Source organism: Syngnathus scovelli, chromosome 12, assembly GCF_024217435.2.
Source record: "Syngnathus scovelli strain Florida chromosome 12, RoL_Ssco_1.2, whole genome shotgun sequence".
NCBI classification, from domain to species: domain Eukaryota; kingdom Metazoa; phylum Chordata; class Actinopteri; order Syngnathiformes; family Syngnathidae; genus Syngnathus; species Syngnathus scovelli.
The window spans coordinates 14399506-14471594 of record NC_090858.1 but is presented as its reverse complement, the minus strand read 5'-3'; the positions used below and the strand labels follow the sequence as shown (position 1 = coordinate 14471594).

Below are 72089 nucleotides of genomic sequence, written 5' to 3'. Positions count from 1 at the left end.
AATTGCAATTTATCTACGTTATTTAATATTCATTACACTTGCTTTATAAAAATACGCTCATTCCATTAGGCTTATTTTAAAAACTGTCTCGTGCATTTTTCATGTTCTAAACATAAAAATAAAGGTATAAATAAATAGTAATTTATTCTTTACCATCAGTTTACATATTAGTTAAATCAGCATCTCGTGCATTTTTCATGTTCTAAACATAAAAATAAAGGTATAAATAAATAGTAATTTATTCTTTACCATCAGTTTACATATTAGTTAAATCAGCAGGTATTGCATGTGTTAGCTTCATGCGGCTAAAACCACCAGCTTAACGTCACTTCGCCACGTGTGACGCCGCCAGACTGAGACTGCTCCGCGACGAAGACACGCTGCTCATAACGAAACACAACATACACGGTGAGTAAATCAACTGCATGTAAATACTAAGTACAAGAAACTGATGTAGAAATGCTTTTTGTCCAGACCCCGAGGGGTTTATATGCAATGATTATGGCTTCGGATTCGGTATATTGTCACTCGGATGGCGTAACGTTTTCCCCTCAGACAGTCCGGCTTTTTAACTTGTTATTCATCTTAGCTTGCAGTGGTTTTAAAAACAATGGCGTAAAACAGAACGACAGAATGTATAATTGCTCCGTGTTATATTCAGGATGATTTCGATGTGCTAATGTTTCATAATTGCTAAGCCCAGAACCGGACTCTGGCCGTAATTGCCGAAACCACTTCAAAACTCGTCAAACACGTGTGTGCTCAGTGTTATGATATATCTGCATGTCTTCTGTATTTCTCGGTGGTTTTCTATCATGTAAGAATGCTTTCTTTAAATAACACAAGCATTCTGACGCAAATAAAACTATCCGGAAACTAGCTTATTGGCTAATTAGCTACCGCTAATCAGGATGCTACGTTCACTTTTCAAACACAAACATAATAAAAACGAGTTGGTAGCTCCTGAAAAGTATAACGAGTTATACTGGTAAAACTATTGAAATAACTTTTCTTTGGATGCAGCACCTGGTTGGAACTGTGACTAGTTAAAAGTAACAAAGCTCAGCTTCAAACCGACAAACATTTTCATTAATATATCAGTATTTTCTGAAAAATATTCTTTCTTTAATCACTCTTGTTCTGTTAGTTCTCAGGCCAGGCTTATTCCTTCAGTCTTTATACAGTGGATGATTACAAATCTTTTAAAATTAATATAGAGTGCTTGTTAAAGTTCTCTCTGCCATGTTTTGAATTATTTTTTAGAGCCAGAAATGTCCAAAAGGAAAGCAAGAAAAAAGCCTGCTGATGAAGCAGCCTTTTACATTTAATCCTCAAAGGACAAACCTGGACTAGTGGAAAGATTTATTGATGATCAAAAAGGTAATAAACTCATTTTTAGACCATTTATCCATTAAGTATATATTTATTTATTTTATAAAACAACACAAAAAACAATCAAATTCAGATTGGTTGTTGTATTTCTGTTTCTAAGCGAGAACTTAGTATTAAAATTGTAAGATAACACCACAATTATTTGGTTAAAGGTGTATCTTTATTTTCTCATAACCAATGGTTTTATATAAAATGTCCTTGCAGGAAGAGGCGTGTTTGCTACCCAGCACTTTGAACAAGGAGAGTTCATCTTAGAATACAACTTCTGTCAGCAGAAAAATGCCAAACAAGCAGTACTCTGAAAAGGAGAGTACATTTCTCTTTGACTTTGAATGGCAGAATCATTACTGGTGGTATGTATATCCAAATATTTTCTATACAATAATTATGAACTCTAGAAAGAGACTGGAATAAAATACCCTAAATTAGTGAGTCACTCAGAAGCAATATTTCAATAACACATCAGGATTGTGGCATTAACATTTTTTTTTTATTTAGTGCTATGACGTTCAAAAAGACATTGTTTCCCTCTCAACTTTTCTTTTGAAATGTTGCAAGTTTTTATTTCTGTAAGCCAACTTTTATTTTACTAAAAAACTAGTTATATGATACAAAATGTTTGATTTCTGTTTTTTCTTTCCTAGTATTGATGCATCAACAGAGGATGGCTCTCTTGGAAGATTAGTGAATGACAACCACAAGTCTCCAAACTGCACCATGAAAAAAATAGTAAATGACGAGCCCCATTTGTGCCTTTTTGCCATCAAAAACATAGAAATGGGAACTGAAATCGATTACAACTATGGTGATTCTAAATGGCCATGGCGTGAAAAAGTAAGTCAGTAAGATCAAGTATGCAAGTTGGAATATTAATTTGTTATTAAAAAAAGGAAGATTTTTGTCTCTTTTATTTGAATTACTCTCAGTATGATGTTGGTAAGTTATTTGTGGTTTTGATTCCAGGTGACAGGCTCTCAGGCTCCTGTTGACGGTGCGCTGCCTGAACCAGACAGAACTTGGCAGGACTCTGGCCCTGATGATAACATCAAACAAGATGCCAGCCAACAGGTAACATTCAGTTAGACTTTGTTGTAAGAAATAAACTTTGTAGACCTTTTCTTGTTCTCTTAGTTTACAGCTTTTAGTTGGAAAGCTGTTCTTTAGTCAGAAGGTACCTTAAACAGCATTCAGCCAACCATTGGATCACATGGTTTTAGTGGTTCTCCTCATAGAGCCCAAACGAACCAGTGGCACACACACCTATAGAAGGATTGTTGAAACATGCGCCCATGGGTGTCCAACCAAGCCAATCATTCACACACACATAAGAGATTTCTGATGGCTACTAGTGGGGCCCTCCGTATGGATCTAAAGTTGTCTTGGTTATTCCAACCAAGCCAATCATTCACACACACACAATAACAGATTTCTGATGGCTACTTGTGGGGCCCTCCGTATGGATCGAAAGTTGTCTCATGTTTTTAGATCATATTTTGGTTATGGACATTATGGAGGCTGATTATATTACAGCTATAGTTCCACACATCCTCAACCGCAAAACGACTAAAGTGTCATGCTGAAGGATGCTCCACTACATCCATAAAGATGCTGTTATAGGACCTGATTAGACATCAGGTCTGACTGGAACACTTTAGTTAGAAAAGCTTGTTTGGTTTTGGGGACTAACTTCACATGATTTAACTATACAGGTCTTGAGTCTGTCATTTGTGGTGTCTGTATGATGTTGGTAAGTTATTTGTGGTTTTAATTCCAGGTGACAGGCTCTCAGGCTCCTGTTGACGGTGCTCTGCCTGAACCAGCCAGAACTTGGCAGGACTCTGACCCTGATGATAACATCAAACAAGATGCCAGCCAACAGGTAACATTCAGTTAGACTTTGTTGTAAGAAATCAACTTTGTAGACCTTTTCTTGTTCTCTTAGTTTACAGCTTTTAGTTGGAAAGCTGTTCTTTAGTCAGAAGGTACCTTAAACAGCATTCAGCCAACCATTGGATCACATGGTTTTAGTGGTTCTCCTCATAGAGCCCAAACGAACCAGTGGCACACACACCTATAGAAGGATTGTTGAAACATGCGCCCATGGGTGTCCAACCAAGCCAATCATTCACACACACATAACAGATTTCTGATGGCTACTTGTGGGGCCCTCCGTATGGATCTAAAGTTGTCTTGGTTATTCCAACCAAGCCAATCATTCACACACACACTAACAGATTTCTGATGGCTACTTGTGGGGCCCTCCGTATGGATCAAAAGTTGTCTCATGTTTTTAGATCATATTTTGGTTATGGACATTATGGAGGCTGATTATATTACAGCTATAGTTCCACACATCCTCAACAGCAAAACGGCTAAAGTGTCATGCTGAAGGATGCTCCACTACATCCATAAATATGCTGTTATAGGACCTGATTAGACATCAGGTCTGACTGGAACACTTTAGTTAGAAAAGCTTGTTTGGTTTTGGGGACTAACTTCACATGATTTAACTATACAGGTCTTGAGTCTGTCATTTGTGGTGTCTGTATGATGTTGGTAAGTTATTTGTGGTTTTAATTCCAGGTGACAGGCTCTCAGGCTCCTGTTGACGGTGCTCTGCCTGAACCAGCCAGAACTTGGCAGGATTCTGACCCTGATGATAACATCAAACAAGATGCCAGCCAACAGGTAACATTCAGTTAGACTTTGTTGTAAGAAATAAACTTTGTAGACCTTTTCTTGTTCTCTTAGTTTACAGCTTTTAGTTGGAAAGCTGTTCTTTAGTCAGAAGGTACCTTAAACAGCATTCAGCCAACCATTGGATCACATGGTTTTAGTGGTTCTCCTCATAGAGCCCAAACGAACCAGTGGCACACACACCTATAGAAGGATTGTTGAAACATGCGCCCATGGGTGTCCAACCAAGCCAATCATTCGCACACACATAACAGATTTCTGATGGCTACTTGTGGGGCCCTCCGTATGGATCTAAAGTTGTCTTGGTTATTCCAACCAAGCCAATCATTCACACACACACAATAACAGATTTCTGATGCCTACTTGTGGGGCCCTCCGTATGGATCGAAAGTTGTCTCATGTTTTTAGATCATATTTTGGTTATGGACATTATGGAGGCTGATTATATTACAGCTATAGTTCCACACATCCTCAACAGCAAAATGGCTAAAGTGTCATGCTGAAGGATGCTCCACTACATCCATAAAGATGCTGTTATAGGACCTGATTAGACATCAGGGCTAACTGGAACACTTTAGTTAGAAAAGCTTGTTTGGTTTTGGGGACTAACTTCACATGATTTAACTATACAGGTCTTGAGTCTGTCATTTGTGGTGTCTGTATGATGTTGGTAAGTTATTTGTGGTTTTAATTCCAGGTGACAGGCTCTCAGGCTCCTGTTGACGGTGCGCTGCCTGAACTAGCCAGAACTTGGCAGGACTCTGACCCTGATGATAACATCAAACAAGATGCCAGCCAACAGGTAACATTCAGTTAGACTTTGTTGTAAGAAATAAGCTTTGTAGACCTTTTCTTGTTCTCTTAGTTTACAGCTTTTAGTTGGAAAGCTGTTCTTTAGTCAGAAGGTACCTTAAACAGCATTCAGCCAACCATTGGATCACACGGTTTTAGTGGTTCTCCTCATAGAGCCCAAACGAACCAGCGGCACACACACCTATAGATGGATTGTTGAAACATGCGCCCATGGGTGTCCAACCAAGCCAATCATTCACACACACATAATAACAGATTTCTGATGGCTACTTGTGGGGCCCTCCGTATGGATCTAAAGTTGTCTTGGTTATTCCAACCAAGCCAATCATTCACACACACACAATAACGGATTTCTGATGGCTACTTGTGGGGCCCTCCGTATGGATCGAAAGTTGTCTCATGTTTTTAGATCATATTTTGGTTATGGACATTATGGAGGCTGATTATATTACAGCTATAGTTCCACACATCCTCAACCGCAAAACGACTAAAGTGTCATGCTGAAGGATGCTCCACTACATCCATAAAGATGCTGTTATAGGACCTGATTAGACATCAGGTCTGACTGGAACACTTTAGTTAGAAAAGCTTGTTTGGTTTTGGGGACTAACTTCACATGATTTAACTATACAGGTCTTGAGTCTGTCATTTGTGGTGTCTGTATGATGTTGGTAAGTTATTTGTGGTTTTAATTCCAGGTGACAGGCTCTCAGGCTCCTGTTGACGGTGCTCTGCCTGAACCAGCCAGAACTTGGCAGGACTCTGACCCTGATGATAACATCAAACAAGATGCCAGCCAACAGGTAACATTCAGTTAGACTTTGTTGTAAGAAATCAACTTTGTAGACCTTTTCTTGTTCTCTTAGTTTACAGCTTTTAGTTGGAAAGCTGTTCTTTAGTCAGAAGGTACCTTAAACAGCATTCAGCCAACCATTGGATCACACGGTTTTAGTGGTTCTCCTCATAGAGCCCAAACGAACCAGTGGCACACACACCTATAGAAGGATTGTTAAAACATGCGCCCATGGGTGTCCAACCAAGCCAATCATTCACACACACAACAGATTTCTGATGGCTACTTGTGGGGCCCTCCGTATGGATCTAAAGTTGTCTTGGTTATTCCAACCAAGCCAATCATTCACACACACACAATAACAGATTTCTGATGGATACTTGTGGGGCCCTCCGTATGGATCGAAAGTTGTCTCATGTTTTTAGATCATATTTTGGTTATGGACATTATGGAGGCTGATTATATTACAGCTATAGTTCCACACATCCTCAACAGCAAAACGGCTAAAGTGTCATGCTGAAGGATGCTCCACTACATCCATAAAGATGCTGTTATAGGACCTGATTAGACATCAGGTCTGACTGGAACACTTTAGTTAGAAAAGCTTGTTTGGTTTTGGGGACTAACTTCACATGATTTAACTATACAGGTCTTGAGTCTGTCATTTGTGGTGTCTGTATGATGTTGGTAAGTTATTTGTGGTTTTAATTCCAGGTGACAGGCTCTCAGGCTCCTGTTGACGGTGCGCTGCCTGAACCAGCCAGAACTTGGCAGGACTCTGACCCTGATGATAACATCAAACAAGATGCCAGCCAACAGGTAACATTCAGTTAGACTTTGTTGTAAGAAATAAACTTTGTAGACCTTTTCTTGTTCTCTTAGTTTACAGCTTTTAGTTGGAAAGCTGTTCTTTAGTCAGAAGGTACCTTAAACAGCATTCAGCCAACCATTGGATCACACGGTTTTAGTGGTTCTCCTCATAGAGCCCAAACGAACCAGTGGCACACACACCTATAGAAGGATTGTTAAAACATGCGCCCATGGGTGTCCAACCAAGCCAATCATTCACACACACAACAGATTTCTGATGGCTACTTGTGGGGCCCTCCGTATGGATCTAAAGTTGTCTTGGTTATTCCAACCAAGCCAATCATTCACACACACACAATAACAGATTTCTGATGGATACTTGTGGGGCCCTCCGTATGGATCGAAAGTTGTCTCATGTTTTTAGATCATATTTTGGTTATGGACATTATGGAGGCTGATTATATTACAGCTATAGTTCCACACATCCTCAACAGCAAAACGGCTAAAGTGTCATGCTGAAGGATGCTCCACTACATCCATAAAGATGCTGTTATAGGACCTGATTAGACATCAGGTCTGACTGGAACACTTTAGTTAGAAAAGCTTGTTTGGTTTTGGGGACTAACTTCACATGATTTAACTATACAGGTCTTGAGTCTGTCATTTGTGGTGTCTGTATGATGTTGGTAAGTTATTTGTGGTTTTAATTCCAGGTGACAGGCTCTCAGGCTCCTGTTGACGGTGCGCTGCCTGAACCAGCCAGAACTTGGCAGGACTCTGACCCTGATGATAACATCAAACAAGATGCCAGCCAACAGGTAACATTCAGTTAGACTTTGTTGTAAGAAATAAACTTTGTAGACCTTTTCTTGTTCTCTTAGTTTACAGCTTTTAGTTGGAAAGCTGTTCTTTAGTCAGAAGGTACCTTAAACAGCATTCAGCCAACCATTGGATCACACGGTTTTAGTGGTTCTCCTCATAGAGCCCAAACGAACCAGTGGCACACACACCTATAGAAGGATTGTTGAAACATGCGCCCATGGGTGTCCAACCAAGCCAATCATTCACACACACATAACAGATTTCTGATGGCTACTTGTGGGGCCCTCCGTATGGATCTAAAGTTGTCTTGGTTATTCCAACCAAGCCAATCATTCACACACACACAATAACAGATTTCTGTTGGCTACTTGTGGGGCCCTCCGTATGGATCAAAGGTTGCCTCATGTTTTTAGATCATATTTTGGTTATGGACATTATGGAGGCTGATTATATTACAGCTATAGTTCCACACATCCTCAACAGCTAAACGGCTAAAGTGTCATGCTGAAGGATGCTCCACTACATCCATAAAGATGCTGTTATAGGACCTGATTAGACATCCAGAACTGACTGGAACACTTTAGTTAGAAAAGCTTGTTTGGTTTTGGGGACTAACTTCACATGATTTAACTATACAGGTCTTGAGTCTGTCATTTGTGGTGTCTGTATGATGTTGGTAAGTTATTTGTGGTTTTAATTCCAGGTGACAGGCTCTCAGGCTCCTGTTGATGGTGCGCTGCCTGAACCAGCCAGAACTTGGCAGGACTCTGACCCTGATGATAACATCAAACAAGATGCCAGCCAACAGGTAACTTGTTGTAAGAAATAAACTTTGTAGACCTTTTCTTGTTCTCTTAGTTTACAGCTTTTAGTTGGAAAGCTGTTCTTTAGTCAGAAGGTACCTTAAACAGCATTCAGCCAACCATTGGATCACACGGGTTTAGTGGTTCTCCTCATAGAGCCCAAACGAACCAGTGGCACACACACCTATAGATGGATATTTGAAACATGCGCCCATGGGTGTCCAACCAAGCCAATCATTCACACACACATAAAAGATTTCTGATGGCTACTTGTGGGGCCCTCCGTATGGATCGAAAGTTGTCTTGGTTATTCCAACCAAGCCAATCATTCACACACACATAATAACAGATTTCTGATGGCTACTTGTGGGGCCCTCCGTATGGATCTAAAGTTGTCTTGGTTATTCCAACCAAGCCAATCATTCACACACACATAATAACAGATTTCTGATAGCTACTTGTGGGGCCCTCCGTATGGATCGAAGGTTGTCTCATGTTTTTAGATCATATTTTGGTTATGGACATTATGGAGGCTGATTATATTACAGCTATAGTTCCACACATCCTCAACAGTTAAACGGCTAAAGTGTCATGCTCAAGGATGCTCCACTACATCCATAAAGATGCTGTTATAAAGTCCCAATGATCATCGTCACACACACATCTGGGTGTGGTGAAATTTGTCCTCTGCATTTAACCCATCCCCATGTGATTTTGATCCATCCCCTGGGGGAGAGGGGAGCAGTGAGCAGCAGCGGTGCCGCGCTCGGGAATCATTTGGTGATCTAACCCCCCAATTCCAACCCTTAATGCTGAGTGCCAAGCAGGGAGGCAATGGGTCCCATTTTTATAGTCTTTGGTATGACCCGGCCGGGGTTTGAACCCACAACCTTCCAGTCTCAGGGCGGACACTCTACTACTGGGCCACTGAGCTGGCTGAGCTTATAGGACCTGATTAGACATCCAGAACTGACTGGAACACTTTAGTTAGAAAAGCTTGTTTGGTTTTGGGGACTAACTTCACATGATTTAACTATACAGGTCTTGAGTCTGTCATTTGTGGTGTCTGTATGATGTTGGTAAGTTATTTGTGGTTTTAATTCCAGGTGACAGGCTCTCAGGCTCCTGTTGACGGTGCGCTGCCTGAACCAGCCAGAACTTGGCAGGACTCTGACCCTGATGATAACATCAAACAAGATGCCAGCCAACAGGTAACATTCAGTTAGACTTTGTTGTAAGAAATAAACTTTGTAGACCTTTTCTTGTTCTCTTAATTTACAGCTTTTAGTTGGAAAGCTGTTCTTTAGTCAGAAGGTACCTTAAACAGCATTCAGCCAACCATTGGATCACACGGTTTTAGTGGTTCTCCTCATAGAGCCCAAACGAACCAGTGGCACACACACCTATAGATGGATTGTTGAAACATGCGCCCATGGGTGTCCAACCAAGCCAATCATTCACACACACATAACAGATTTCTGATGGCTACTTGTGGGGCCCTCCGTATGGATCTAAAGTTGTCTTGGTTATTCCAACCAAGCCAATCATTCACACTCACATAATAACAGATTTCTGATGGCTACTTGTGGGGCCCTCCGTATGGATCGAAGGTTGTCTCATGTTTTTAGATCATATTTTGGTTATGGACATTATGGAGGCTGATTATATTACAGCTATAGTTCCACACATCCTCAACAGCTAAACGGCTAAAGTGTCATGCTGAAGGATGCTCCACTACATCCATAAAGATGCTGTTATAGGACCTGATTAGACATCCAGAACTGACTGGAACACTTTAGTTAGAAAAGCTTGTTTGGTTTCGGGGACTAACTTCACATGATTTAACTATACAGGTCTTGAGTCTGTCATTTGTGGTGTCTGTATGATGTTGGTAAGTTATTTGTGGTTTTAATTCCAGGTGACAGGCTCTCAGGCTCCTGTTGATGGTGCGCTGCCTGAACCAGCCAGAACTTGGCAGGACTCTGACCCTGATGATAACATCAAACAAGATGCCAGCCAACAGGTAACATTCAGTGCGACTTTGTTGTAAGAAATAAACTTTGTAGACCTTTTCTTGTTCTCTTAGTTTACAGCTTTTAGTTGGAAAGCTGTTCTTTAGTCAGAAGGTACCTTAAACAGCATTCAGCCAACCATTGGATCACACGGTTTTAGTGGTTCTCCTCATAGAGCCCAAACGAACCAGTGGCACACACACCTATAGATGGATTGTTGAAACATCCGCCCATGGGTGTCCAACCAAGCCAATCATTCACACACACATAACAGATTTCTGATGGCTACTTGTGGGGCCCTCCGTATGGATCTAAGGTTGTCATGGTTATTCCAACCAAGCCAATCATTCACACACACATAACAGATTTCTGAAATATGGTTTCTTGTGGCTTCTTTGTTGTAAATTTTGGAGCCTTTTCCATGTTTTATATGTAAAATTTCCTGTGATATAAGGTTTTGGCATATTTCAGAGGATGTGTACAGCACCGGTCGTCTACCAGTTAAGATATTGGACAGAAATTTTAATTATTTTGAGCAAAGAAATTCTAGTCTTTATATTAATACAGCATATAAGAGTAGCTTGCAGAAACTAACAACACATTTCTTTTAATTCCCTCCATAGAGCTATCAATTATCAAAGGAGTTTCTCAAAGTGGACTACTCAGACAGTGATGATACTGACAATGATTCCCAAAAGGACCGCTCAAAACAAGAGTATATTAAATTTGACCAAGCATTCTTATACAGGTGCAGTTAATTTTTGTTTTAGAATATTGCTATACTGTGTTTTTTTTCTGTACTTAAAAATCATCATTTCAGATGGGCTGATCCCAGAAGTGATAGAAGTGACCTCTTGTACCTCCGCATCTCGTGGCCCAAGTAATGAAAAGTCTGCCAAAAAGGGAGGTGAGTTTAGAGTAATCCTTTTCAATATATAACTTTATCACAGTTACTTTTAAATTGCCCAATTGTTACTACTGTATCAGTATCTAATTATCCTCACATATGCTGCTTACTAAGATTTAGATGACCCAAGCAAGATATATTAAACACCACTTGACTTTTTTTCTTAGACATGTAAGGTCTAAACTTTTGAATTTTGTCATAAAATGAAAATTGACCCATCCTTTCTCATGTGAGTTACAGGTCATTGCTAACCTTGATTATATGTGAGATGTTTGTTTACATCTATTTTTAAATAGCGGTAATGTATACATGACACATTTACCTCAAAAGAGAGAAAGAAAAATTGCTCTAGATTAACCTATTAGTGAATATGCAAATTCACACATTGTCACACCAAGGCAGATACCATTCTTATACAGCTTGCATTTAATTTTTTACACACTATATATTTCCAAATTTACTTTTATCATCTTTGTTTGTCCATGTGTAGCACGTTATCAAAGCAAATTCCCCATACATGTAAAACACTGTCTGAAAAAAAATTTTCTCTGATTTTTATTTTTTATTTTCCCTGATTTTGCAACAACTTGTATCTGTTCTTAATGGTTTTGTCAGAGAAATGGTGCATCCCAATGTGCTGCCATGGTGGAGTTTGACTGCCTGTGCAACCTCTGTAGGGTCCAGGAATTGGTTCATCTACCAGCAGTGACATTCTGGTCAAATGCAAAACTGCTTAAAAGTAGTCAAGAAAATGAGAGACCTCTTTCCCCCACCACCAAAACTGGGGGCATTCTAATGTTACCCTTTTGTGCATCTATTTTTAATTTTGTTAATATCAAAACAGCTGACACTGAAGACCACCTAGCAACTTAAATGACCGGATTAATATCTCAGATATTAACTGATTTACTTATGTCTATTGTAGGCTCATCACTGTTGACAAAGATAGTTGACGTTATAAAATATCTCATTTGAATTATATTGTCGGATAATTGTACATAAAGTGAATGTATTTATGCAATTTTGTTCTAATTAAGTTGTAAACTAAAAAGTGCTCTTCCTATGCCCTTAGGTAACGGAAAAGTTGTGAAAAGAAGCTGGACCCCAGAGGAATGTGCTGCAGTAAATAAACATTCAAGGAAGTATATATTGACAAATCAGGTTCCTGGTAAGCTTGACTGCGAGAGATGCATTGCTGCAGAACCACAAGCACCGAGCTGTTAAGTACTTTGTCAAAAAGAGAATAACCACCATGAGGAGAAAATATGAGTGAAACAGCTTCCCTTAACAGAGATAGAAACACATGGCTGGTCCTGTTTCACCATTTGTTCACTATTTGTTTGTGATTTTTTTTATGCTCCACTTCTCCTGTTCGTAAATGTTAGATTAAATAAGTTCCTTTATTCATTGGCTACATTTGTAATGTGTCCATTTAAAATTTTGACTCAAGACAATTATTACTTGTAAATCCTGTGTACTTTATAGTTAACTAAAATGCAGAATTTAAATATTTTAAAATGTACCAATATGACTGAACAAATTGAAGAATATTAAGACTGTGACCAAGGAAAATGGACCAGAATCTGAATAAAGACTTCAGAATGTATTTTAGAATGCACATTTCAATGTATATCTAGTATATTTAGCCAGATGAAAGTATTAATAACACTAACAAAATTTTTAGGTTTTCTCAAATGATTAAGTCCACACAAATGCATGTTTGGGTTAGATTAGGGTTGGGGTTGAACTTGATAGATCCTCTTTATAAAGGCAGACCTAACAAGTCTTAAATCTTAACAGCAAGCTCCATAACTGGCTAAAAAAATAATGTGTGTATAGGTAGACCTCTTAAGGTTGAAATATTAAAAGCGATCCCCATAACTGACTAAAAATCTCATGTGTGTAAAGGTGGAACCCGCAAAGCCGGAATGTTAGAAACAGGCCCCAGATATGACTGAAAAACTGACATGAAAAAAAAAGTTTCAAATTGTGTTTATTGAAAGTGATTTTTAGTAACAAGATTTTTTTTGGGACTTGCCTGATTTTTTTCATAGTTCTTGGACCACTAGAAAGGGTGGACCCCAGAACTCGGTAAAGTAAGTCGGGTCCTGCAGAGGGAGGTTAACAAGGATGTGTGTGTGTGTGTGTGTGTGTGTGTGTGTGTGTGTGTGTGTGTGTGTGTGTGTGTGTGTGTGTGTGTGTGTGTGTGTGTGTGTGTTTGTGTGTTGACACGCGGTACAGGTCTGCCAACGCTTTTAGAACATTACAGTGCTGCAGTGCTCCAAACTGGCCCAGTCAGGGAAAACTCACACATGCACGCACGCCATGACAGAGAACATTGCTTTGGGACTGATATTGGAAAGCCGCTGTTTTTTTCCTTCTTCATCCGTATGGGCATCAGTCACGACAGTCAATGTTCCCAGTCGCCGCCATCCACCGGTGAGCAGTTGCGAATGCAGTCTTATCTCCTCCAAACCGAGACAAACCATTTGATTCTGCACAATTAATGCCATTGCTGAGTTTAAGGCATTTTTCAAAAGCTGCAGAATATTGCGTTGAATTACTTCAAGACAATTTTCATTACGTCAACACAAGTCCTGTTTCCAAGGCCGAGTAGAAAAGCACCCCGTCACCTCCACGTTTTGCGGCAAGACGAGCGACTCCCGACAGATCGCCGCGCTTGCCATTCGTGCTCCGTGAGGAGTCACCGCTAGGTCTGAAGCTCGTGCGCAGATCTGCATGCAAACAAGGCCGCCGTCGCAATGCCGCCTTGAAATGTCACCAGGCCGAGGCCCACTGCCGACCATCGCGTCCGCTAACCATCACGTCCGCCGATCATCATGTCCGCAGACCCCGTTGCACTTCTCGCAGCCGCTCAGGAACAAGAACCATCGACAATCACCCAGTGTGTCCGCAAAAGAGGGCTCAAAGTACACACATGGTCTGCGCTTGAGTGGAAGTAAATACTACGACAGGATTTGAGCTATGAGCACAAATTCGACCCATGTCTCGAGGCATGGCTGTATCAGAAATCCGCTTCCCCAATTGGAAGGAAGTGAAACGACAGAAACTGGTGCAAAGGCATTTTTCAAAAAGATATTTATGAGATAGCAATCCAAATTAGGTCAAGAACCAAAGCACAAGCTAGACTCCAGTGGTGGATTTGCATTCCGCGCGGGCAGTGATGAAGACTGACATATACAATACACGCGACTCCTGCTGGCCACACAAAAGAGAAAGTTTATCTCTTTGCAAAAAAATTAGGGACAGGTGACGTCGCAAATGCTGCCTTTACAAAGATGAAAACGCACAATTTGCTATTTTATACACACGCACACACACGCACGCACACATTGGGGATTGATCACCACCTTGAGCTTCAGCTGACTGGTGATCAGAAGCTGTTTAAAACCGTTCAAAGTTCAAAGAGATGCAAAAAGGTTCTGGTCAACATTTGTGTAAAAAGTCGAATGAAGGAAATGATGGTTGAAAGGCGAGCGAAGGAATGTTGCAACGTCCGCTTGGGACGAGGTGAATGATGGCGAGCTTCCTTCCTCATCCGCCAAGCAAAGGTGAAGAGCCTTAACACTAACGTCTCGGCCGGAGGTCGGCGGCTCCCCTTCGCCGTCCCGCCATCACTCAGAGGGTTCATCGGCGTTCCGGCCAAGCTAAATGTTGTCAAGGGCAGGAAGCAAATCAATGAGAGAAATGGCAAAGGTGCAGAAAAGACGGCAAGAAGCAAAGCAAGTGCAGAGAAGGACAAAGAACAGAAAGGAGAGAACGCAAGTGGGGAAAGGCCGAAAAGTACAAATGAGGCAATAAGAAAAGGAGAAAGATGAGAAAAGGAGAGGCCAAAAAACACTTTGTGAAAAATGAATAAAACACGAGCGCAAGCAATAAATAATACAAACCTAATAAGATTGCGGCAAACAAAAACAAAATGTAAAAATTGCCCACAATTCAGGGATGGCGAGGGGGGGGGGGGGTTGCGCACACGTGCCAGGCTGGCACATTCATCCAGCTCAAGTCGGCAAATAAGAAAAAGATGAAGAGGCGTCTCGCGTCACGCTGCAGACCCGACGCTCGTTTGTCAATGCCAAAGGCCCGTCAAAAGTCAAAGTCAAAGTCAGCTTTATTGTCAATTTCTCCACATGCCAAAGACACACAAAGAAACCAAAATTTCGTTCCCCCCTATCCCACGGTGACAAGACATGGCTCACAACAGACAAACAAGTAAACAAGTACAACAAAAGCGTGCTGAATAAATAATGAATAAATAACACAACAATAAATAAATAAATAAGAGGAGCAGGAAAAAAAGGAGCAAGTGCGCGTACAGCAGACAGTCCCGAAAATAGCGCAACAGTGCCGCACGCTACGCAGAAGGGGGTAGCGAGTTCAGGGCCCTAACAGCCTGGAGAAAGAAGCTGTTGGCGAGTCTGGTGGTGCGGGAGCGCAGGCTCCTGTACCTCTTCCCAGAGGGCAGAAGGTCAAACAAAGAGTGAGCCGGGTGACTCACATCTCTGGCAATCAAGGTTGCCTTGCGGGCGAGATGGGAGGTGTAAATGTCCTTCAGGGAGGGGAGCGAAGCACCAATAATCTTACTAGCCGTATTCACTATGCGCTGCAGGGCCTTCAAGTTCTGTTCAGTGCAGTTACCACCCCAGACAGCGATGCAACTGGTGAGGACGCTCTCAATGGTGCCACGGTAGAATGTAGACAGGACTGCCTGAGGAGCACATGCACGCCTGAGCTTCCGCAGGAAGTACAGGCGGCGCTGAGCTTTCTTTGCCAGTGACGACGTTTGCGGACCAGGAGAGGTCTTCACTGATGTGCACCCCCAGGAACTTGGTGCAGCTCACCCTCTCCACCACAGCACCGTCGATGATCAGCGGCAGGTGTGTTGTGTGACCCTTCCGGAAGTCAACAATGATTTCCTTGGTCTTATTGACGTTCATGTGGATTACAAACTCCTCCACAAATTGGACCAGCGCAGCGGGAGGCGAAATCTTACGCCACAAATTCTTCATTTCACAATTAAGACGAGCGTCCTGGCATGGAGGAAGTGTGCGGGAATTGCAGACGGTGGCCAAAAGCAGAAGCGGCGGCGTTAAAAGGCTCCCAGACGCATTAAAGTGAGCACATTCTGTCCATCAAATTGTGTGGCCGCCGCAGCCGAGCACAAACACAATCAGCGCCTCCCGAGATGTAATTTAGCGCCGCTAATATACTTGCACTCTCGTGTTCTCACCTTCTTCCTGACCCTCGGCGTTTAGAAAGAAATTGACTTTTCCTTTCCCTTCCCGAGCGTGCAGACAAACACATTTATATTCACAAAGTGGATGTGACATTAAGACGGCGAGAGAACACACACACACACGCACACATACATACACACACCCACGCACGCACGTTTTCTGATCAAATTAAAAATGACACTTTCTTACAGGTCGTTTGGCATTTCAGCTTTTGCCTCAACTTGTTTTGATTCTTGGTGCTGACGACAATCAACCCACATGAGCAAACGAGTGACGAGCATCTTTCTGATTCTGGAAAAATCCTTCATAATTCTGACAAACGTCAGCTTGCCGTTGTCGGTGGCATTTCGTACGACTTGAGTTTTTGGAAAATGTTCCCTTTGCTTTTTTCCATTAGTGTTTTTTTTACTTGTCCCACTGCAACCAAGCCACAGTCTGTTCGCGTTTTATGTCCTCCAAACGCTTCACATGCTTGTTGCTCCCTCGTGAGTTTCCCGACGTCTTTTCGTTATGTTGACGTTGGGCGCTAGGCTAGGCGCATATTTACCATTGGCCTCAATAATAAATTAGTCCATCGGCTGATGCTCAGTGGCGGGCGGGTGGGCGCTCCCCGAGGGCGACCTCCCTCTGGGCCAATCGCTCATTTTCGGGCCAAATACGGAGAGAACGCTAAAGCGCTTTGAATGTCGCAGACGGCCTTGAGTGGATGCGGCGGCAATTGGATTGGCTCTCACATAAAAAATGAAAAATGCTCTGAAAGAATTTTCAATTTCAAAATTGATTTTCATGTGATATCAGCCAATCTGGATTCTGATTGGAGTTTTTCTCTCGGCTTTAATCAGCCGGGATACACTCGCGCTCACTTGCCCCTTGCAAAACCAACACGGCCGATTCATTTTACGTCGGCCAGTCGCATTCTTGGGACATGCATGTGTTGGAATGCATCTCAGGTGCCGGCACCTGCGAGGTTTATCAAAGACACGCTGAGTTCCAGATGAGACCCGAGGGCGACGGCAGGGTGCGCCCACGTAAAGTTGCTCTGTGCTCGCCTCCCGCTCGATGTTATCGCCGCGCGTGCTTAGTCGCTGGCTATTTTTATGGGTGGCTGCCTTATCCCGCATCATCTGCGTTCCGCTTGACAAGAACCACCAGATCGCCGCGCCAGATTACAAACGCCCGCTGCCCGAAGCCTCGTCAAGATGAGAATTAGCGGTGAGAGCCGACGCGCGTTATCATCTTCTTCCACACGCGACATTTCAGCAGGTTGCCCACATACGTCGGCAGACAGCACAAAGACTTGATCAAAGCAAACTACAGTAATCCCTCGTTTATCGCGGGAGATAAGTGAAATCCGCGAAGTACGGTAACCAACAAGAAGTACTGAGCAGGCTAACGAGTTAGCAGAAAGATGCTAATTTGCGATCGTGCTAACACGCGAAAATGGACTTCTAAAGGAATGTAAACGAACATTTGGAGCAATACTACATTGTCCTAAAGGTTAGACACGTTTCCTCAATTTAGAAGTTTTATTTTGACTTTTAAATGTTGTTTTAATTTGAAAAAAAAAATTTCTGCGATGTAGTGAAGCTGCGATAAACGAAACGCAAAGTAGCGAGGGATCACTGTATTGCCATCAATGAAACAAATGGTCGCCTCTGTTCCAATCTAGTGAGTTCGTTTCACGAGGCTGCACGCTGGCTTAAATTGGCACAATTGCGAGAAAACGAGTTGTTCAACGCAACAATATAGTAAAATGGCAATTGGTCCCGCAAAGCAGCTCAGCCAAAACGCTTCAAAATTGGTGCGGCTGCTTTTGTCAAAAGTGAAAGTTCCCGAGCCGAACAGCTGCGATGCTGTCCCAATATTTATGGACCTGACTGCAAACGTTTCAAAGGTTATTTGCAGTAGGATGCGTTTTAATGGCCACTTAAGTGATATTAGCATTGGAATGAGTTTGCGCTTGCAGTCGTTAGCAAGAGTTAGCGAGGTTGTCAGCCAACGGCTACGTGAATGTCTGGTGAAAGCAGAATTAGAGCCGCGCCGTTGCCATTGATTCAAGCGCCTCCTTCCCTCGCTCGCTCGCTGCTTTATGGATGCGCACCTTTGCTTATGACGCCACTCTGTGCATTTTGTTTCCTCAGTTCCACACGCTGTAGGCTTCCAATTCTATTTCCTGAGTCGCAAGGTCATAACGTGGCTGCTGTTTTCTTTTGGATGAAATCGAATTGCTTGCACTTGAGAAATGGAATGCTGACATTAAAAGACTGCTACGCCATCCGGAAACTGCTACTTTTGGAAGTCGTATGGTAGCGCAACCGGACACACAGGCACGCACGGCGGCTATGTGATGTCCGCAAGTCGTTGGGTGCCCACAGTGTCAACCTGGATGAGTGTTCCACCTGTGGTGAGTGGGGCTCGCGCCAGCACGCAGCTGGCTACCACTCCGGTGGCACGATGCAGTCACCCGTCAGACGTTTGCGCTCTGATGATAAGGCGTGTGCCCACGTAAAAGGAAACAGATAATCAAGTTTACATTTGGAGACACTCCATGATGTCTGCAAAGAGGTTGAAAAATTATCAGGACAAGGGCACAATGCTGCTCACAATGGAGAAACGGACGGGACAGTAAGCGTTCTCCTGCACATGACATTGTGATCTTGCAAGCGAGCAATGTGTGGGCCACCTCAGTCTTGTTGGATTTTGTCCACAATTTAGGGAGCGCGCTATCTGCGCCTCACGGCAAAAGCCATTGCCAATCACCTGTTATCCAATTTACTCACTGCGTGCTCGTTTTATTTCTTCAGATTTAGGAAAATCTGAAGCAGAAATTAGACTTACACAGGTTGGTTGAGTTCAATCACAATTCTTGTTCAGAAAGCTCTGTTTTCAGGAAAGTACAATACAGCGCTGGGCCTTTTTGGCGACAATACTTAAGAGCAGAAAGTCTCCGTTCAGAAAAAAGGCAACGTTCAAGGTTCTTTGGTCAGCTTATATTCTTGCACATGCCAGTGTGGGCCGAGTTTGATGGGTGATGAGTCAGGGGATGTGGCAAGTTCGCAGGAGATTTTGATTCCATGGGAGTGGGTGCTGGTTCGGTGAGAGCTGGTTCCGTGGGGTTGGGTGCTGATTATGTCTTGTCACCCTGGGATAGTGAGAAACGTAATGATCTCTTTGTGTGTCTTCACATGCGGAGGAATTGACAATAAAGGAGACTTTGACTTTGACTTGACACTGTCGCACCTCATCCATTCTTTCAATTTTGTCATTTTGTACGGAATTATGTGAGCTTTTGGCTGTGGCATCATCAATTTATTAATGTTCCCTGACTATGCAAAGTTTGTTCTTTTGATACTCCATGTCTTTGCCTACGTCATTATATTCTTAGTTTAATCATGCTTCCAACCATATCTTTTCTTTGTTAAGCAAAATATTTCCCTCTGTGCAGAACGTTCAGTAGTAATCGAAAAGCTGGCGTCTAGCATTAGGCAACTGAAGGAATGGGGTCGAAAGACAAAAAGTCCTGCCTAGCTACAAAAACAGATATGCTCAAACCTCATTGAATAAAGTACATAAGCAGACAAGTATATCCACATATTAAATAAATAAAAGAAACATTTTAAGCATATAATTATACCTACACACCAAATCAATAAAGAAGACATAACTAGACATTTTTGATAAGTGGTAATGAGAACGGTTTTTATAACTTTATGATCTGATATATATTTGGGAGCACTTTGAAATAACGAAGGTTTTTTGATATATTGCCTGAATAGCTTAATGACCCTTACGGAACTGTTTAATGCATGCCTGATGATTTTCTAAATCACGGACACTGCCAAAGTCGTCTAAAAATGTTCAGTACTTGATTGTACTAATGCTAGACGCCAATTTTCGATTACTACTGAACGTTCTGGACAGAGGGAAATATTTTGCCTAACAAAGAAAAGATATGGTGGAAAGCATGATTAAACTAAGAATATGATGACGTAAGCAAGTACATTGAGATCAAAAGAACAAACAAACAAAAACATGATAAGTGGTGAGTACAAACTTTGCATAGTCAGGGAACATTAATTAATACGTAGATGATGTCACAGCCAAAATCTCACATAATTCCGTACAAAATGACAACATTGAAAGAATGATGAATGGATGAGGTGGAATAGTGTATGTGCAAGAATGGAGGTCACTTGGAGATAAAACCAGCAGGTGCCAGAGGGAGACAGCCCAGCCAAAGATGATCGTCAAGGCTGAAAGACGGAAAGGAAAACAACAGCCCCCACACATCGAGTCGCCCGTAATCAGCACCCAACCCCACGGAACCAGCTCTCACCGAACCAGCACCCACTCCCATGGAATCAGACTTTCCTGCGAACTTGCCCCGCCCCAAAGACCCATCACCCATCAAACTCGGGCCACACTGGCATGTACAACTGAATATAAGCTGACCAAAGAACCTTGAACGTTGCCTTTTCTGAATGGAGACTTTCTGCTCTTGAGCATGGTCGCACGAAAGGCCCAGCGCTGTATTGTACTTTCCTGAAAACAGAGCTTTCTTGACAAGAATTATGATTGAACTCAACCAACCTGTGTAAGTCTAATTTCTGCTTCAGTGTCTTAGCATTTTCCTAAATCTGAAGAAATCAAACGAGCACGCAGTGAATAAATTGGATAACGGGTGATTGGCAATGGCTTTTGCCGTGAGGCGCAGATAGCGCACTCCCTAAATTGTGGACAAAATCCAACACAACATATTTTACTCAAAACACAAGATATAATCAAGTACTGAACATTCTAGATGACTCTGGCCGTGTCCATGATTTAGAAAAAACATCAGGCATGCATTACACAGTTCCTTAAGGGTCATTAAGCTATTTAAGCAATATATCAAAAGACATTTGTTATTTCGCAGTGCACAGAAATACATATTGCATCATGAAGTTGTAGCAACCTCTGTTATTACCTTATATCAAAAGATGTCTAGTTATGTCTTTCTTATTGATTGTGAATATACTTGTCTGCTTATATACTTTATCCAAAGAGGTGTGAGCGTATCTGTTATTGTGGCTAGGCAGGTGTTTTTTTTTTTTTTTTTTTACCCTATTCCTTCAGTCTCCTTCCAAATAATTCATTACTACTTCAGCGCCATTGCTAGTTGCACCTCAGCACTTTTGGTCCGCTCGCAACTGTCCGCTGCGCGCCAATGTTTGTTTGAGGTGACCACAAGGACGAGGCGGCGTAAATCAGGGTCCAAAAATGCCAACTTTGCACGACAGGACTTCGCTCGTCATTTTACGCACCAGATAATGACGAGGTCGATGTCACCGTCCGTTTGTTTGTGGCCAGTTGTGAACGGAAGCCACCACGAGGCGTCAGAAGATGAGCTCGCTCGCACAGATGGCACGTCAGCGGCGTTAACGCGTTGAAACTTGAAATTAAGTAGTGTAAACTTAGCGTAAACGAGTCGGACGCGTGGCGCCTAACGAGCGGTCGACAACGACTCGCCATCACATAAAAAAAGACGGAGCGGCGCGTAAACGTGCTTTAGTGCGCAATTAGCACGCCCTCGCGCGCTAGCAGATGTCGGGTTGTTAGGCGCGCCGTCGAGATGGACGATCACCTTCGCCACGCGCAAATCACAAAGGCGACGTGGACGAGGTGAGGGTTAGACCCCGGAAAAACTAGAGTCATTACAAAGCTCGGCATGGGGGTGCTTCATTGTCTTACATTTTTTTCGAACGCCGAGAAATGCGCTTGGAAAATGGCCGCATGCACAAAGAGGCAATTTGCACTTCAAACTCTGCAGATACGGAAAAGACACGTGATTGCTCGCACGCTTCCGCAACATAACCTTGGACTTGCGCCGGCGTCAGCCTTCGAATTGATGCTCGCGTCATCTCGCTCACGTCGGCCTCGATCACGTGACGTCGCCTTTACCGGCACTCTGACAATAAATCCTATGCGTCTAGATTGGTGTCCGCAAACAACCCCCCTCGGTTGGCACCTTTGCGGCTGATTAATGGCACTTTCGCCATTTTCCTAATGCGGCAGCAAGTAAGCATTGAATCAATTTGGGATGCGCTCTTTTAATGTGGCGTATTTACTTTGCCATTGCGGGGTTTAATGTGGATCCACGCGCAGGCGGGGAGGGGTGAGCACAGGGAAGGAAAATGGTGGCCGATTAAAAATATTTATGACGCGTGGGAGAAGAGTTTTTGCGGCGAGGTGCGCAACTCAACACACAGACGCACATTGCAGGCGAGTCTGGACTCATTTGTCCCACAAACCGGAACAACACCAAAAACCTCCTTTCTTCTCATCTCAAATGGCTCGTTTGCGGGTGGAACGTGCTGAGAGAAAGACAAAATGATGCAAAAGATGCCAGCGGAAAAAAATGCAACTACACCAGGTGGAGCCTCTTACTGTGAAAATGTCGAATTTCTGTTCATGAATTTTGAGGCAATACGTGAACAAGTGGGGAGATTCCAAAATGGGAAAAACATGTTTGAATTTGTCGGAGGCTCAAAAGAGGAAATGTGCAACACTGTTCAATTAAAGACGCCTGTTCGACTGCAGCTGGGATCCGATGCATAAAAATGAAAAATGAATAAGAACAAAAGACAACAGTTGTCACGTGCTTACGCCACCTGCTACTCGACCGCGCCCCTCCAATTAACGGAATCGCCGCCACCTGTTGCGTGCTCATTGAGTGCGCTATATCAGCGCAGCCAGCGCTAACCTGCTTGTCAGCCTGTCTCATGATGCCGCTTAGCTCACCCATCCCTGTAAACCTGACTCACCTTACCATTTTGGTATGCCCTGTGATCTGTCTGTCTAGTCCGTCTGTCCGTGCTGCCGGTTACTCTTCTAGTAGTCTACCAGTCCGCTGCCAACCCGATCCAGTGATAAGCTCAGCAGAGTGCTATTCCACCAGGTTCGCCATTCAGCAACTCAGACACAAAACGATCGTCCAATTGTTGTTTGGCCAATTCGTCGCAGCTAATGGACGCAAAGCAAACCGCCAGGCGGACTTTTCTGTTTTTGTGCAAACTCTGCCGCTCGTGTACCTTCAGCCCACAACATTGCACGTTTGCGACGACGAGCAGCAGTCAGTCTCAGTCACTCGCCGTTCGGTCATTCCGAGACCGAAAACTATCAAATTGGAGCCAAACGGCTCAAAAAGCTTTTGTGCACTTCAGCAAATAGTTTTGACCTCTTGAACCTTCTCATTCATTGCGTGCCACACATTTGGAATTGTGCTATCAAGTGAAGACAGTATAGCAACTACATTGAGTACATGAGCTACACTCTGGCCAGTAATTACAAGCCGTGTGTGTGTATGCAGCCAGTCGTCTTTGGCGCTCATTAGAGGATTGAGTTCACCTTTTCTCGCTCTTTACAAGGCAATCGATAAGACTCCTCATTGTGGGCCACATGCTCATCTATCAATATTGAGGCTGCAGCAGGAAAAAAGGCCTTCTCGCCATCTGTCCTGGCGTGCGCACCTTGACGTGAACGGCTAAACACATGATTCATGTCTCTCACGCTAACGACACAAGAAAACAGGAAGCACAATAAAATACTGTTGACAAGATGCCGTGGGACGCGTTTCATTTGTGGTGAGACGGACGTACGGAAAGGAAAGTGAGAGCAAAGAGGACTTGGTTGTCATCTTTTAAGAGGAAGGTGCATGTTGGTTGCCATTTTTGTCGTGTTCTTCCATTTTGTATTTGTTGTTGATAGTCATTGTTTTTATTCCAGCTTCTTATTTTGTCATGGTTGCTTCCTTGTCTGTTTTGGATGTTTCTTTTTCTACTGAATGCTTTCTTGACTCTGCTCTTGTGACTTATGCTACTTTGCCGTGTTAAGGTTTTAATTTTGTGTTTTTTTTTTTTTTTTTTTTTGCTTGACTCCTCATCTGTGTTGCTTATTATGTGCATTCTTGCCATTTAAAATGATTGGCTGGTCATGGACTTTTTTTTAAAAATGTCATTTATATTTGTTATTGAATTGTCTTAGCATATATTCTTCACTTATTTGGTGGTTGTCTGACTTGCACTCAGTTGTTTTTGCCGCCTGTTCATTATCGCTGTCAATAGCAGTGGACTTCAATCTGATGTCTTTGTTTTGAGCACGGACGTGTTTGAGAGGACAAGGAGGGGGGGGGGGGGGAGGGCTGTGTGTGAATTTTTTTATTTGGTGTTTATCTTTTGCAACATCTCCTCGATTGCACGGATCAAGCTGCCACTTTGCGCCGTAATGCCACCTGAGCCTTCAAGGGATTCTTTTTCTTCTTCTTGGCCAGAGGAGAAAAACAACAACCTCAAATGATGTGGACCCCCCAAAGCCCCTCCTCTCCCGCCCCTCCAACCTCTTCTTGCATTGCTGTCTTCAGGCTACAAAATGAATCTTTCTGCTCAAACTCCCCATTTCCGCACGCACGCACACACGCACGCACGCACGCACGCACGCACACACACACACACACACACACACACCGCGTGCGCCTGCCTCCCTGTGGATCCAGACAGAGGCGATAGGAAATTGAAGGCTTTGGTGTTTTTTGGGGTGGTTGTCGAGCAGATTGGACACAACCATTTTGTGCACAGCGGGAGACAATGTAGATGGACGCCCTAATGGGCTCGAGAGACGATGGGGGGGGGGGGTTCAACCCTGTCAGGTTCTCAGAGCTTGGGAAGGTCTGGTGAATGATGAAAATATGCTGAGTCATTCTGACCAATGAGTACAGGTGAGTTTCAGACTGGCCTTTGTTTTCAACCATGCTTTATTCAAGGCCCCTTAAATATACAAACGGCAAGTACATAGCGTGAGGAGTCGGGCATGACGAAACCCCATCCAGACCTCTTTGACACTTTGGCACCAGTTGCCAATGACGACGAGCTTAATGTTCTTCTGGAGTTCAGGCTACGTCGAAGACGCAAGTTTGATTCTCATTTTCGACCGCAACTCTCGTCTGTTATTTCGATTTCCGCACTTCACCTCTTGCGATCTCTCTTGCCGAATGAAAAATCAATCTGCTTTGTTTAAAAACAACTCGAGTAGTTTTCCAGACGCGGCACTAAAACGACATCTGGCACACGAGCTCGACATTTGGGCCATTAGCGCTACTAATAACGGCCGACACAGAAACTGGCAAGAAAAATAGGAAGAGCGCATTTCGGCGTCCCTTGATGCTTTTATCTTTGGAACCTGTTTAATTGGGCTCTTGATCTTTATGACCCGCAAAAAGGCACTGTGCCTGAAAAGACGGTGTCAGCCATTTTGAAGAGGCCATTTTATGGTTGTGCAAATCCTTGTAATCCACTCATGTGTAGAAAAATGTGTAGCTTGTGTATGTTTGTGCTAGCGTGGCTCATTATCAGGTCTCTGCGTGCGACCTCTGCGGCATCGCTGAGCCAAAAGGTCGAACGTGATCGATAGTCGGGAAACAGCCATAGCGTCGGATGTCGTAACGTGATCTTGTCCCAATGGTGCCGGAGAAGATCTTGCGTCGTATAATTAATGTGCGCATTAAGGTGCCCATTTAATGTGCATATTTGAGGCCGTTGCCATGAAGCCGTGTTGCGGGAGCAAAAACGGCGTTCAAAAAATATCTTGCGTTAGGGTTTAAAATTTGAGCCTGGAATAGGGTTACAAATTGTAGTTTCTTGTCACGGTTAACCTCTAAGTCTCGATGTTAGGCCTGGGGGTTCAGGTTCAAATAGGAATTTGGCTTTCAAGACAGGAGTTAGTTAAAAATGAAGGTTCCAAGCCTCTGCTAGGCTTTTAACCAAGGGCTGAAGTTTCCAATGACGGTTTTAAACAAGGGTTGGGGTTCCGAGCCAAGTTTAGGCTTGAAACGACAGTTGGGGTTTGTAACCACCAAATGTGCAATTAGGTACAAATGTAAATCGGGAAGGGGAGCAAGCTCCACCCCCACCGACCCTGATGAAGAAAACAAAGCATGTGATAGAAGGTGAAGCCAACAGAGACCAAGTACAATATCAGTCCTCCTCATTGATGGAGCTTGATTTGATAGAAGACAAAAAAGGCTGAGCAAGTTTATCGGGCTTTTTTGTTTGACGCTCTTTTAAAAGGCGGCCGACCATTAGCGAGGAGCTAAGTGCTTCTTTTCTCTACATGAAAGACGAGCAATTTTAAACCTAAGTGGACGCTTGGCAGACACGCGGATTCACGCGTCAGCAAGAAAAACAACCGGCCCCCCACCCCGATTTCTCGTTATTGCTCCCTTTAATGACCCACTCCCCTTGCGATGCGAGCGGAGCATCGGCATCTTCGATATCCTTCCACAGGCCACAAACTATACGGCAAAACATAAATAATAAAGAATTGCTTATTGCTGCTCTCTCGAAATAAAGTCAGGATGGTGTCAGTTCACAAGAGGCAAAACAAAGTAGCAGACAAGCAGGCTTGGTTACTCTGCCGTGCAATTTGAGTTTGCTGTGTTGACGATGGCCCAAGCATGCTCGTTCTAAACACGAGTCGCTTTCGCCACAAAACCAGGTTGAACATGGAGCCACTTTACAACATCTTCCTCCCACTCTGGAAGATGGCAAAGTTGCTTTCCTTCTGCCAATGTTAGTTTTACGAGTCAGGGGTCATCCTTTACAATTGTTCGGCTTGCATGTACATTTGACGTCCTTTCTGTACTGACTGTGATCCAGGTTGGTTTACAAACATGGAAAGGGCTTCATACAAACAACCAGGAATACTTGTGCAAGACACACAAGGTTGGAGAGAGCTGATTGGCTAATACAAGGGATGGCAAAGCCAGCACACCACATCCACACACAATGAATACAAGAAACACAAAACAATCGTAGCAAACTCAACAGACAAGACCGTCCTGGCCCGACCCGTCCTTTGTTGGTGAGAGAAGCTTTTCCTGAAAAGCATTTTTGCCGAAGACAAGTGCGTATGTAGCCTAGTAACTTGTCAAAAGTCAGTCACTTTGGGTGCTTTGTCATGTTTATTTGTATTTGTACAACATTTTTCACAAGCGAGGATTATGGCGGGATGCCGAAGAAGTAGTGGAAGAGTCACCGCCTTTTCTCTTGCGTGTTAAAAACTTCTTTAAACCCTTGATCACACTGCGTCTTACCTTCTTTGTGTCATCATTAAGATTAGAATATTATCGCTAGTCGTGAAAACAAGCTGAGGTCTTCATTCATTTCTACGCATAAAAAACAGCAAACCAAACAATAAAAATGTAGAAAAACAAGTCCAACTTTTGCCCAAAAAAGGAAAGTAAACATTGTCGTGTTTAAGCAACATAGTAAAGAAATGTGTTCCACTGACATACAACAGGAGTTCTGCGGTTAGCCTTGCAATTTTATCAACACCGCATACAGAGCAGGAGAAAACATACGTACATAACGTCTACGAACTGGCTGTACAAAACAAGACTCCTCCAAGTCAAAACAATTGACAAAAGAATATGAAAGTAAAGTTTTCTGAGACCCAAGCACTCGTGGGGTTTGCGTTGGATAATTTACAAATATATATGTTAGCATTAGCATTGGCCAAGTTTTTCCTCTTTTTGATGGCCAATTGAAGGTGTGAGCTTTGGACATTCTCACAAGGCGAACGTGCTATTGTCGCTAGGAGGCAAAGATTTATAGATGAGGTGGATCATTCTAGAAAAAAACAAAGCGACAACCCGAAACGTGGCTTTGACTTGAACCTTTTCAAGTACATACAATGACTTGAGTTATTGCTGCCCTTATCTTGCCAAAAAAGGCATTAAAAATGTGTCTCGCCTTGTCATTAAACCTTGCCCAAACTATTGATTATCTTTATTATTTTTAAATTGAGCATTCTTCATCTGTTTATTAGCGGTGGTAGCATTGGGAGTGTTTCTCAAAGATGTCTTTGAAAAACTTGTGCAAATGGCCAAAATTAAGATGGCCCAACAGAGCAGATGTCCTGAATCTTGCCTGTATTTAGTTCTTGAGAATTTTTGGTGGGTCTACTCATTGTAAATGTGTGGACCTACTTTTAAGTTGCTAAACAAAACCAGCATCGTGTGTGCTTTCTGTGATGTTAGAGTTATGATAAGCTAATATTCTCCATGTGCGGAATCATTAACAAACTGGTACAGAAAATGGATGGAAAATAAAATGTATGAAGCTTACTTGTTCGCATCAATTCTTACTGATGAGACTTTTTTTTTTTTTTTTGTATATTGTGTCTACACATCAGAAGCTTCCACTGCCCGTACTTTTTGACCAATGCAAAGAAACATGTACGTACATCAGAAAGTTGATCATAGATAAAAGTGACAACAAACAACAAAACCGTAAACTGAAAAATGTAAACATAAAATCTGAAGAATCAAATGCAATCTGATGGGAATTCGTACAGTCAGGAAGAGAAGGAAGGAAACAATTTCACGTTTTTTTTTTTTTTTTAAAATGAATTCATTTTGTCAGTCCGACGTTTTCAGCCGTGAGGCTACAATTCATCTGGCCAGGATGCAAGATGGTGGCCACAGTACCACAGCCAAAGCAGCGGGGGAAGCAGAGGCGTCGCCACAGAAGGCCATCGGCCGGCGCATGAATTCCTGACAATTGCGTTGGATGTGCTGGGACCATCCAGCTGCGGGTCCTGCGGGCCAACAACAAAAGACAGGTAGCCACACCAAATTTCAGCCACACTTGGAACTCTTTCAATAGCAGCATTGTGATAACAGTCCTTCATCTTCTGTTCCGCCAGACAGGCTGGGCGTGTTTCTGTCAGGCGTCAGTAAAAACGAGTGACAGACGTCTGTTGGCACTTGACCGTCTTAGTCACAATTATATGTTTTTTTTTTTTTTTACTATTCAGCCGATTTTATTTGCTTCCACGTTATTTAGTTTTGAAATTGCGTCTATTCAATTGTCAATAAGTGTCAGAGTTTGTCTTTCACATTTTTTTCATTTGTGACCCGTGCACAAAAAGTTGACTTGCATTTTTTGAGCGAAGCGAGAAACGCCGCGGTAAAAGGGAGCCGAGGACGGGAGCCTTCGTCAACCCTTAAATGAATTCATCTGCGTTGACGTCCAAAGGTTGTTTTTATTACGGCTAAATGCCACAGCAGAAAGTTCTAACTTTGTGCGCGCGTGCGCTTGCTAGCGTAAGCTAATGAAGCCGCGAGCTAACAGGCGGGTCATCTGTACGGAATGGCACTTATTGGACACGGTGACATTTGCAGTGAACTTTGCCTTGGCCGCCTCAAAGGAAGTCCACCAGCCATCGCGGCTCGCACTGCACCGCGCCGCACCTTCACTTGAAAGAAGTCGACTGACTCACCACGCAGAAGACGCTGTCTGCACTGGAGTTGGACTTGAGCTTCTGAGCCTGTTCAAGAATTTAAAAAAATAAAACACAGTCAGCAGTGACGACACTTGTGTGGTACCAGGCTTAGTCCAACATCCCCCTCTCTGTCTTTGCGCTTGTTTCCTGTTTTATGTGCACTTCTGTCTTGGCAAACACTTGCCGCTTGGCACTCGTGTACTTGTTTCACGTTACATGTACTGTGTTGTTATGCTTCCTGCGCGTCACTGGGGTTCTTGTTTCACTCAACATTATCCGTACTTCCTGTGTTGTTCCACTTCCTGTTTGTTGATAGAATTCTTCTACTGAACGATGGTTCCTGTTTATCAGCAAAGTTGTTGATTCACTTCCTTTGCGCCATTCTGCTTGTCGTTTTATACTTAAACATATTTTATTTCAAGAGTTCATTTCAATGAGATCAGCTGCAGTTGGCTCGTGAATCAAATAGCGTGCCAAGAAATATTCGCTGAATTAAAAGTCTGCCCGCCGCCATGTTTGAGACTGAGTGACAAATACGGTTGATTGCAAGTCTGCTGAAAAGTTGATTTGCCGAGTAATCGGCATCTTTGCATTGGCGATGGCAAGAAAGCTCTGTGGGCCGCTCTTATTTATGGCACAATAAGACCAAATGACTTTGGTGCTCCGTGTTGCTGCTGCTTGTGGGACTTTGAGGGCAGGTAAGATGTGACCCTGCAAATCAAAGCTGAAGTTGAACTCAAGAAAATGTAAACCACAAAAAGCGGGTCACGTGGCTCATTTCCAATTCAAAGAGCTGAAAAAAGAGACGACAAGCAAATATATTCCTGCCCTGCGCCTGCATGCCTCGGCCGGCTGAAAAGTCACATTAGCATGTGGCACATTTCCAGCCAGCAAGTGCATTGTGGCGGGTGAGGCCGTTTGTTGAAAATGCCACATGAAAGTTGACAGCAAATGTTGAGTACACGAGCAAAACAAAGACAAACGAGCAAACATAGTAAGATCTTCGTCCTTTGTCGTTGAAGCCAGACGTGCAACGCTGCACAAGCCGTGGCATAAAGTTGAACATTTGATCAAAGCGGACGATGACGACGATGACAAGCATGCGGTTGTCCTGGTTACACTGGGCCATTTAGCGATCAACTCATCAATGACTATTTCGGTACGCGGCGTATCCTTATGAGACTTTGTTCACTTGAAATTTTCCAAATCTTTCGAGCTCACAAGAGGAAGCGTTCACTGATACAATTTTTCGGGGTTAACGAAAACTTCCACAACGTGATGACTGCAACTTTTGTAGAGTAGAAGACAGAACGAGCAGAATCGGTTTCACATTGTTTTGTGCCTTTTCTATTAGCATAAAGGATATCTGAAAATGACAAACGTGAGTTGCATTTTGGGGCCATCGGGTTGACTGCTGGGCCAGCGGGCCGCCGCTAACACCGCCGACATCACTGCCAGACTTCCCGCCCGGAGGCACAATTGCACCTAGCCGCGGCTCCATTTCATCAGCTACGCTAGCTCAAGTCCCGCTGGTGGGAATGTCGCCGCTGTGCAAGCTACACACGCGCGCACGCACGGACACGCACGCACACACGGAGGCACACGCACCTGCAGACTGCCGCAGAAGTGGTATAATCCGCCGTCGGTGTTGAGGTGGTTGTCCAGGTTGTTGTTGCGGCCGGGTTGGCGCGGCGAGGCGACGGTGGTGGCGGTCTGGGCGGGAGACGCCGGCTGCCACATACCCGTGTCCGTACCATTCCCGAAGGCCCGGATGGCGTTGCCTGCGGACACACACAGCTTAAGGCGTGGCGCGATGTGATCACGCATGCCTGACTGAATATATGCGTGAACTCGAGCTGAGCGAGATGGGCCGTTTCGAGTTAGTTCTGCTTCCAACCTTTAACCGGAGCAGGACGCTCTCCCCGAGAAGAATTCAAGAGTCCTCACGTAAACGTAGCAAGTTTGAACGCTTGACCTCCTTGGGGATCGATCAAATCGAGCTGGTCAGCAATTGCGGATCGTCTCACTTGCACAGCAAAGGAGAGGAAAGAAAAGTTGCCACGCAAAAAGCAGCACCAAAGCGCTGCAGAAAATGGCGTGACCTTGCTTGTTTGCTTTGTTGTTCACGCAAAATCCTGGCGCCGATCTGCTCTTTGTCGGCGCCTTTTCTTGTAGTGCGATAATTTGTTACGAGGAAATGATTGTCTCCTTTAAAGCTCTAATGTTGGCCTCCCGCAAAGCAGAAGGCATTGTCAGACACAAACCGCGTCGGCTTCTCTCATAGCGCATTTGCCAGTGGTTTGTTGGACTCACGCAGGCAGGTGTTGTCCGTGAAGAAGGTGGCCAGCCTGTCGCACTCGTCTCTGTCGTTGCCGCTGTTGCTGCAGTCACAGTAGGGCGACACGCTGATCTTGGCCGAGCGCAGGTAGTTGGGCGTCATCACCGTGCCTGCCAGATCACACACACACCTTGTTGCCTTTTCAAACCAAGACAAACCGCCAACGCAAAAGATGAGCATCTTGGGGAGCCATTTTGTGAACAAATGTTTGGCCCATTCGAATGCAAACCGCCTCTGATGCGAGCCAAATGACGCCATGTTGCTTTGATTTCAAATATGCGGCGGTGGCCATTCGAGCCAAATGGACAACAACTGTGTCCGTGCCGCGATACGTATTTATGGGCCTGGCTGGAGCGTATGTCCAACATGCCTTAAAAAGACCAACATTGAACATGAAGCATGATAGGAAGCACATGTCCGTTGTCGGCTCAAATTTGAGATGGAAGACTTTTTCGACACGCTCAAAACACTCGTGTGTGTGTGTGCGTGTGTGTGTGATGAATAATAGCAGTGTTAGTGCATTGTTGCCAGCAGTGTGTGTGCGTGAGTGTGAGTGTGTGTGTGTGTGTGTGTGTGCGCGTGTGTGTGTGTGTGCGTGTGTGTGTGTGTGTGTGTGTGTGTGTGTGTGCGTGCGTGCGTGTGTGAGTGTGTGCAAGCAGGAAGTGGAGGGCAGTGGAGGAGTGAAGAAGTAAGAGCAAGTAAATTGCTTCAGTCAGTGATTCTTCACTGCCCCCAAAAGGCCCTTCCCTGGTGCTGGCCTAGCTCAAGACCATTGAGTCCTTTGTTTTGGGTGGGGGCTACATGAGAACATTGTGCATTTGTTTAGCAGGGGGGTCCCTAGGGGGGGTGTTAGGGTTAGGGGGGGTGCTCCATGAGGATTTCAGAAACTTGAGAGAAGTTTTCCCCGCTTCAAGTCCCTCGGAGCTTGCCACAAGTTCCCGCTTCAAGTCCTTCGGATTTTGCCAACAAGTTCACTTGCACAGCATTATCCATGTGTGAATGATTCCAAACATGTTTTAAATTCAGTTAAACAAAAATAATGCTCATAATCAGCAACTAGGGTAGTGCAGGTTGAGGCTTACAGCAGCTCCTTGTGAGCGTTCAGTGGTGGCTCTCATTGCCCACATGCCGGGGCATGCTCCGATGTATGTTCACGCCACCCAAGCGAGGACGTATTCCAAATTCCATCCTTGAGAACCTTGTGTCTCACCACCTGCCCGACCAAGCGCCAACTCACCGATGAGGCCCGAATAGGCCAGCAAGCAGTCTGCGTAGTTTTCCTTCAGGCAGCCCGACAGAGAGCGTGGTTCTGACTGGCAATTGGAAAAGAAGTCGGCCAGACGCGACCTGAAACACACACGAAAAATAACATTAGACCCTTTGGCTTGTCATCGCTAGCAGCTATGGTGGAATCCGCAAAATTGACCGCATTTTCCAAGAAAAACTGAACTGAAACAGAAACGGATCAGCAAAATTTTCTGTCGTGCCCACCTCTGATGTAGTGGGCAAACGCCACACACACGTTGTCAGCTGGTCGCGGTGGAGAGCATCGAGCATCTTACAAATGGCCAACATATGGCGAGGGAGACGGAGGCAAAACGCCAGACTTCAATTCATCTCACCGCCACCTGACAAATGTACTGCCAAGTGTGTGCCGGCACCCGAGCAAGACGCGACGCTAACCCAACTTTGGAATTTACTGCACAGTCAGTGAGAGTGTGTGTGTGCGCGCGTGTGTGTACGTGTTTGTGTGTGTGCACATGCAAGTCTGAGCCAATGCCTCAGTCCAAATGGATCTCATTTATGATGCTTCAATTTAATTCTGGTGAACCACAAGCTGCAGGCTCTGGAGACTATGTAACACAACACACAAATTTCCTAAAATTGTTTCGGATCTAATGAAATGATTGCTCAAATGACCACTTTGACAGACACTTCATCATTTGTGTTGATCTGATTGAATCTTGGAAATCATGACAAAAAGACGTATTTGAAACAATGACGGTGTGATGAAAGTCAAGGCTTTGCAAACGGTTTTGGCGCACCTGCAGATGTAGTTGGTCCTGCAGGTGGCCTGCAGCTCCAGACAGTTTGGCCTTTGCTTTTCCTCGTAGGAGCAGAGAGGCACGATGGTCTGCCGCCGGCGTTCCGAGCACGCCGTTTGGTCGCTGAGCGGGCACGAGCAGAACAGCATCCCGTAGCTGTGCTTGGGAGGAACCTGGCGCCGTCAAACGCACAATCGCAACAAGTCTCCTCTTTCAGATGCGCTCAGAGCTGACGCGAGGTGAGGACAGCACATGCGGCACGTTTCTGGTTTGACTTGTTTCCATTTGCAAAGATGTCTCTTTCGCATTAAAAGGAATTTTATTTTAAATGAGCGCCAATCCGTTGAACGTCGAGCACATTTGAAACGAGTCGACAGAAAACGCCACCGCAACGACGTTGCACCAGATGACAAAACCGTGCTGCACTCTTTCCTCTTGTGTTTCTCCGTCTCGATATTTACAATAATTGCTCTCGCTCGAGTCGTTGCGCACGGAAGCAACATCCGGGAGGAAAAATAGCTTTTGTCATTTGATGACTAAATCCCCATTGAAACTCAGCAGGGTGCACGGCCGGGTCGGCAGCTCCTCGCGGGCTTTTGCTTTGCAAAGTCAGTCGTGAGAAGTTCAGCTCAATTTGTGAAAAAAGCCCAATGTTTAGCATGAGCTCATTTCCCAAGCAAATGGGATCGCAGAGGACCATTTGGTTTTGCAAACCTGGCGTTGACACGGTTGAGTCAATGAAATCAAACCGACGGCCGAGCGCACAAAAGGAATTGACAAATGCCGCGTGCGCGGTGCCACCTTGTCGAAGAACTGCCTGAGGGCCTTGTGGCACTTCCTCTTGTTACAGACTTCGGCAGTAGAGACGCGGCTGGTGCACGGGCCGATGTAGGCCGAGCGGTACTTCTTGCAGGTGTCATTCAGGTTGCAGGCCTTGGCTGCGTTCAGGCAGTTGTTCTCCCGAGCCACCGCCGGCTCGCCTGGCCATGCAGAAAGAAGAGCAATAACAGAGTTTCTCGTAAAAACATTGCGCACGGCATTTGCCAAGTTGGCAACAAGCAACAATTGGATTGTTGTTGTTTGCAGTCAATCAACTTTGGGATATTTCAGACAAATTTATTTTTGATTGCTTTTCTTCTTTGAACACCGAAATTTGAGCCAGGTATATTTTCATGTTGTGGCGGAAAAAAACATTCCAAATATATTTTCCCAATTGCTGCTTGGAGTCTCCAGGGCAGAAGAGCAGAAGCTTCCCACCTCCTGGTCGCTATGGCAGAGATAACAAAAGTATCCAACGCAGAGCGGGCCACAGCACATGAGGCTCGTGTTTGTTTTCCACGCATCCGGCCAGCGTGTACGTCATCTGCCGCTAATTGGCAGTGATGGGCCCCTAACGAGTATTCGCGCTGCCGTCTGCTGCCTTGTCGAAAATGAAAAAAAGAGTCTTGCCCGTCTAATGAAGCAGTGCCAATTAAGCAGAGGGCAGGGAAGGGGAGGGGAAGGCCACTCGGCCGGCTGGGCCGGCCGGCGTGACAAACATCTGGGAGCAGGCGGCCCATGAACTCAATTCAAAAGTGTGCTAATGAGACGCAATACTTCAAACAGGCAAACGGAGATCAGAAGTGCACGGTGGTGGTGGTGGGGGGTGGGCGGGGGGGGGGGGGGGGGGGGGGGTGGTCGAGGCCGACGACGGGGTGACGATGGACTCATTAACAGACGGCAGAAAGACGTAAAGAAAAGAGGTCAGTGAAGGAGTGAAGACAACATCCGAGCTGCTGCAGGAATTGTTGATTGCGTTTATACCTGAGGAAAATCACCATCCCTCCCCATGTCTAAAGGACAAGAATTTATATGAGAAAGATGAAGGAAAAGGGCTCAGAGAGGCTCTTGAAAAACTGCCTTTGCCCAGAACTGCTGTGTTCTCCACACCACAGGGCCTTGGAGAACAATTTGTTTTTCCAACAAGAAAAACAACCAAGCGTGGCTTCATTTAGCACAGCAAAGCACAGCTTTTCAAGTGCAACGTTCCCGACAAGCTTTTCACATCATCCCCCCCCAAAAGAAGAGCAAATGCAACGAGGAGCAAGGCCCGCACCCCTCGTCTTCCTCGCTCTCTGCGGAGCCGAACAGCACCCGGACGCCCCTGCGAGGAGACGACAGGCAATTTGGTATCGACTCTTGGGCGGGGAGCTACTTGGATGTGAGTGGGCGGGCTCAGCAGGATGAGAACGCCCGCACTATTCATTGTTTGAGAAGAAACCATCAATAGCCAATCTGCACTTGGCGACCCCCCCCACAAACAAAGGAAATGCCACTCAACTGAGGGAAAGTGACAAACAAAGTGTATGGCTTTCAGTGCTGGTGATTTTCCTTCCTAAACAAGTTTCTCCCCACATTCCAAAAACATGCATGGTAGAAAATCAACAATTGTGTGCCAACATGGATGTTGGACTCGAAAGGAGTTGGGTCAGTGACGAACTGCAGGCAGATGGCATCACACGCGCACACGCACGCACGCGCGCGCGCACGCACACACGCACACACACACACACACACACACTAATAGGGGGTCGGGTCCTGGGGCCATCTGGATGTCTGCTCGGGGGAGCGAGGACCCCCGGTGGCTCATGTTTCCGATGCAGCCACAAATTGATTATCGTGTCTCCTGCTTCCTCCACTCCCGACGAACCCCCGGTGCAATCCGCCGCCCCCCTTTACCCGTCTCGCACTCCATCCCGATTAAAATTAGCCCAGGTCAGCTCCGTGTGGAATGCAAACTTCCACACGAGGACGTTCGCCCATAGAAGGAGATCAGAAGTCGCCTTGACTTTCGGATTGAGGAGGAAGAGGAGGATGAAGGTTGGCTGGTATTTTCTTTTCTTTTTTTCAGAAAAGAAGAACAAAAAGCATCTCCTGTTGCACTCAGGGGTCCTGACTTTTTCGTTAATAACAAATGTCCCAGTGCAATAAGGCGACGGCGGCAGCGTGGCAGCAAATAGCACAAGTCCCATTTGCTGTAATTGCTCCCTGCAGTGTAAAGAGTTCACACAAGTTTCTGCTCTTCTACTGTCATTTTATCAGCATAGTAAAAGACAACATCACACGGAGGATTCACTGACACTTTGAGAGCAGTGCTGGCTTCCTCATCGGATGTTTCGCCATCACACAACAAAAAAAGAGCCTCCCATGAAATCTCAAGCCTTCTCTGAAAGCCAAATTCCATGTACGAGAAAGAACTGACTGTGAAAGCCCAGCACTGTCTGGTTGAACGCCAAAATATTGTAGAATATGGAGTCATGGGGAATATAAAAGACAAGGGAGGGTGGGGCAGGGCCTTCCTCTTTCCCCATTGAAAAGCCATTTGAGCCCGTCATCAGTACTCGCATGACGACTACAAGTCCTAATGTAACTCATCACGACACAGTAAAGGGGAAGGGTCTCGATAGAAGCATCGTATCCAAACAGAGGACAACGAGCGCTGGTAAGTTAAAAAAAAGAAAAGCATTGGACATCCTGCTGAAAGTCTGCAGGAAGTGGAAGTGTCACGGGAAGCTGCGTCTGGAGGCCCCGTGAGGTCACGGCCACCAGAGCACTTAATGAGGCTTCCCCTCTTTGGAACAAGAGCCTCAATGTGCTCACATGCACGCTCGTCGCATGAAGCAAAATGTTGGAATCTTCCTTGTCAGACTCAAAGGAAGACCAACGATGCTAGATGAGCAGTTAGCAAGTGTGGGTTGCGGTTTTCGGGGTCAAGGTTCAAATCTGGACTTTGACAAGTAGTGAATTAAAATCACTTTTTTTTACTTTGGGGTGGGGACTATTCGAAAGCAGGACATTGGATCAGATTGGCCGAGCAGAAAATGCACAAATGTAAATTTGGTTCATTTACTGGTCAAGTCAAAGTAAATGTTTGCTTTGGATGACAGTCTGCAAAAACTGGAGAATATTTACGGTTGAGAACCTGAGATGACAAAAGGCATCTCACAAATAATTTTCCATTCATTTGAAGATGGAGTGCTTGCCGCTCCACTAATCATTTATTGCAGCTTGGCATGGCACTTTTCGTCCTCTTTCTTGCTCAGTCGCCCTTTGTGAGGGGGCGTTGCTGTCTCATGCAAAACACTGACGCTTCACAATGACGAGCAGGAACGAAGCTAAACTGTTGATGATGAGCTCTGAAATAAAAAGATCCGATAATTTGGCAGAAAATAAAAAACACCACAGGGCCTGTTGTGAACTGCAAATTGAGATCAAGTGTGCAATTAACGCGTCTGAAAGAACAAACGTTTGAAAGTGGCTCCAGAATGATAGATGCCCCGTAACCAAGACCAGCGGCATTGGCCATGACATCATCTTCAATGAGGCTGAAGCACACGTATCAAGTGCCATTCATCCACCTGACCATAAAATCAGCAACAGCTGCAGCCTCGACTTCCAATTAACGCACTTTGATGGATTGACGCCTGCATCGGAATACTTTACATATATATCAAGAAATGCACAAAGTCGAAGATGTAGCATTTTTAACTTCGTCATTCTTCTGGTGAACAGAATAGCGGTAGGAATAATGATTGATCGGTGAATTATTTTAGGAATCATCAACTAACTGAAACATTTCCAATCAACCTTGGCTTACCTTGGAAGAGCGTTGCCCCCCCCCCACACACTTTTATTCTTTCCCACCGTCTTGACTTTTAGTCCCTTCTGGTGGTCTGTCCAACCTTGTCTACCAATCAAAGCAAATAGAAAGCACTCAAGCAAATGATGGCAGCATCCACAGCACCCGCATCCTCCTTCCATTTGGTCGCCAGACGGCTGGTCGATCGGCACTCAGCGGCTTTTACTTTGCGCCCGCAAACGGCGTGAGAGCCCGATTAATGAAGAAGACGCCAGTGGCCGTGGACTTTAATCAAACGGCCGCAAGACATCCACAAGCGCTTTGTTTTGATCTTGTTAAATCAGCCGACTCCTTGACCACCAAAAGTTTTCATGGCCAAGCCTCAGCTAAACGCTAAATGGCTGCAGGACATTGAGCCGCCTCAAGATTGAGTCTCGTTGAACTCAAGCGGATGATACCTTGACCACTACAAAAGTCCACTTTTAGCTAAATGCTAAACGGCTGGTAGAGGAGACCTTGGTTTAGCTCAGTCAACTTGTCATTGCTAAACTACACATTAACTCTAAAATGAAATCATTTGGAATGGCTAAAATGCTAAAAGGCAGCCGGATTCCAAGAAACCTTGAGACCATTCAAGACACGATGAAAGATGTATTTTTATGCTTTTGCCTTGAGTTGAAGAGTCCAAGCAACAACTTTGCACCATCGAGCTAAAAGCTAAAAGATCACACCTAACACGCACGCATGCACACACACATTGCCATACACACAAACACACAAATTTAAAGGCTTTCTTAACCCATCACTATGGTAACCACTAACCAAGATCTGACCTATTGGTTGCTGTGTGTTTGTGTGTGTATGTGCGTGTGTCCTGTCCAGATGCCTGCCTGTGGTTTATGGATATTCATTAAAGAAGCATTACAGCTGAGGTAACACAGGATAAGAGAGATGTTTTATCTGAGAACGTATAAAAGACACCCACACGCACGTACCTACCTACCCACACACGCACGCACACAAACACACACACAAACACACACACGTCCATATCTGTTGACACAGGAGAAATGAAAGCAAACATCTCTCATGCCGTGCGGCAGAGAGCGACCCGATGATGAGAAGTAAATCAGGCAAAGTTTGTTGCAACATGTAGACCAAGGAAATGGCCGAGCCGGTGTTTCCAAACTGCCCAACGTTTGAGAACCAGTCGTTGCCCACTGACTGCTGCTCAATCTGTTCTCAGGACTTCCATTTGTATGCCTTTCTGTGTCCAGTCCAGTTCATATTTCTTGAAAATCACGATCAGAGTAAACATTTCAATTTGTTTGTTAAATACGTCATTCTGTTCTCCAACCCGGCGGCACTTTTTCAAACCGGTACCAAGTCGTCTGGATGTCGTCAAGCGCAGCGTGGAAAGTGACTTCAACAGAGCACACGCCATGTAAACATTAAACACATTTAACACCTCAGGGCTCCTTGCCGGGATTTACACACACGACCCCCTCCCCCGTGGAAAGCGACGACAGCTGTGCGAACTAATCTAATTGCTTCATTTTGGCGCTGGAGTGGGCCCATTAGAAGCTTCATGAATCCTGTAGGTTGACAGCGCTTCTGTCCTGCAGACACGGTCCAGATGTCCCGCTGGACCGGACGCGATCTTCCCGGCTCGTAAAGACCGCGGCAAAAATAAATAACGTGATGGGTTAAATACACAACCCCCCCCCAAGCCTCAACTTGCGTTTCTCTTGAGCGACCACTCAGGCTACGTCGTTGAGTTTGTGCAAGTCAGGAAATGGAACTTTGAGTGGGATCATTTTCCTGGCTGAGAGAAGTCACTCAATCAAGCAAAGCCTCCAACTGTCAGTGGAATAAATTACAAAAGAAAAAGCCCCTTCACGCAGAATCGCACTGCTCATCTGACCAAGCCACAGCCTCACAAAGTATGTGTGTACCGTATTTATTCCAATTATCGCCCATATTCTAATAATCGCCCAGTGTGTTCGCGATGACATAAACAAAAAACATTGATACCTCTAATTATCGCCCATGCTGCTAAAAATTCCCCCCAAAACTTACGTTTTCCTCCGCGACCGCATGCCGACGTCATTGCGCAAGTTTAAATATGATTAAACAGCACGAATGCCCCTTTTAAATCGTTTTTCTCCATAAACTATGATACAATTACACTCGTCACTCCGCTGCAATATCCTCACACAATTACGTTATCGGTGCGTGCGCTCGAACAAGACGATCGCGATATCATGACGTCCGCAACATGTGATGTGCGACGGTAACGTGTCGCATCGATGGAGCGTCAATTGACGCACCCTGCTGTTAGAGGTAGATCAAAACAGCCGCTGTTCTAGTGTTAACACCAGTGAGATGCAGGTATTGCATACTACTTAAGGAAAATATACATATGATCGCCCATATCAGTGCCCCTTGGCGATCGGACAAAAAGTGTTCTCTATTAATCGCCCATCCCCCCTGTTGGACATAAACCTTTTCTAATTATCGCCCTGGGCGATAATTAGAATAAATACGGTATTATTATGCAATGGAGATTGTTTTTCAGTTGCAAAATCATTTGAATTCATTTTTTAATATGAATGACTCCACAATCAAATGTGACGACAGAATAAGCCTGTTCAAAAAGTTCATTTCAAAATGATTGATTATTGATTTAATTGCATGTGATGTTTTCAAGACAATCAATTTTAGTGCAATAAATGCCAACGTGACGCAGTCATTGAGCTCGTTTTGTGGCACGAGCGTCGGAAAGTTATCGACGTATCCGGATCTCGTCGACGCGAGAAGATTCAGGAAGTCGCTTATGCAAGATGAGGCGGGCTGCCGAAAGACAAAAGGAAATTCTCTTTCAAGCACCGCCAGTCGGCCGGCGCAAGGCATCGTGGCCGACTTCCATCCGCACTCAACACCCCAGTGCCTTCATTAAAACGGCTTCCGTTGGACGCTCCAACTTCCTCTTTGGCAAGTCGTTACACACAACTCCATCCATACGTCCCTCCGTCCATCCATTCGTCCATCTCTCCATCCCTCCACCCAGCCAGTATGTTTTTGTTTTGAAAAAACATGCTTAGGCTGGAGAAGCGACCATGCTCCAAACTCCCCCAATAAAATGTCCAAATAAAGAAAGATTTGACCCAGTGACCCCCTCACGCCACATTTCTCAACCAAAACGCTCTGACGTCGCCGTTCCCGTTTTATATCGTGACGTTTTCATTCATTGCGCAACATTTGAGTTTGGCGAAAGCTCTTTGGCGTTCGCAATCATACTCTGCTTCTGCTTATTATTATTTGGAAGCAATGAACCCAAAAGGCCAAATGCAAAATGACTGCAGGCTTGAATGTTAACCATTTATTGATCGTACGATTGGACAGAAGAGCTTTGTCCTTGAAAAGTGCACGTTTGGGTCAAACGCCCCCCCACCAACACACGCACACGCACACGCACACACACACACGCACACACACGCACACACACACACACACACACACACACACACACACACACACACACACACACACACACACACACACACACACACACACACACACACACACACACACACGCACACACACGGTGGCTAACGCCACTCAACGTCTTTGTGATTTGCTCGAGTGCAGACGGGACAATGCGGTTGGCTTCAAAGTGGACATTTGAAGAAAAACACTCGTCTGGAATCCAAAGTTGCAAATGTTCTCATAGATACCATTTGGAGTTTTGGACGCGCATATCCTGGCGACCATGAAGCGCACGTCGTTTCTAAAATCGGTCCGCTAAGCCTAGCCTGCCATTGGCTGTTGTGACTGCTCTCACGCGCGAGTTGCACTACACAAACACCCTGAATCCCCTAGGTCTGTTTTGTCCAAGGCGCATGTCAGGCCTCCCACCTGGTTGGCTTGCTTTCAGTCTTGGCTTGGCTGCGCTTCTTCTGTCGAATGAGTGCGAAACGTTTACGTCATCATATCAAAAGCCTCACACAGGCTTGTGTGTGTGCATGTGTGCGCATGTGCACGTCCTTGTTCCAGACCTTATTAGGGCCAAAGCGCAACCCTCAAGCAGCAACCACTTCCAGCAAGGCTTCACCACCTACTTTCACAATGCCAACATCCATCTGTCCAGCCTCCGAAGCCCTTCACTCTCATGGGGGGTCACATGTTTCAGACCACTTTTTGATTTGGGATGCGCCTTGCCCAATTGGGTGATTCGTGTCGTTCACCGAATGAGCCCAAGCCAGCCGGCAAGCTCGGGCGGGAAGTCCAACGGCCATCCCGCAGCACTGAGCAGGCCAAAGAGTCCAAGTCAGTAAATGTGGGAGTTCATTTTCCATGACACGCTCCATTTGCTTGCTACTTGATATGCCACACGAGCTGCTGTGTAGACACGAAGATTAGTCGTGGCGGGTGCGCGCGCACGCGCGCGCACACACACACACACACACACACACACACACGCACACGCACACGCACACGCACACGCACATGCACACGCACATGCACACGCACACGCACACGCACACACACACACACACACACACACACACACACACACACGCACGCACACATGACACACACACGACACACACAAATGCACATTCATGTTCTTCCATCCTGATTTATGATTGAAAGAACACATAAAGCCCGCGAAGCCCATTTTCTATTTGCTGCGGCCGACTAAAAGAAATAAAGCATGCGTCATGTTTCTTGCTCGGTGGATGTTGGCAGAAAATCTGAAACAAAATTCAAATTGAAAGTAAAATTTCATAGAATAGTTAGGAGTTTATGGCGTTGTGGGACTTTTTTTTTTTTTACCCCTCCCACATGCACGGTCAAATCACAACACTCGAAGCAAAGTGAAACTAAGAAGACTGTCTGACTACTGCACGTTAGAGAAACAGCGTGCTCGCTCTGAGCAGTTGATTTGTCACTCGGGTAGAAATGGCAACTCAGCTGACCAATGAAAGCGGCCTCCCAATTGAGCGAGGCCCACAAATATTTTTCTTTCCGGCAGACGACGTCACATTTCTTGATGACACTTGCCGTTTGACTGTCACTGCGCCACTACACACCTTTTGGACTTTTTGCTCCCCCGCTCACTAGCACTCTTTAAGCGCATTTGCCACCTCAAGTACATTTCAACCTTGACTTCCCAGACCCAAGACGCCGGCTGGCTAAATCTCTCAAGTTGAAGCACCCTGCAGACCACGCCAACGGCTCGACACGCACGCATGGCTTCTTCCCTCCGTGAGTGCAGAAGTTGGAGTGGCGGCCTGCTGAGCTTTCTCTGGACAACCTCCGACGGCTTGGTGCCTCACCTCCATTCGTGCTCACGCTTCTATTTGTGTTCGGAGGTGCGATAAAAGATACTAATCCTGTCCCGTCACCAGTGTCTAATTATTCATCAGGACTTTGCAATGAGAGTTGCGAGAGGAAAATTGAAGCGGGAGGTCAACACAAAGCTTCTTTATGTTAATCAAAGTCGGCTTTTCCGCACAGAACCGCGTCAGAAATTTGCATTTTTCGAGAACTTCTACTCTTCTCTTTTGATGAAAAAATTAGCCAAACGTCCATTGCAGGGAAGTGGAGGAAATTGTGTTTTTCCTTCTGCTTCCTCAGGCACTATGAAAGCCCATTAAACATATGAGCTGATATTAAATATTGGAGCGAGGTTTCTCCGGGGCGATACGTTGACAATCACGCGACAACGCTACGTGAAAAGCAAAAGCGGCCAATCCATTTCATTTATTGCGAATCGTGTTTGGGGCCTGCGCAAATCGTCAGTTCTTTCCATGACAACTTTGGGGGAGAAGCAACATTTACAGTTAAGCCCCAGGCTGCTTCCCCCTTCCTGTCGGGGAGCGTGGGATTCCTTTTTAATTAAAGTGGTTGCTGAAGGAGAGGCGCACACGTAAGCAGCGCCAAGACTCGGGCATGACGGGCGCTGAGAGACACTTATGGCGTCCATCGCATTGTGGACGGTCAATGGCTCGGCACACTCGATGAAGACGATGAGATCTCCATCACGTCTCGGGGTGGACTGTGAGGATCCTCGAGTGTCCCGCCCGCCCTCAAAAATGGAAATGTGCCAATGACACAGTGGGATTGTCAGAAATGAGGCATGCAAGTTCTTTGCTCCCCCCGTCAGTCCATCCATCTGCAGAAGGACACGTCCGTCAGACTTCCGCCGTTAACCGATGAACGAGCCACTCTCTCAGTGGGCTGCCAAGGCCCCAATTGGCTACGTGGATGGTTCAGAATTGATTGGCGCCGGAAGAAAGACAGTGCTTGGGAGGGGGAGAACTCCAGAAACATATGGGAGACTGGTATGTGTTGGCACTGCAAGAACTGTTGTTTAGGTTTTGCTACAGGCTAATTCAAGAAGAAGACCCCAATCGGTAGGCAACACTTTAAGAGGTCCAGAAACCTTTGGGACAGGGTCTACTTCACTGAATATGATTGGAAGTGAAAGTTGTCATTGGTCTTTGGATGTCACATGGGTATGCAAACGCACGCACGCGCGAACGCACGCGCGCACGCACGCATACGCGCGAACGCACGCGCGCACGCACACACACACACACACACACACACACACACGCACACACACACACACACACACACACACACACACACACACACACACACACACAGTCATGTTACCCAGTATGGCCCAGTTGGGGCGGGCCCTCCTGTTTCTACTGGGGTCCTGAAGGTCTGTTGAAGAGGGGCCCCCTAGGGCCCGGTCACCCACCCAAGGCAGAGACAAAGTGGCTGAGTTGCTCCGGGATTGGGTCCCCTCTGCAAGAAATGCGCTCAGTTCAGGAGCACCGGCCCAGAGGGAGGCCGGAAGGGTGTTCGGGTGTGACGGACGGGGAAAGTCAAATGAGGAGACGGGAAGCTGACTCACATTTTGGAAGAGAGCTTGAGGGGGAGGTAGGCAGAGAGGGAGGGACGAAGGCAAGGGCTTTGCTGAGTTTCATTAGTCTTTTACACACAGAAGCCTCTTTCACACCGAAGCAGAGTTGGGTTTTTTGGGGACGCTACGTGGAAAGTACAGAAATGGGATTGTGTCTGAAAAGTTGACAGCACTTCTCAATATTGTATTGGGAGAATACGGCTTAAGGGATATACCTGAAACTCACGTCCCTCTGCTTCTTCTCCGAGTTTGTCACAACCGGATGATGTAAATGCGTCTGGCTGCAATAGCACAAGTAACGCAAGTCACTCTAAATGTTGGCCAATCAACTGCCAGCCAAGTCTTGCAGCCTGTCCCAGCAATTTTAAGAAAGTAAAATAGAGCCCTGCTGTGTCACGCAAAACCACGAGGAGTGGCAGTGTGAGATGAAGAAGCAACATCTTTCTCCTTCATGTTTGATCTTTGTAAGCCATCTCAATGATCTGCCGCCCACTCGCTGGCACCACAAAGATCGGAGACATTTTCTCCCAAGCGGAACACAAAAGAGGAGGCGAGCAGAGGGATGTTTTCCCGCATTACTCGCCGAAAAGCCAACAATTGCTTGCGAGGCGAGTGGATCGATGCGACCAAATGAGGAGCCCGCCGAGGCAGCTTCCACCTGGCAAATTGGGGCCGCGCGCGTGGACATGGATTTTGTTGCTGTTGTTGTTGTTAAGGGGGTGCTTGCAGATGAAACAAATGCAAATGTGCGCATCAATGCCCTCATTCAACATGGCCGACACAAATTGGGCCGCAAAACCAGTGTCTTTAGCCTACGAAAGATTTGCAAACAATATCAGCCGTCTAGATTTGCGTTTGCCAACCTTTGCTATGCCACAGCAAATATTTTACGGGAAAAATATCTCACATGCCGAATAGCAAACGGGAAAGTCACAAAAAGTATTGTAATATCAGAAATGATCTTATTATTTCTATCCGCTCACAAGCTACATTCAATCGTAAAAGAGGTGCGCAGTACTGAACATTTAAAAACAAATCAACACTGTACTGAACTTGTGAGACGTAAACTTGGATGTGGCAGGAGATGACTGTATTCACGTATATAATATACATTAAAAAAGGACAGGAACAACTCTAGACCCACTTGTTTTGGGAAAAGTGACACGAGTGTTTAATCAAAGACTCGCCATGTGGTGTCCACTCTGGGGGAAAATCCATTGGGAGCAAAGTCGACAATTTAAGCCGGAACACACCTGTCTGCAGATCCTCGGCACCCTGAGAGGCACAATTATTAGCACGCATCGTCTAACACGCCGTGAATTATGCAAATGCAGCCCGAGACCAAATCGCATGCACTTTGCTCTTCCCGGACGCCGCCTGTCACAGCTCAAAGTTCTTTTTGTGTGGACTAATGGTAAGCCTGCCCCTTGACTTGGACCGTTTAAGTCGTGACAAAGGCGGGAGAGCATCTGCCCGTCACATTTAACACCTTGTACTCGGTTGTCTTTGCCAGTATATTTTTTTTTGCAGCTTTACCCAATACAAAACCTGTAAATGGTCTGAGCAACATAAACTAGACGCATAAAGAATTTTCATCCAGCATGTGGGCGGAGCATTGCAGCGATGGTTGAGCGCTTGACAAACGTTTACTGGCGAGCAGCATGTGGAGCCAATTGCCATTGAGGGTATGATTTTGGGTAGGCTCGTTCCCATGGCAATCAGCATTCTAAGGACACCCTTGCCGGCCGTTTTCCACATTTTTAAGAGGTCTAATTACGAGAAAATAAAAAAAAATAACGCCACAGCGGTGCTGCTTTTCCCCGTCCACAGCCAAAAATGAAATTTCAGTCGTCAGTGCGCGCACCACAGTTAATTGCACGCGCGGCATTGCAACGGCGGGTGGCCGACCTGCCGAATCTGGCGCTGGGCCACCACCCGCTGATTGAAGCTGTCGGCCGCATTTATTAATGATGACAAATCGCCCCGCAGCCTCACATGCGATAAAATGTCTCTCTGAGGGGCTCAAACCTGCTCGCCTTTGACTAAATGGTTTTCTTGGCCCGTCGCAAGCCAGCCGGCGGTCCAGCCAGCAGCCCGGCGATCCGGCTGTCTGGCCTCCCCACCTCGGTGACGCGGGATGAATTAGGAGGCCGGCTGACAGGTGGCACCGCGGGTTGCTGCAGTCGTTGCCCTTTGCAAGGATTGGGATGCAACAAAGACACAATTTGACAACTCATCCACTTCTTCGTTACAAACGCAAACTGGCTCAATAGGCAGAATGATGCAATTTAGCATCGGCCATCTGTCCAGTTGATGAGCTTCGAATATGGGAGCAATCATGAAAAAGCTCGAGATGAAAGACCAGAAAATGGGTTCCTCAAACCCAGTGAGCAGGGCTCCTGCCTGTTTGGGCTTCTTCTCGTGCCCACCAAATTGCCTGTTGAATTTTTCCAGACATTGATCGGACCGATACATTTTGCCTGGAAACTGGCATGGTGAGCCATTTGAAAGCAAATTGGCCGAGTTCTTTCATTCTTGACTTTTTGAGGCTACTTTTGGATAGGCCGACATGTCAGGTTGCCAAGCCAAAGGGCTGAATTCTGCCAAAACCGCAGACAGAAGCAAAACCATTTCAAGGGGGCTTGAAATCTCCAGAGAGGGAATAACGGCTCGGGCACCAAAAGTAAAAGAAATGCTTTTCAAACTCATTCCAGCCGGCGATGCCTTGACGAGCTTTTCCTGAAATGAGAGCCTGATGGGCTCGAGCATTTCAAACTGGATAATAGCCTTTGTAATACCTGCCGCTAATAATTTGTGGACACGGCACATTGCTTCCCTTTCCTAGCTGCGGCGGTAAACATCTCCATGGCAACAGAGCCGGACCAATTTGAGATGACTGACTACTAAAGGAGAAAAGTACGCCGCAGAGGCTTATGTTCTGTGAAGCAGGCCGTGGCGCGCGCTTCCACGAGCAGCCACCGCGTCAAGCGAGCCTCGCTGGCAAGGGAGCCTTGCTGGCAAGCCACTTTGACACACACGTCATTTTCAAGTCATGTGAAGACACGATACACTGCTGAATGTCATTACCCAAATCAATCTAATTTGTACCATTGACAGTCGCTGTCATTCCAAAAAAGATTTGCTCTCAAATCGTGCTTCCCAATGCCAAAATGTCTTTCTCCTCATGTCTTCCAAATACTAAAAGAGCATGAATACATGGATGTGCAGGATTGCTCTCCTCTTGTTGCATTTGCCTTTCCATTAAAGATGAACACAAACGCCAGGTCAGCCAAACCCGACAACGGCATCACGGAAGCTTCCGTGAGCAAAAGAGCACCGCTGGAGGAGGAGAGCCGCTCGGGAGGGAAATAATAATTCCCCAAAAAAAAGAGACAGCGAAAGAGAGAGAGAAATCAATACATTGTTGTCGGCAGGGCCTCAAGTTTCCAATCCAACACGAGGCTCTATTGATTGGGCAAAGAGGAAGAGACTCCGCAGGGTGTGACAGATGGACTCTTCCATTCTGATGCAGACTGGCCCCAAAAGGTGACCCCATTTCGTAGAACAAAGCCCAAATAATGAAGACCATGAGGGAAAACTAACTTGATTTAAAGAGGACAAATGAGGTTTGTTCATTTTTTTTTCAATTTCACAACATTTCTGTCATGAATCGGAGTGGAAATGGAGCAGGGCGACCAAGTGCAGCTTGGACCAGGGTTTATTGAGGGAAAAGGGAAGTGGAACGAGGCATCGAGGGAAACAGACAAGAACTGGCAAACTAATAACACTGACCGACAGGGATGGCAAACAGAAACAGACTCGAAACAGACAGGAACCACAAGGACAGCAAAGGTGACGACATCGACAATCCGACAGGGAGTGAGGGGCAGACAGGATTTATATACACGACAGGTAACGAGAGGCAGGTGGGAATAATCACACTGATCATGGGCACACAGGAGGGGAGGGGCGAGCACACAGACACACAAACAAAACTATAACACGATCGGGGACGAGTCGTGACAATTTCTGTGAAATGGTTTACTCAAAACACCCCAAGGAGCAAGCTAATGACTTCCTAGAGAAGAAAAATAAAAACAGCCTCATCTGAAATCTTTGTTTTGCCATCACACACATTTCTTTTTTTAAGAGGTCGAGCCCAATCGTCTCTGAGGATTTGTGCCAATTTGGACTTTTTTGTCTGACGTTATGCTCCACTGCGAGGGGTCTCACGAGTGCCCGCTCCTGCTTTTGATGAACCTCAACTTTGTTGATCACTGTCATGACTCTCTAGATGGCGCCTTTGCATGCATTTGGATTTGACATGAGCATTGCAAAAAGTGGAGTCTGAACGGATCGACGGAATTTCTAATGGGGAAAGATGATTCACTCGCTACAGTGCGTGACATCCGTGAAAGCGTAACGCCCGGGCCCAAAACGAGTTTGCCACTTATCGAGAAGCACTTGCCGAGGGCATCTTCAGCTTCTGGCGGCCGCCCCCTAACAGATGTTTCCGCGACGGTTTCTGCCAGGCGTTTGAAGTGTCGACACGTGGCGTGGGTGACGCTCCGCCGGCAGCCAAGAGGGAGGAGGAGGACGTGGATTAAGGAGCGAGCGAGGGGGCGAGACAAACACATTTAAACACACACACAGAGCCAGCGAGCGAGCGGGAGGTGGGGGGGAACACATCCCTAACAAGCCAGGAAGTGCTTTGTAATTAGTGCATGGACGCTTGTCAAACATGCAGGTTGGAAAAGAAATCGCTCCAAAGCACAGGCTGGTTTGCTACTAATCTAAACTCCAGCAGGGGTGGCAAAACTTTGGCAGCTCCATAAATATTGGGACACTCATGTTGAAAATGCGAGTTTGCCAATTCATTCAAATGTATTTGTCATAGTGACAGCATGCTGACTTGGACCGCTCAGGCACAGTCGCAACTTCAAATGAGGAAATGAGAATCCATTGTTGTTTCATTCATCCTTTCAATTGATGTTTAATTCATTGATCTCATCTAAGAATTGCTTACTCAATAAAAATGTCAAATTCATTTCCTATAAGAGATGGCCCTTGAGCACAAAAGTTTGCACACCTTGCACTTGAGTTTCTCTTGTGAAACTACGCTTAGTTGGCCAGGTCCTGGCGGATGTTGCATTACAGCTCTCACACAAAGAAGAAGAAATTCCTACGTGGCACTTTGAGGAAGCCCTAATGTCAATCTCATCAGTTTGCGCACATCTGGCCACTGCCCAGACACTCCATTATGTCACTTGCTTTAGCCTGACCTGTACCTTTCTCTCATCATCTTTCTTTGGAAGCCAGTTTCTTTTAAAAGGCTGTTTGGCGCAGCAGACCCGCGTCGTTTGCGGTCCGGCCGTCGACTTGGCAGGGATGGGAAACGTGCGCCGCTGCCGCTGCCTCAACTGTAGGAAGCAAAGCAGACTAAACAGGACAGGGAGCTTGAAGGGATACCAGAGAAAGAACCACAGCCCGACTCGTCTGCTGGCCTGACGGGGTGCTGTACGGATATGAACAGAGTGGGCCTTTGTACGAGCCCGTTTTCGAATGAAAAGCGCAAATGATTTGAGCTACCTGCCTAAACAGGCCGCCATCTCCACCCAAAAAGAGCCATTTGAAATATGTACAGAAGAAAGACAAGTGCACAAGTCATTCAGGTCCAATTGCTTGCTGACCTCATTCAACTCAATCAACCGGCAGAATGATGCACTAATTGTTGAGACTTGCGTGACACCATTTGCACGTGCCACAAAAAAAGACAAGACACCATTCAGGCTCAACTTGTCATTAAAAAGTCAAAGTAAGGAAGAAAAAAACTTGCGAGAGCATTTTGAACTGAGGGCGCTTGAGTGGGGTGGGGGGGGTACGACTTGCAGCCATGATAACCCATACAATGTTTGTTTTTGGCTTTTACTGGCCTCCTCCATGTTCTAAATAGGTGAGTGACGCTATGCATCCTGCTGCCGCCCGCCCGCGTTACGACGTCACCCGCACCGCATTGTTGTTGTTTTTAGGCCAGCCGAGCCCCCGCTGAGGCTAAGAGGACGTCTTGGAGGCTGAGCGCCTGCCTCACTTTGATTTGACGTGTCTTTGATATGTCGATCTCAGCCTGCGGCTTGCCAGATGGTCTCAAGACACCGGAAAGAAGATTGCAAAATCATAAAATTGCCATTTTGGGCTGAGCACAGTTTAGCGCACACATGCGCGCACGGCACGCCCCCTCCCCCCCCCCCCCCCCCCCCCCCCCCCCCCCCACACACACACACACGCATATGCGCGCGCGCACACGCATACACGCACACACACGTACACACAAACACGCACACACACATTAATAACACATTGATTACCAGGAGACCATATTTTCTCAGTTTGAGCAAGGAGAAAGATGACGGCGACACAAGGGCCTAGCTCAAGTCACCTTGCAAAGCATGTCATCTAACAGTTCCCCCGCAAAAAAACTCAGACCAATGACATTTAGTGTTCTTGTAACGCTCCCTTCGGTAGCAGCCGTGGCTAATGTCTGCGGCTTGTTTACAGTGCGACTGTTTAAATCCTTGGAGCGGTTTTCACACTGCAAATCCCTCGTTAAGTAGAATCAGTAAGTCTTAAGTACAGAGTTGGACGACTTTGCCATCTCCCACACAAGCGCATCGCTGTTATCCAAACAACCTTCATGCGAGCTTTCAACACTGCTCAATGAGACTCAGAAGTTATCTCCAACATGCGGGATCACTTCCATGCGGAGAAGGACTATATGGGGGGGGGCATTGGACTTTTATGGAGGCTCTCGGACGAACAAGACGAGCGACGACGTGCAAGGTATGGGCTCCACTCACCGATGATGGGGGCCAGGCGGAAAATATCGGTCAAGCGACTGTTGACGGGCTGGTAGGGAGATTCCTCCAGAAAGTCGTTGCCTGCAACATGATGAAGACGCTCGCTTAGCAGACTCCTCATTACAAACATCACATGCAAGCATTCTGCCTCGGAAAAGATAAAAACACTGACTCGGGGTCCGACTGAGAGCCACTTGGGATAGTTTGCATTCAGTGAAAGTGTAACCACGATAACAAAACAAAAGCACAGAGAGACAGATGACATCAATGGCGCTTGTTTTACTCGCACTTTGACTTGCCTGACGCTTGTTTGAGAAACGGAAAGTCATTTGCTGAGCCAAATTCAAATAGCATGTGAGTGGTACGTTTTTAGTGCAAAATTGCATTTCATCACAGAAAGCGGTGCGCTTAATTAGTTACAAATGTGAAGCTGCGGACACAATAGCATAACGTACAAGAGGTACTCAGCAGAAGGATGTGTAGGATAGGCCTCGTGTGCACATTGGCGTGTTGTTTACGCGTGTCACGGGTATCCGGGTCAGTCGATAGCCACGGCGGCCCGCAGCCTCACGCTCGATTGGGCGGGTTGGCCAGCGGCGTCGCACGAGCGCGAGTCGTCTCGTAGGGACTGACGGAACAGAGTTTAGCCCCCCCCCCCCCGACACACACGCACAGCTCGCTATCTCGCCTCTTCCTCGCTCAGCCTTTAAGCTGGCCAGTGCTGAGGGCCTTCAAGCTCCATTATGTCCGCAGAAAGCGACTGCAGAGGTCAAGGTTCGTGTCGCCTTTGCAGGCGCGCATAAAAGGGGTCAGGAGTGGGTCGATTTTTGAGGAGAGGCTGACTGATCGGTCACGACTGCGCTGGACCACTCGTGGATGTGCAGCCCTGTGCTACTTTTGGACTCTGTTGCCTTTGACGAGGCTAATATGGCCTAGGCTGTAAAAATGACAGATTTTATTTATTTATTTTGACAAACATTTTGACTTGATGTGCAGCTGCTTTTGTTTTGGGTTGTGTTTTTTGTCTTTCTACAAAGCTGAGTTGAGTTACAAATCTGTTTAGCTTCATGCTAAACCCTAATGGCAAAGACCACATGTGGGCTAACAAATAGCATCTGTGCTGCTGGTAATCTTTAAGCAACAAACAAAATATGGCGCACAACACATGTAGACAGACGTAACAATACTTGGCACAGTGAGGAGGTGAGTGTGCAATCATGTCAACAAGTCATGCTGATGTCACCTCCACTCCATACAGACGCATGAGAAGACACACCTTGTAAGGTCTGGTAGATGCCCCAGTAGATGCGCAGGCAGTTCTTCTCCTTTTTCATGCCCCTTTTGCAGCGGCAGTTGTAGAGGGGGCTCTGCTTTAGCGCGTCCATGGCGCGGCGGCACTCGTCCTGAGCATCGCGGCGTGGCGCCCCGCTGAAGTTGCCCTCCTTGGCGGCGCCGGCGGCACATTGCCGCATGGTGCGATACTTGCTGCTGCATGACGCCTCCTTCAGGCACTGCTCGCTGGCCCGCACGCAGTCCGGCCGCACCACCCGTCCGCCCTCCTCGACCCCGTGCAGACCATCTGGAAAGGTCAAGGGACACCCATATTAGAAACAGTATCCATCAAAGCAGAGCCATTATGTCATTTTTGGTCTTGCGAAATTCTGTGAGGAAATGCTGTCTGCATAAAAAGGTTTGAAATTGCCTACAGGTGCCACAAGAGGTTGGCAATCCATTTGTTTTCTAATCGAGAAAGGTACTGTATGACCGAACTTCACGGACACCCTACCCTTATTTTGAATAATGTTTTGGCACAAAGATGAACCAAATGGTCCCAAAGCAGTTCGAGGTGCAACGATTGCAACTATTTTGATGATCGATGACTCGTTTAGCAACAATTTTAACGTCATATGGTCGCAATTTCAGCCTCTCAACAGTACATATTGTCCGAGTTCTCTGGTCCTCCATAAAAGCAGACTGATTATATTTGTGTTTCAGCAAAATAAGACATTTGCAAACATCTGCTTCTACTTTGGAAAACAATGACGAACATTTTTTTTTCCAATTTTCTGAACGACCAATGCTATATAACAATATATCATTATTTTGTTTAGGACAAAACATTCATTTCATCATGTTGTTTTATCTATAACTTTACTTTTTTTTTTAAACGATTGTTTCTGATATTCTGGTTAGATGATTTAGCAAAATAAAAGCTTCAAAGCATTTGGAACAATACATAGTAACATTAACAGCATTCATTATCTGTACCAAACTAGAGTAGACAAGTAAATCTGCTATGCTACATGAAAGCATCAAAACATTATAAGAAGCACTTCTCAAAATGCTACATCATAGTGTCGTTAAGCTTGTTTTAATAATACATTTTGTGACCAAATGTTGCCATCGCCGTGGATTGTTATCTAGAACACATCGACCGTCATAAAGGCTGAACGCATTGATGTTTTTTATCATTGTATCGTATTGCCACTTTGGTTTGGGAAACAAATTCAACATTGTCATGGATCATTTTCTCGAACAGCACGTTTTGTATCAAGTCTTGTGATTGTGGTATGATGCTTATCTTGTTTAGCAACACGAAAGGATGAAACATTAGACAGACTTTTGAGTAGCAGCAAGACGATGATGCAGCTTTTGGCAGCAGCTTCTTGGAGTTGAATTGCTTCACGCTTTGTGCACGCTTTCCTATCGAACACTCGAATTTACATTGTAAGTATTCAAAGTTCTATGGAGTAAAGTTGATCGTCCTGACAAGGCAAACAAGCTCCCGGCTGACTTTCTCTTTCTGACGTCGCAGTTTGGACTTCGGACGAACCGTGGGCTCTGCTCAAGCCCGAACCCGCAAGGCTTCACCCTCACAGCCAAGACAAGAAATACAAATGAGCCCGAAAAGAAAAAGGTGGACGTGTACCTAAAAGAGGCAAAAGAAGACAGAATCCAGCGAGCATCATCCTCTCCTCACGCTTGACGATAAACAGCTTCGTTGGAAGAAAATGCGCAAAGTTGGGCTCACTTTAAATCCACGGGAAGGAATTCCATTGCCACGCAAACAAAAGCAACAAGAAAATAAATTCCCTTTTGACGCGTTGGCAACAAGTCCGGCTGGAAAAGCTTTGCGAGTTCAATTGTGCTCGTCCGGCGGGATGCTCGCGTCTGCCCGAGTGGCGCATTGAGCAGCAAGCAGCAAGAGCGCACCAGCTTCCCCCTCAAGTGCGCGACCACCAATGCATGCAGCGCACACAAGAACAAGAACAATAAGAAGGATGTTCAAAAGAAGCAGCAGCCTGAGAACCACAAGAACAGCTGCCAGCCTGCTCGCCGTGACCGTGTTACGAGCACACATACATATTTATCTTTAATGAGCACCGCGGTCCCAGCGCGCGCGTAATGAAAATAACCCGGCGATCTGTTTGCCCCCACCCCTTTTCAAAGTATAATTTCTGCACTCGAAAGGATCATTCGGAGCATTTATGAAATGTTTCAACAAGTTTAATCTCCAGCACCTATCTCATTTGCACGTCTATTCAAACAAAACTAAACACACAGCAGAGTTATATTTGTGAAAAGTCTTGCAAGTTGCAATGCTATTTTGGTAGCCATTGGACGTCTGTCAGCGGCATGTTGATTATATTATCAAGGCACGCACGCGCGCGCGCGCACACACACACAAACAGACCCTGAAGACATTCTATCCTTCACATGATATAGGATGAATAACAAGGTCAAATATACGTATGCATATGGAATATACGGACTGCACAATAAACGCGTCCAAAGGGGTTCGTAACATGGTGGACACTGGCGCCATCTGTCGAGTATTTTAGGTAAAGCACACAGACAAGACCTCATCGTGTCCATTCATAGGCGAGGTTAAAAAAACGAATGCACTAGTGATGTGCGGTGAGGGTTGGGGTTGGTGAGGCACAAACGTACTGTATGACGCTAATGCACTGACTCACAAGTCAGATTTACAAGCATACATGGTTGTTATCCCATTCTTGATTAAATTTAATAACATTTTAAACACCACTGTACATTTAAACACACCACTGCAGTATTCTTACCTTTACTTGTAAATGAAGTCTTTTTTAGAGTACCACTCCTTTTGAAACGAATGTGTTGTAGTCCGTCCCGGGAGGAACGTAGTTTGAATTAATCCTCACAAATCTGGCGTTGGTCTTCCCTTACTTATGATTTCTTGCTTTGACTGACAGTCAAGTTTTGAAAAATGTCTTATCTTAGAGATTATAGCCTCCATTTTCAGGGAAAATAAAGCCAAATAGCAACGCGTTAGCACCGAATGTTGTTGGTTGTTTTTCTTTTCTTTCTTTTTCTTCTCAATTTACTCTCGCATTTACTCGTGTCGTGGTTCACTATCGCCCCAATTTTTTAGGCAAAAGTATTGGCTGCCTCAAGGCACGCGTCTTTTCCCGCTGACTGCAAGCACGCGCCGTTTTCACGCGCTCACTACAGTGTGTGTGCGAGTGGTGCACACGCTCACACGCACGCCCTGAGAAGCACTACCTGTCACTGCCTCAGCCTCCATGATTCTCGTCTCCCGTTGTTATTTGAACAAGAAATACAGCTATTTTGACTATGAAAATGATCCAAATGTATAGGAAACACACCAAAATTGCATTAAAAGCATAAACCACAGGACAGGTATTATATTATGTTTTATTATATTATTCATTTTTGAACAACTTATGGTGACAGCTGAGGAAACCATGTTGAGCCATTACCGCCCCTGGTGGCAAGGTGAGGCACTGCCTCACCTGCCTCATTGAGTGCACGTGCATTTAATGCACGTGATACGAACGAACGGACAATGAATAAGATCATAAAAAATAAAATAACGCAAAGGCATTTAAATTTAGAATTGAAATATCCAACTATCTACTAGTCCAGGGGCTTTCAACTGGTTTTGTCCAAGGGACCACCATTACAACCAAGAAGCAACTCGGGGACCACTACTTTGGCGAAATATTATTTTATTTTGCGCCGAAGGAGGATAGACCTATACAGGCTGTTTATTTGCATCTGTATGTTTATTTTGGGAGTCTCAGCTACATTTGGCATACTATGGATGGGTGAATGATTCATAGAATTAACTGGAAAATAAATGGTCTAAATAATAAATAAATCTTCTTTAAAACATTTTACAATTATTTTCCATTTTCAATTTCGCGAACTAGCTGCAATACAGCCACGGACCACTAAAGGGCCACGGACCGGTTGCCAAAACCTGTACTAGTCGATGATAAACGTACATATATATACGTAAAATATGTACAAATATGACCTTTTTTTTATTAGTTCCAGTACACTTATTAATTTGTGATTTAATAAGATCATAAATTGATAAAAGACTCTAAATTAATGCAAATATAACATGACTCTTGGATGTTAATTCTTGTCAGGCGATTGCCCACCCTTTATTTTATATAGTGTTAAGATAAAGCCTAATTGTATTTGTGTACTCAGATGCTGAGACAGATATAATACTGTTGTTCAGGTGCAGTGATTTGTTTGACATGAGGGGAGCGCAAATGTACCTAATAGAATTTGACAAACCTTCATTTATGGTATTAAGGTGATATGTTGAGCGGTTGTTAGTTCGATCTCCTCTTTCCATCCCAACCGATGATGCAACAAATCCATGTTTACATAGTTCCAAATAAAGTGGCTAAGAAGAGCCCAAAAGAAGTCTTTGTCTCAACGCACTCTTTCTTCGAGTCACACAGTACTACGCTGCATAGCTCAACATATAGTTTATTAAATAAAGGTTAAAAATGGTATTTACACGCATTTATAGCGCATTAAAGTGAGTACCTGAGTTTGCCTTAGACCAGGGGTGTCAAACTAATTTTTTTTCGCGGGCCGCATTGTTGTCATAGCTTCTTTCGGAGGGCCATTATGAAATGTATGAGCATCTCATATTATATACAGTAAAAGCTACAAAACAAACTGACAAATAACTCGTTTTCAAATCAGATGAGTAAAAACTAGTCAAATATTAAAAATAAAGATATTAAAAGTGAAGGCAATTTGCAATTCTAGTAATGACACACGAATTTGATGCACAATTTGTCTTCGCGGCCACATAAAATGATGTGGCGGGCCGTATCTGGCCCCCGGACCTTGAGTTTGCTACCTGTGCCTTAGGGTGTTTTCACACTTCGTCCCTTTCAGCCCTCTAAACCAGTGGTACTTAACCTGGGTTCCCCAGGGGTTCGGCAGAGCTGGTCTGTCATTGCCCCACCCCCGCCCCGCCCCTGCGGATGGCCGAACACAACCGTAGCATCCCCCCACCCGTCCGCGGATAGCCGAACACACCGGTAGCACCCCTCGCCCCTTCCGCGGATGGCTGAACACACCGGTAGTTTTAATGTTTTATGACATGCGCCACAAACCTAATTTCCTCCCCAAAAGTCCAAGATGCATCATAAACATCACAAAAAACAAGAACAAGAATTACAATAACATAAACGGTAACAACAACCCTTTTAACTATCTATATTACAACATCCCGTCGAAGCTACTGAAGGAATGAGGTCGAAATACAAAAAGTCCTGCCTCGCTACAAAAACAGATATGCTCAAACCTCATTGAATAAAGTACATAAGCAGACAAGTATATTCACATATTAAATAAATAAATAAATAAATAAAAGAAACATTTTAAGCATATAATTATACCTACACACCAAATCAATAAAGAAGACATAACTAGACATTTTTGATAAGTGGTGATGAGAAAGGTTTTTAACTTTATGATCTGATATATTTCTAAGGACTTTGAAATAACAAATACTTTTGATATATTGCCTAAATAGCTTAATGACCCTTAAGGAACTGTGGAATGCATGCCTGATGTTTTTTCTCTGAATCATGGACACAGCCAGAGTCGTCTTGACCGTTCAGTACTTGATTGTATCTTGTGTTTTGACTAATGCTAGACGCCAGTTTTTGATTACTACTGAACGTTCTGCACAGAGGGAAATATTTTGGCCTAACAAAGAAAACATACGGTTGGAACCATGATTAAACTAAGAATATAATGACGTAAGCAAAGACATGAAGTATCAAAAGCACAAACTTTACATAGTCAGGTAAGAGCAATAGATTAATGATGTCACAGCCAAAAGCTAACATAAATTCGCACAAGATGACACAATTGGAAGAATGAGGTACGATAGTGTATGTCCACGATTGGAGGAGAATGTTCACAGGAAGGTCACGTGGAGATAAAACCAGCAGGTGCCAGAAGGAGCCACCCGAGAACTCGGCCAAAGATGATCGCCAAGGCCGAGAGACGGGATGGAAGACAACAGCCCCCTCCACACACACACACACCAACAGCCCCCCACCAACACACCGAATCGCCCATAACCAGCACCACTCCCATGGAAGCAGACTCTCCTTCGAACTTGCCCCACCCCGAAGACTCATCGCCCATCAATCCCGGCCCACAATGTGCTACTGAATATAAAACTGATCTAACAACCTTGGACTTTTCCTTTTCTGAATGGAGACTTTCCGCTCTTGAAAGGCCCAGCGCTGTATTGTACTTTCCTGAAAACAGAGCTTTTTGAACAAGAATTGTGATTGAACTCAACCAATCTGTCTAAGTCTAATTTCTGCTTCAGTGTCTTTGCATTTTCCTAAATCTGAAGAAATCAAACGAGCACGCAGTGAGTAAATTGGATAACATTGGCAAAGGCTTTTGCTGTGAGGCGCAGATAACGCGCTCCCTAAATTGTGGACAAAATCCAACAAATGGTGACCATCCGATGTGATTTCTTCAGAAGGGAAAGTGCATGGTCCACAAAGGATTCTTTCTTCTCCGCTTTTGCTCAACAGTATTGCAGTCCGATCGGCACAAAAGGTAAGGGGGAAACTTTTTTTTTCTCTCTCCCAGTTCAGCAATATTGTGGAGTGAAAGCGCAATACAAAAATTAATATTTTCAGCTCTGTGTTCAGGAATGGTGGCTGTATAGAAGTGTGTGTTTGTGTGGAACTTGGTAAAAGTGATTTGTGAAAAAAAATAAAAATACAAAAACAGGTGAAGGCGTCGCTGATATAGCAGGACGGATGCCAGGCGACCTAAATAGTGCGACCTTAGAGACTTACATTGTTGTCTAGGGCGAAGGGTAACTGGGTTAACCAGGTCGCTACATAATTGTTGAAGTGTGTCTATGATGATATTGTGTGGAAAGCAGGCTTGGCTGTCAGATGGGACAGCGGCGCAGCTGAAGAAGTGAGTGATTAGTTGTGGTGCTGTTCAGGGGATGGAAGTGATGATTCATGAAGAACAATAAGTTGATTTGTATAAAATTGTTGATTTTATTTTGATTTTGCATGAGAGTTGGAGTCAGCAAAATGGCTTAACAAGAATTTGATAAAGAATGTATATTTAATTAGCATGAAGGTTATATCCCATTGTGTGGTGGGGTTAAACTGTAACCATTTTTGTTTTCAAAAGGGTGCGGCTCTAAAGTTTGGGCCAAACGGTCAGGTGGGCACAAATGCATATTTTGGATAGAGGTGGGGGGTTACATTGGTGGCGAGGCTCTCCGCACTTCAGTTGCCTCCCCCCCACCCTTGTTATCAGCTGGGAAGATTGTCATGTCTATGTTGTGGGCCCGTGTGTCTGTTTATGTGCATGTTTGTCTTTGTGTATCAGTTCGTTATAAAGGATGGAATTGCGTTAAATTGGTGCACGGACACGGTGTGCGAGACAATGGTTTATCAGATTTGCATTGTTAAATGTAAAAATTAGAAATGATAGAATAATCTGAGGGTTGTGGTCAGAAACTCGTCCAACGAGGAGAGTGCCCAGCCCTCATAAAAATGTGAGAGTAAGAGAGAACATACATTGTAGAATTGGATAAAATTAAATTATGATTGCAGATTTTAAATTTAGGAGGAATTATTGATTGGTTATGACATAAGACTATACAAGGACACATGTAAGGATAAGTCAAAGATTTGAATCACTTAGAGTTAAAAACAAGAAATAAAAACGACATTGCAAGGGGGGCACTTTTTATCAAAAGAACACCAAGTAAAATATCAAGTAGTGGGCATTCGTGATTGGGATTAAATTAAGGATAAAATTAGGTCAATGATTAGAAATCAATGGTGCTCTACACAAAAAGGCTTAAATTTTAATGGGGAAATATTTGGAGTACTGTGTTGGTCTACATAGGTCATGGACCTAGTTTATTTGGTTTTGATTGTGGTTTGGGTTTATTTTGTTTATTGTTAGGTTTTCCTTGTGTTTATTGTTAAGGTGTTCCTTGTTATTCTCTTATCCCCTGCATTGTAAATGTCTTCTTTATGCAGATAGGTTAACAGGCTAGGAATTTAGTGAGGAGATAATTGATCAATTGATGGGGGTTAATAATTGTCCAAATCCTAGTCACATGTTTTGAGGGACCACAGCAACAGCATTATATTTAATTTGCAGGCCATTATTTTGTATGTGATGACAGTGTCTAGATAAGTAGACTGTTTTATCAAAAATGTGAGAGTGAAGGAGGAGGTTTGATTTGTAATCTGGCATTTGGGTGCCACTTTTAAGAGTCTGTGCAGGAGCATAGATTGTTTTTGTTTGTTTTTAAAGATATATTTAACAGTTTATCTCGGTGCAGTAAGGATATAGCAATTTTGAAAGACTTAAAATTAAAAGCAAAATTCCATTTTAATTCTGACACATGCCAGCTAACATGAGGATGGGAAATAAATAAAGGAATGAATACTAGCTCAAATGTGGCATGTGTTTTAAATTGGGCGATAAGACATTCACTTCCAAGCACTATCCTTTAGCGCTGCTGCCAATAATAACTTATGAGATGTTAAATCAAGGAGGAGTGTCATATTTGGAACACCGGCGCTGTATGACCTATAGATTGAACAATAACATTCACCGCATATACAACCATGTTGGTAGATTGTTAAATTACATTACAGTTTATTACAAAGGATTTCGGAACTTTATTTGATGATAAACACTGGAACAAGGATTTTAGCCGTGTTAATGGGTAGGGTGGATGGATTACTAAAAAAAAAAGCTTTTGATAAGGGCGGCTTGATAGTAAGATGATGAGTGTGCGCAACTGATAGGATACAATATGTTAATGGGAAGATTTGGGGTGTAAGGAACAAATACTACACAGGAAGATTGATAACACGAAGATAGTTTTGTGAAATTTGTGTCCCAGTGTGTTCTGCCCTAGAGCATGGCACAAGTCCTGAACTGAGTCCTTGTACTCTACTGGCTGCCTCAAAATCAACAGAGGACTGTCCCTGGTCATGAGACACCTTTAACCTTTTGGAGAACAACAGGAACTATTATCATGCTTGAAGGGGGCAAGCACAGCTCTTCACAGGACAAGAACCATATAGTTGGTGAAATACACACAGTTGCAGATCAAAAAGAAAATGGACTGAAAGAACAAAGACAAGATGGACGCATTTGAGAATGGCGGACGGTCCAGCCCTGAATCATCATCATGAGAATCTAAGAGGAGAGGCTGCTAAAGACTTGCACGAGTCACATAAAGTCAAACTGGACACATTGCTAAAGACTGCTGAAGCATTACAAAGTTGGTGGAGTGTGGGACAAAAGGGATGGAAGTGTGTTTGGGTGCTGGGGCAGACATAACTGAGGAGTTTTGATAAAAGAGGGAATAATAAAGCTGCTTATTGACACTGAAACGGGGATAAAAAACAAAATACATAGATATGGACAGTGAAGATGCACTGAAATTATACGACAGCGTGATCAGAAACTTTGTAAAGTGGACATTGATCAATAGAAATTAAATCATTTGAATCATAAATTTTTATATGTAACTTAGCATTTCGAAGACATAATTAATCTAACTGAAATAATGAAATTTTATAATTGGACCAGTGAAAATTTGGATTCGGGCAACAGAAGGCTGAATTGCTAAACTTAATTGACCTTTATCAAAACAACAGAATTTAATTACACATCCACTGCGACTGATTTATAGGATGCATATTTCAGCTTGAAGGGGTGAGGGGCCATAAGAAAGTTGGAATTCTGGATAGTCAGCAAAATAGTAATACAGTAGGGCTTTAAATAACCAATCCAATGACATGACCCTTGCGACAATTGATTTTAGGCACTTGGGGTTAGGATTAACAATCCATCCATCCATCCATTACTGGTGCGGCTTGTCCTTACGAGGGCCACGGATGATTAACAATAATAACTAGAATTATTCATTTCTGTAGAAATTGCGTGTGAAGGCGAAGAGGCTGAATAAAAATTCGGGGAAAGCTACAAGATTATTTTTAAATTTGGAACGTGTTGAATTGGCTAGAAAATTGATAAAAATATAGAAAGAATTTTGTAAAATTGGGCGTGAATTTTAAAGTTGAAAATTTGAAATTTTCCACAAGTGAGAAGTTTTGGAATAGGTAGGCATAAGATGAACAGTTAAAAAATTGAAATGGGTTGAGTCAGTGGAAAAAAAAAAAAAGAAAAAAGGGAAACTAGAAGAAATTCGAAGGGAAAAAATGAAATTTTGCAAAATTTTACCGCAATGTTGGAAGTGAGGATGTGAAATTTGAATTTGAATCTAGGAGGTTAAAAGTGTAATGGAATAAATCAGATGAATTATGTGGAAGTAGTTAAGATAAAAATAAAATAAAAGGAAGAAGAATGCAGAATAAGTTGAATAATAATAAAGTCAAGGCAATTCAAATTTATTTATATAGCCCACAAGCAAGTCTCAAAGGGCTCCAAATGTACAAAAATTGCCAATTTAAAATACAAGAACAATAAGTGTGAGGGCCACAATGATGATCATGACAGCAAAAATATTTCTAATTGGTTTTGATAGGTACAAAGGGGGAACATGGAAGAAGGTTTTCAAAATTTGTGATATAGCGTGACTCAATTATCAAGAGTAAGTATTTCTTTTTAATTCTAAGAATTGGCATCAACAAAAAATGAGAACGATAATCCAAGGTTATAGTGTAAGTGGCAGGAGGAAGCTGTGTATATTTTTTAAACATTATTTTCAGTATCATTATTTCTTAGGAGGGTCAGTAATGCTTGATGAATGAAGGAATAGGGTAACAGTAAAAGGGAGTGCTCTAAAATTTTTGGTTCTTTGCCAGAGGTAGTTATTTGGAGGGATGAATTTAAACTCAAAGCAAAATGGAACTGTTTAGTGGAAGAAATATTGAAGTTACAGCTCAACACAAAGTGTCAACTAGTCTAAGTGTGAGATGTGAGCAAACCAAATGGGGAGTTAAATTATGTTCCAGTATTACGCAAACGATGTGAGGACAGGAGACCAGACAATTAGATATTAATTTTGGATTTAAAATAAAAAAGGGACATTTTAATTGAGGAGAAAATTTTGCGTAGGGAGGGTTCTTTTTACAATTTAATATTGTATGTTTTATGTGTGTGTTGTGGGATGACAGTTTGTCTGTAATGCTGTATGAATGTCAAGTCTGTACTTGGGATGGGGTTTGTGTATTGTGAATGGTTAACATGATTCAAGGTTGGGGTGATGTGATCACAGCAGAGGATAACATTCCTCTCACCAGAAAAATATAGAGATACCACAGATTTGAAAAAGCAAGATTGATTAGGGCTCATTTTGGACTAAATATGGGTTTAGGATGACTCTGGGGCACCATTGACAACAAAAGACTTCAATGGAGAAGGCCCATTTCAAGATTGTGACCAGACGTGACTATACCAGCATTGACAATCAAGACTCTGAGCCAAGACAGTGTATGACAACAACTCTGGACTTACCTGACAGTGTGACGAAATGTATGTGACGGAATTCGTGATGACTTGCTTTGTTTTGATGTTTTACCTAATTGTATTGCAGCCTCTAACAGCAACCCAGGGAGCAGATTGTGCTTTATTTGTTAAACTTGCGTTTACTTTGCAGGTTGTCAACTGCAGTCTTGGAGAATTTTGTGTCATGTCTGTGAACATGCATTAACAACTAACCCTTTACTTTTCATAATGAGTTTGTAAATGTGATCGGTTTCATGACAGGCTCGGCAGGCTCCAATTTTCTATTTCATGCGTTTGACATGCGCCCGTGTGTGGATTATTATTTTTATCATTATGAATTTTTTTTTGTTGGTATTATGGATGTTTATTGTACGGAGAGCTGCATGCGCAGCTACAGGTGGGTGGTGGCTTTTGTTCATACAGCCATGTGAGATGCTGCCAGTCGAGTTTCAGGGACTGAGAATTGGTGATTCCAGGCTAGGATGGCATCTGGAGGTACACCAAAGTCCAGCTGGCGGTGGGTATGTCACCATGGACATTGTTATTTTTACTTTTTAACAATGTGTCAAAAGGGGGAGGTAGAAAAAAAAAAAAATAAAACAAAGGGGGGAATTGTGAGATTTTAAGTGTTTTCAGATTTGATGGTTTTTAAGTCTTCAACATGCTGGACGGAGGAGAAGAAGCAGCTCGGCAGAAATGAAGTGAATGGGAGACAACATCATGAGATGGAGCCAAAGCCTGGTAACAAGTGTGAAGAGTTTCAAAATAGCTTATAATAAACTGTAGACCTTCACAAGATAGGATCAAATAGGTGGGAGAGTATTAAATGTAAAAAATTAGAACAATAACATACAGACTCCAAACAAATTGGGAACAGGTGGATTATGAACGTTAAAGTTTGAATAACACATTATTCACGTGATTCATTTGCAGGATAAACAATGGAAGGGATTGATAAACTGAACAAATTTAAGATGATTGCGGAAGTATTATGTCGGAAACAAATAGATTCGACAAGTTTTTTCCCTATAAAATGGTGCCGTTTGGGTTTGAAGAACATAGTCGCTTCAAAGGAGGAAAAGCATGATTTAAGATACGTGATTGACCAATGAGAAGGCTATCCCTTGTACCAGGGGGGTCAAACTCATTTGTTCACGGGCCGCAGTGTAGTCATAGCTTCTTTCGGAGGACCGGTATGACTGTCCTACCCAAATAAATGTGTGAGCACCTCACATTATATAGAGTAAAAGCTACAAAACAAACTGGCAAGTAACTTGCTTTCAAATCAGACAAATAAAAACTGGTCTAATATTTAAAAATCAAATTGTCACGGTCGGGTGGAGCATGGAGCAGGACGACCAAGTGCAGCTTGGACCAGGGTTTATTGAAGCAACTCAAAAGGCAAACTGACATGACTTAACAAACAATAACTTGACTGACTGACCGGGACGTGAAACAAGAAGACAGCAGGACATGACGGCATCAAGACAGTACGACAACCCCGAACGACAGCAACCAATGATCCGACAGGGAGAGAGGGGCAGACAGGACTTTTATACACGACAGGTAACGAGAGGCAGGTGGGAACAATCACACTGATCATGGGCACACAGGAGGGGAGGGGCGAGCACACAGACAGAAACCAAGACAACAGACACATAGTGGAGCAGTTGGGGACGAGACGTGACACTAATATTATTAAAAGTGAAGACAATTTGCAACACGTGAATAAAAAGCACAATTTGTCTTCGCGGGGTGCATAAAATCATGTGGCGGGCTGTATCTGGCCCCCAGGCCTTGAGTTTGACACCTATGCCTTATACAAAGGTAAAGTAGGATTAGAATTTGATAAAACAGATATGGACATCATCATATTCCATTAGAGTTCAAATTGCTTGCAATACAATTACAAATTAGTTAACACCTGTGTGATTGATTGATTGATTTATTGGTTGATTGATTGGTTGATTGATTGATTGATTGATTGGTTGGTTGGTTTATTGATTGATTGAGTGATTCATTGAGTGACTGACTGAAGGGCTGAGTGACCGAATGGGCAATCGTTCGATGTCTGTCTGTCTATATGTATGTACTATATATGTATGTATGTATGTATTTCGTTATTTGTTTATGTATTTCTCTTGCACATTTTCTTTCTCATCTTCCACTTCTTTCGGCTGCTCCTGTTAGGGGCCGCGACTGCAGAGCGATCGTTTCCATATCTTTCTGTACCACCAACCATCTGCATGTCCTATCTTTGTCTCTGCCACACTCTCCATTATTTTGGCCAGTAGATTTCCAAGCCTCGCTTCTAACATTCTTTCCGATAACTTTGTCAGGCAGGGGACAAGACGGAGGACCCGGATGCAGAGTCGTTTCTTTCTGGGATTTATTCCAGCAAGCACACTGATCAAAAGTACAAATCAAATCGCCCTTTGCGAGGGAAAACACGTGGCAAAAAGTACAAACAAAAGGTGTCGCACTGAGGCGAGTCAAAAGGCTAAAAGTACAAATCAAAACGCCTCTTACGAGGGAAAACACGTAGCAAAAAGTACCAACCAAAGGCGTCGCACTGGGGCGAGACAAAAAGGCGATGGGGACCAAGGCACAAACAAAAGCGTCGCTCGGTGGCGAGACAAAAAGGAGGGTTCTTACAGAGAGCTCGGACATCAAGGGATCGCTGGTGGTCGGGACGAGGCAAGACACACTGGCACAAGACAAGGGGAAGACACGGACTAAATACACACAAAAGGGCGGGGACACAGGTGATGACAATTAGTGTCAATTACGCAGGTGCACACAATCGGGATCAGGGAAGACAAGACAACCAAACACCGAGGAAGGAAACACGAACTGAAACGGAAGGGATGACAAAATAAAACCGGAAGTAAAGTTACGACAATCGACGAGACAAAAAACTGGAAAAATAAACGCGACCGCATGACAAACTTCATGCTTTGCTTAATCAACATAACAACACCTCTGTAGCTACTACAGTTCTGCGCAACGCCGTGGTCTGAATTAAGAAATAGAAGTCAACACCTTTCCGGGGAACTTCTCGCTTTTTAAAAAATCTCCCATGCCATCTCTCCTTGATAGTTCCATTGTCAGGCGCAGAGCAGGGAGAGGACTCGAATGCAGAGATTCCAAAGTTCAACAAAGTGTTTATTGTCTCCACTGATGGTCGAACAAAAAACGCCTCACGAGGAGGGAAAAAAGGGGAAACTAAGGCGCCTTGAACCGAGGGAGAAAAAGGAGAAATCAAAGCGCCTCGAACCGAGGGAAATACAAAAACAAGATAGCGATGTAACCAAGTTAACATCGGTGAGCAAAGACGTTCAAACAAGGCTTTCTACGTGGACTCAAGGGTTTCGTGATCGCTAGTGTTCTCAGCAAGGCAAGACGCACTGGCACTGGATACGGGGAAAGACGCGGGTTATATGGACACAGGAGGGGAACACAGGTGAAGACAGTTGGTCATTGACACAGGTGCACACACTTGGAATCAGGGGATCACGTGACCGGACGCACAGGGGAAGGACACACTGACTGGAACGAGAGGAAATCACACAATAAAACAGGAAATGATCTGGACGACACATGACAGCATGACATACCCCCCCCCCCCTCTAGGGCCGGATCCCAGACGGACCCGGAGCATCGGGGTGAGCCGCGTAAAAGTCATCTAGTAGCCCGGGATCCAGGATATAACTACGCGGCACCCATTGCCGCTCCTCTGGCCCGTAACCCTCCCAGTCCACCAGGAACTGCCAGCCACGGCCCTTCCGGCGCACGTCCAGCAACTTCTTAACTGTGTAGGCAGGCCCACCCCCCACCGTCCGCGGAGGTGGAGGTGCCGCGGGAGCCGGCACCATCCCACTCTCCCTCACCGGCTTGACCTTCCCGACGTGGAAGGTGGGATGCACCGCAAGGGACCGAGGCAGACGGAGTCGCACAGCCGCTGGACCGACGACCTTGGAAATTGGGAACGGCCCCACAAAACGGGGGGCCAGCTTCCTGGAGCCCACCTGGAGGGGAAGGTCCCGGGCGGACAGCCAGACCCGCTGGCCGGGCCGGTAGACGGGCGCCGGACGACGTCTCCGGTCAGCCATCCTCTTCACCCGGTCGCCCTGGCGGACCAGTATGACCCTTGCCGCCGCCCAGATGCGCCGACAGCGTCTCACCACGGCGCGCGCCGAGGTTACTGACACCTCCGGCTCGCTGTCGGGGAAGAGCGGGGGCTGGTATCCGAAAACACACATGAAGGGGGACATCCCGGTAGCCGTGGTGGGAAGGGAGTTATGGGCGTACTCTACCCAGGTCAGGTTTTGACTCCACGACGAGGGGTTCTGGGTCACCAAGCAGCGGAGGCCCGTTTCCAGCTGCTGGTTAATACGTTCTGCTTGGCCGTTCGCTTCCGGGTGGTAGCCCGAAGTGAGGCTCACGGTGGCCCCATAAGCTTGCAGAAGGCTTTCCAAAAGCGGGACACGAACTGGGGGCCCCTGTCTGACACGACGTCCCGAGGAAATCCATGAATCCTGAAGACGTGGTCCATGAGGACCACTGCTGTACGTTTTGCCGAAGGTAATTTGGGCAGGGCAATGAAGTGGGCCATCTTGGAGAACCTATCCACGACGGTGAGTATCGTCGTCTTACCGCTAGACACCGGCAGTCCCGTGACAAAATCCACCGAGATGTTGGCCCATGGTCGAGAGGGGATGGAGAGCGGTTGCAGCAACCCCACACGGCTGCCCGGAGTGTTCTTACTTCGCGCACAGATGGAACAGGCTGCAACATACTCCCGGACGTCTGCCCCCATGGAGGGCCACCAGAATCTTTGTTGGATGACGTGCAGGGTTCTTCGCACGCCCGGGTGACACGTGAGCCGGGAGGTGTGCGCCCAGTGGATCACTTAGGATCGTAGTTGGGGCGGAACAAACAGTCTATTCTCGGGACTTCCTCTAGGGGGTGGATCATCGTGGTTTGCCTGCTTCACCAAGTCCTCTATGGGCCAGGTTACGGCTCCCACCACGCAGTGAGGGGGGAGAATGGGCTCTGGCTCTGTGGACACCGGGTCTGGGCTGTAGACGCGTGACAGCGCATCAGGTTTGGTGTTTTTGGCCCCCGGTCTGTAAGACAACGTGAAATGGAAACGGTTAAAGAAGAGGGACCAACGAGCCTGGCGGGAGTTCAATCGCTTGGCATCCTTGATATATTGCAGGTTCTTGTGATCGGTCCAAACCAGAAAGGGGTGTTGGGCTCCCTCCAGCCAGTGTCTCCATTCTTCAAGGGCTTTTTTGACCGCCAACAATTCCCGATCTCCGACGTCGTAGTTCTGCTCCGCGGGGGTCAGCCGTCGGGACAAAAAGGTGCATGGATGGAGCTTGTTGTCGGCCGGGGATCTCTGAGACAGGACTGCGCCGATTCCCTGACTGGAGGCATCAACCTCCACCACGAACTGACGAGATGGGTCAGGCAAGGTAAGGATTGGGGCGGTGGTGAACCGCCTCTTCAGCTCCTGGAAGGCGGCTTCAGCCTCCGCCGTCCAGCGAAACGGAACCGTCGGTGAGGTGAGAGCGTGCAGGGGAGCCGCGGTGGCGCTGAAGCCTCGTATGAAGCGTCTATAAAAGTTAGCAAATCCCAGAAATTGCTGTACTCTTTTGCGGCTATCCGGTACCGGCCATTGGGTCACCGCGCTCACTTTGGCTGGGTCCATCTGGACCTTCCCTGGGGCTATGATGAAGCCAAGGAACGATATTGTTTCTGCATGGAACTCGCTTTTTTCGGCCTTTACATAAAGTTGATGGTCCAGGAGCCGTTGCAGGACTGACTTAACATGACTCTCATGGGTCCTCAAATCTGGTGAATAAATTAAGATGTCATCCAAGTAAACGAAAACAAAGTGGTCTAAGAAATCACTCAAAACGTCATTGATCATGGCCTGGAAGACGGCGGGGGCATTGGTGAGGCCGAACGGCATTACCCGGTATTCAAAGTGTCCCCTGGGGGTGTTGAAGCCCGTCTTCCACTCATCTCCTTCCCGAATGCGCACGAGGTGATACGCGTTACGCAAATCTAGCTTGGTGAATACCCGAGCCTGCTGCAACTGATCAAACACGGCCGACATGAGTGGGAGGGGGTACCGATTCTTTATAGTGATCTGGTTGAGGGGACTGTAATCTATGCAGGGGCGCAGGGTTCCGTCCTTCTTCCCCACAAAGAAAAATCCGGCCCCTGCAGGCGATGACGACGGCCTGATCAGACCCGCTTTCAGTGACGCGTCAATATAGTCATTCAAGGCCTTCTTTTCGGGGCCCGAAAGGGAATAAAGTCTCCCCTTGGGGATCGAAGCCCCAGGCAATAGGTCTATGGCGCAGTCGTAAGGACGATGGGGTGGTAAGGAGCTTGCCTTGGCTTTGCTAAATACCTCCGCAAGTTGATGGTAGCATTTGGGTACTTGGTTTAGGTCCGGAGATCTGGACTCTGGTTCAGGAGACGCAAGGTCCGAGGGAGAAGTGCAGGTGGACTCGATCGAAGGGTTTGGTTTGACACACGATACTTGGCACTGGGATGCCCACCCCTTTATCTCCCCTGACTCCCAGTTTATTGCAGGGTTGTGGTGTTTTAGCCACGGATAACCGAGGATAAGCGGATTCAGGGGGGAGGTGACTACATGCAATCTTACTAGTTCATGATGAGTTCCAAAAGCCAGTGAGAGGGGTTCGGTTATAGAGGATACGTCAAAAAGGGCTTGTCCGTTAAGTGCCTTAGCCGTTATGGTCGTGTTCAAGGGTTCGGTCTTTACACCTAAGCTGCGAGCGAAAGCCCAGTCAATCAGATTCTCGTCG

General features: G+C 45.1%; 1 protein-coding gene and 4 long non-coding RNA genes across 7 annotated transcripts; 4 read left to right on the top strand and 1 right to left on the bottom strand.

Moving 5' to 3' along the window:
• The first annotated feature begins 211 nt into the window (after positions 1-211).
• On the top strand, positions 212-2450 carry LOC137840822 (uncharacterized). Of its 2 annotated transcripts, XR_011087904.1 has the most exons (5): positions 212-408; positions 1264-1380; positions 1597-1745; positions 2037-2226; positions 2356-2450. It is a non-coding gene; the product is annotated as an uncharacterized lncRNA (long non-coding RNA). The 2 variants fall into 2 exon arrangements; XR_011087903.1 differs by lacking the exon at positions 2356-2450 and having other exon boundaries at positions 215-408; positions 2037-2299.
• A 3949-nt stretch (positions 2451-6399) lies between these two features.
• On the top strand, positions 6400-8136 carry LOC137840817 (uncharacterized). Its single transcript, XR_011087894.1, has 3 exons — positions 6400-6514; positions 7219-7323; positions 8031-8136. It is a non-coding gene; the product is annotated as an uncharacterized lncRNA (long non-coding RNA).
• A 1102-nt stretch (positions 8137-9238) lies between these two features.
• LOC125978205 (uncharacterized) lies at positions 9239-12655 on the top strand. The gene is made up of 5 exons (XR_011087900.1): positions 9239-9341; positions 10049-10153; positions 10766-10890; positions 10963-11049; positions 12122-12655. It is a non-coding gene; the product is annotated as an uncharacterized lncRNA (long non-coding RNA).
• Positions 12656-27281: 14626 nt separating this feature from the next.
• gfra1a (gdnf family receptor alpha 1a) lies at positions 27282-55826 on the bottom strand. 2 transcript variants are annotated; one of them, XM_049735358.2, is made up of 11 exons: positions 55352-55826; positions 53699-54001; positions 52423-52503; positions 45313-45450; positions 34809-34987; positions 34008-34180; positions 33200-33309; positions 31938-32072; positions 31233-31405; positions 29622-29669; positions 27282-28937 (listed from the first exon to the last, which is right to left on the bottom strand). In XM_049735358.2, exons 1-11 carry the CDS (start codon positions 55389-55391, stop codon positions 28785-28787), a joined length of 1533 nt encoding a protein of 510 aa, XP_049591315.1. In that variant the 5' UTR covers positions 55392-55826; the 3' UTR covers positions 27282-28784. The 2 variants fall into 2 exon arrangements, with proteins under 2 accessions (XP_049591315.1, XP_049591317.1); XM_049735360.2 differs by lacking the exon at positions 45313-45450 and having other exon boundaries at positions 55352-55823.
• On the top strand, positions 53997-57096 carry LOC125978223 (uncharacterized). Its single transcript, XR_007484933.2, has 2 exons — positions 53997-55149; positions 55238-57096. It is a non-coding gene; the product is annotated as an uncharacterized lncRNA (long non-coding RNA).
• Positions 57097-72089: the final 14993 nt, after the last annotated feature.

Coding starts and splice junctions, on each gene's coding strand:
- gfra1a (XM_049735358.2), bottom strand. CDS start 55,391: ATGATGCTCGCTGGATTCTGTCTTCTTTTGCCTCTTTTAG. Junction 52,504..53,698: donor CATCTACCAGACCTTACAAG/GTGTGTCTTCTC, acceptor ATCATGTTGCAG/GCAACGACTTTCTGGAGGAA. Junction 34,181..34,808: donor TCAGGCAGTTCTTCGACAAG/GTGGCACCGCGC, acceptor TGACGGCGCCAG/GTTCCTCCCAAGCACAGCTA.